General features: G+C 35.6%; 5 protein-coding genes and 4 long non-coding RNA genes across 12 annotated transcripts; 5 read left to right on the top strand and 4 right to left on the bottom strand.

Moving 5' to 3' along the window:
- Positions 1-10364: 10364 nt before the first annotated feature.
- LOC128199792 (uncharacterized) lies at positions 10365-11477 on the bottom strand. The gene has a single exon (XM_052890963.1). It carries the CDS (start codon positions 11475-11477, stop codon positions 10365-10367), a length of 1113 nt encoding a protein of 370 aa, XP_052746923.1.
- Positions 11478-21966: 10489 nt separating this feature from the next.
- Positions 21967-25133, top strand: LOC112051825 (uncharacterized). Of its 2 annotated transcripts, none has more exons than XM_052890972.1 (2): positions 21967-24210; positions 24877-25133. In XM_052890972.1, exon 1 carries the CDS (start codon positions 21967-21969, stop codon positions 23704-23706), a length of 1740 nt encoding a protein of 579 aa, XP_052746932.1. In that variant the 3' UTR covers positions 23707-24210; positions 24877-25133. The 2 variants fall into 2 exon arrangements, with proteins under 2 accessions (XP_052746932.1, XP_052746931.1); XM_052890971.1 differs by having other exon boundaries at positions 21967-24630.
- An 865-nt stretch (positions 25134-25998) lies between these two features.
- Positions 25999-27360, bottom strand: LOC128199803 (uncharacterized). Its single transcript, XR_008252345.1, has 2 exons — positions 27048-27360; positions 25999-26219 (listed from the first exon to the last, which is right to left on the bottom strand). It is a non-coding gene; the product is annotated as an uncharacterized LOC128199803 (long non-coding RNA).
- Positions 27361-30041: 2681 nt separating this feature from the next.
- Positions 30042-39870, top strand: LOC128199800 (uncharacterized). Of its 3 annotated transcripts, none has more exons than XM_052890967.1 (2): positions 30042-30182; positions 31608-39870. In XM_052890967.1, exon 2 carries the CDS (start codon positions 35538-35540, stop codon positions 39375-39377), a length of 3840 nt encoding a protein of 1279 aa, XP_052746927.1. In that variant the 5' UTR covers positions 30042-30182; positions 31608-35537; the 3' UTR covers positions 39378-39870. The 3 variants fall into 3 exon arrangements, with proteins under 3 accessions (XP_052746927.1, XP_052746929.1, XP_052746928.1); XM_052890969.1 differs by lacking the exon at positions 30042-30182 and adding an exon at positions 30189-30478; XM_052890968.1 differs by lacking the exon at positions 30042-30182 and adding an exon at positions 30485-30936.
- A 2753-nt stretch (positions 39871-42623) lies between these two features.
- Positions 42624-49751, bottom strand: LOC112049738 (uncharacterized). Its single transcript, XM_052890970.1, has 7 exons — positions 48880-49751; positions 48328-48417; positions 48132-48230; positions 47792-47887; positions 47007-47075; positions 44247-45047; positions 42624-43911 (listed from the first exon to the last, which is right to left on the bottom strand). The coding sequence occupies exons 1-7, from the start codon at positions 49169-49171 to the stop codon at positions 43562-43564; spliced, it is 1797 nt and encodes a 598-aa protein (XP_052746930.1). The 5' UTR covers positions 49172-49751; the 3' UTR covers positions 42624-43561.
- Positions 49752-52360: 2609 nt separating this feature from the next.
- LOC128199804 (uncharacterized) lies at positions 52361-58302 on the top strand. Its single transcript, XR_008252346.1, has 2 exons — positions 52361-53657; positions 54280-58302. It is a non-coding gene; the product is annotated as an uncharacterized LOC128199804 (long non-coding RNA).
- A 432-nt stretch (positions 58303-58734) lies between these two features.
- Positions 58735-63070, bottom strand: LOC128199802 (uncharacterized). The gene is made up of 2 exons (XR_008252344.1): positions 60217-63070; positions 58735-59388 (listed from the first exon to the last, which is right to left on the bottom strand). It is a non-coding gene; the product is annotated as an uncharacterized LOC128199802 (long non-coding RNA).
- Positions 63071-63210: 140 nt separating this feature from the next.
- Positions 63211-65068, top strand: LOC128199805 (uncharacterized). Its single transcript, XR_008252347.1, has 2 exons — positions 63211-63351; positions 64777-65068. It is a non-coding gene; the product is annotated as an uncharacterized LOC128199805 (long non-coding RNA).
- Positions 65069-66968: 1900 nt separating this feature from the next.
- On the top strand, positions 66969-69701 carry LOC128199799 (uncharacterized). The gene is made up of 3 exons (XM_052890966.1): positions 66969-67173; positions 68626-69285; positions 69634-69701. Exons 1-3 carry the CDS (start codon positions 66999-67001, stop codon positions 69699-69701), a joined length of 903 nt encoding a protein of 300 aa, XP_052746926.1. The 5' UTR covers positions 66969-66998.
- Positions 69702-72089: the final 2388 nt, after the last annotated feature.

Genomic DNA, 72089 nt, shown 5'->3' with positions numbered 1-72089 from the left:
CGAACCATATCTCCCTTCTATAGGATTCCATGGAACTCGAACGCTCAGGCAGAAAAGAAAACTCTTCCCGGACCCCTCGGCGGCGTCTTCAGGCCACTTTGGGTTACCCCGTCGAACGCTCGCTTTGAAACGAGGGAACGATTGTTGAAACGGTTCCGCTGCCGGGTTCCGGAATAGGAACCGGATTCCCTTTCGCTCAACGGGCGTTGTTTGTCACAAAAGAAAACACGCCGCATCGACATAAGATCTCTCCTTGAGCTTAGGATCGACTGACTCGCGAGCAACTACTGTTCACGCGAAACCCTTCTCCACGTCAGTCCTCCAGGGCCTCGCTGGAGTATTTGCTACTACCACCAAGATCTGCACCGACGGAGGCTCCAAGCGGGCTCACGCCCAGACCCTTCTGCGCTCTCCGCCGCGCACGTCCTACTCGTTACGGCATAATGACGCGCGTCCGAGGAGCGCGCGTCCCACTTGCCCGTAACGGTATTGTATAGGCAAAACGCTTCAGCGCCATCCATTTTCAGGGCTGGTTGCTTCGGCAGGTGAGTCGTTGCACACTCCTTAGCGGATTCCGACTTCCATGGCCACCGTCCTGCTGTCATGAGCGACCAACGCCTTTCATGGTGTCCCATGAGCGTTTTTTAGGCGCCTTAACACTACGTTTGGTTCATCCCACAGCGCCAGTTCTGCTTACCAAAATTGGCCCACTTGGCACCGTCATCAGATCTCCGGCTTCATCGTTCGAGTAAGCCGGAGCTCTCACCCATTTAAAGTTTGAGAATAGGTTGAGGTCGTTTCGGCCCCAATGCCTCTAATCATTCGCTTTACCGGATGGGACTGTCGCTGTCGACGCCAGCTATCCTGAGGGAAACTTCGGACGGAACCAGCTACTAGATGGTTCGATTAGTCGTTTTATATACTCCCGATTTATGTTGCTTTTCTAGTTTATCTTTACCATTGCAAATATTTTTAAGAGAGTTATTTGTTCTGAAAGCCACATTTATATCATGCTTTCTAAGTGTTTTTGCAATACGTTCCGACACTGGACCAAAGTATGTTAGACTAGCTTTAAATTTTTTTTTTATTTAGGTTTTTCTAATGGAATTCCATAAAGTTCTTTTCTAATCAACACCAATTGTTTCTTATTGATTATTCTATTCACAATATTCGGGTTGTATCCATTCGAAATGGCCATGCGATATATTATATTTAATTCCTTGTTATACTGATCCCTAGTTAGAGGAATGGACATCAGTCTATGAACATAACTATGGAAAGCTGCTAATTTATGTTGCCATGGATGACAAGATGAAGCTGGTATGGTTATATCTGTATAAGTTGGCTTACGATAAATCCCAAAGTGATGTCTATTATTAACTCTAGTGATTGTTACTGTATAATCGACCATTCGACGCGATGTGCCGATAGATGGCAGTGTATGTGAAGTCCGCAACTTTGTATCGCGATATCGAGTGGTTCGTACGAAAGGTATATATTGTGAAGTTTTTTACAATAAATGAGATTCGCAGTGGAGCGGCCGAGTGCCTTGGTTGTTTTATTCTCTCTCTGGTGCGGATCCCGAGATTTGTACATGGTCCAGCGAACCGAATAATTTGGAGGAGGAGCCAGTGTGCATCCTGATCGGCTGGTGGTTTGGAGCAGCCATCAGGCCCAGGCAGTTGTGACGTCAGCGGCAGCCAACTATGTCACGCGGATACGTCAGCGGCAGGAGTGAGCGAGAGGGAGAATAGCCGTCTGCGCAGCGCAGTGACGTCAGTGAGTGAGCGAGAGGGAGAGCAACCGACTACGTCAACTGTCAAGTAAGAAGTATTGTGTCAATTTGGACCTTCTGTCAAAGTCAGCTGTCAATGTCAAGATTTGGACCTTCTGTCAAAGTCAGCTGTCAATGTCAAGATTTGGACCTTCTGTCAACGTCAGCTGTCAGTGTCAAGATTGGACCTTCTGTCAACGTCAGCTGTCAAAGTCAAGAAGACATTTAACTTAGAAAATTAAAGTAGTGCATGGACATAGACTAATAAACGAAGAAAAGTGAAGTGACGGGGAATCCATGCCAAATTTCGTCTGTATGACAATTGTCAAACACTTAGAAAATATTCGTTGTTTACATTGACTTAGAATATTTCGCGTTAAAAAAGACTTGTAAAATTTTCGTGTGTTACCTCAGGACTTAGAAAATATTTTAGTATTTTTGCACTTGTAAAGTTTTGCGTTTTATATAGATTTCGATTATTTTGTGAACAGTAAATTGGATTGTTTGAATTTAACCTAGAAGTTTGTGACTTTGTTACAATTTCATGATTGCGGATAGTTTTTTTGGCTTGTTTGAATTGAATGTGATTGTTGCGTTTAATTTGTAGGTAGGTAGTTTACGAACTTTAATGTGAATATTTGGTTAAATTATATAGTTGTTTCTTCTATTTTTGTGATTTAGTTATTTGGTAAGTAGTTGTATTATTTTAATATAAAATGGAAGGACTAATTAGAGTACAAAATAATTCTAAGAATCTAATAGAAAAGCATTATGTTAATTTTAAAAAATCTCCTAAGGATCGTTTAACAGTAATTTACATTAAGGCTAGATTAGAGTCATTGGAACAGTTATGGAAAACATTTTTTGTCAATCATCAGAAAATAATACAACTAGCTTCAGATTCGGATCTAACAACTAATGAGTATATTTCAGATGATATGTTTTCGGTAGTTGAAGAAATTTGGATTAAGTATAAGTGTGATCTCAATGATGCATTATCTAAATTGAATGTTTCTGTATCAAGTCCAAAGGAATGTAATAGTAGTAGCAGTAATATTAAACTACCAAAAATAGAAATCCAAAATTTTAATGGAAACTATTTGGAGTGGACCACATTTAATGATTTATATACATCTTTAATTCATAATAACGCGTGTTTAGATAATGTTCAAAAAATGCAATATTTAAAGAGTTATCTGGACGGCGAGGCAGCCCAACTTCTCAGGCATGTTGCTGTGTCTGCCGACAACTATGAGTCTGCATGGGCCACCTTACAGTCTAGATACTCGAACAAGAAACATTTGGCTACTTGTTTATTAGATAAATTGTTAAGACAATCAAATGCTACCGAAACAGCTAGATCAATAAAAAATCTTTTAGATACTACTTCAGAATGTCTAAACGGTTTAAGAAATATGGGAATCGCAGTAGAGCACTGGGATATAATTATTATACATATTATAAGTTCTAAATTACCTAGTGATAGTAGACTTAAATGGGAGTCTTTAATTAGTACAGTGGATGAGTTACCTACTTTAGATCAATTTAGAGAATATTTACATAGTAGATTCAGGTCATTGGAGTTTTTAAACAATCAAACAAAATCTACTACGAATGTATCAAAAAGGTACGCAAATGTTAATTCTGTTAATACAACAAATCTAGTTTGTCAATTTTGTAAAGAAAATCACAAATTAATAAATTGCAAAGAGTTTGCGAGGTCGGATTATGATACAAAATTGAATTTTGTCCGAGCCAGTAGGTTATGTTTTAATTGCTTTGTAACGTCGTGGATTTTAATTTTGGGTGGTCAAATTTGGAATCTCTAGGTTTGTTTCGAAAGGCAGCGACATCGATGAATGTCGTAGAGATTACGAGGTTCGCTGCTAGATGGCGCTTATATTAAAGTGCTCAGACAAATAAATATGGACAAGTAGTTGGAGCTTTAAAATCTGTATATAGACTTAATATATGGTTAGAGGTATTCCACAAGTAACGAAAGGTATGGAATCCGAAACCGACTTTAAAAACAAATGTCACATATTATCTGTGCAATTTGTTGATTGTACTCTGTAAGAAAGATGAATCGGTAACTTTATAGCTTTGCTATTGGTGAGGTTTTTTATGAAGAAAGTCCCGTTATCTTCTCGTTATATACTCGGGCACGTTCGAGTTTTTTCTTTTGGCTGGCTGAAATTTGGAGACATGTAGTTGACTTTCCAAAACATTAAATTTACTTAGAGGCAGTGATGTAAGATACTTGGTAAGACTCGAATTTATATTTGGTTAGCATTCGTGATTATCGAATTTTGTTGTGCTAAAGAGACAAATTCTTGCAGTTCCGGTCAACCATAAAAATTTCCCGTGAGATGTTAAGATGGCTACCTACTGGGAACTAGGGCGGGATATCCTTTTAAGGTACTCGGTTGAAATTGTTTTTTTTCTTTGTCCGGCGTAGGTCAAACTTTAGTGACATGTGCTAACCTCCGTATTTTGTTACAGGATGGGAATGTAATATATTCTGAACTTAACCTAACCTATATACGTGACCTAATGTAATCACACTTCTTCTTAATACAACCACGTTATTATGTAGAAACGTAGATTGGTTGTAGACATTTGAAACGCCGGTTCTGAAACCTTTGGTCATTCTTGGAACATTTTTATGGAACCTGAGTTGACTATTACATTTAATCATTTGCACGCGTCGAGTAGCATGCTGTTAGCGGCGTAAATCTTGGAGGTTCGCTGGCCGCCAGACAAAATGACGGACGGATGAATGCAACAGCAAGGTCAGCGACCGCGTGGTGTCAGCTTCCATCATAAACGTCAGGTCGTACCTATTCTTTCTTTTGTTAAATGGAGTCATGCTAAAACTTCTATTTTTATATATTGTTTTTTTAAAAGGATGCGTTACATTAATTGTTGGTGGTGATTCGGATATACCGTTCAGATTACAATAAGATTTAGAGATAACTAGACCTCTTTCGTGAGTGTTTAAAATGCAACGTGTTTGTTGTCCCTTTAGTATAAACGTGTGTAATTGCTAAGCGAACTTAAATGGAATCATCCTTGTGGATTTGGCTGGTAGCGATGTGAATTCATAACTTCTAGTGCGTTGTTCGACGGACCCACTTTAAATACCTAGCCGTGGCAGTGGTTTGGTCAACAAAAATCCAAACGCTATATCGACACCATCTAATCCCCAAGGATTGGTATAATAAAACAAATATTTGAGATAACCACTGTTTATTTACAAAGTATGTACAAAGTAACTTAACATTTAGGAAACCTGGTTTTTTTTATGTAATTTAACCCATTAATATTTTGTCCTTTTAGGGTTTCTCAAGGGTTTAGCATTACTTTTATATTGTAAAAAAAAAGGTTCATCTAAAAATATAGAAGCCAAATACCGGTGATTACTGTAAAAGTGTTTTTTTTGTTTACTTAACCCCGCATCCTCCTACGGGTATAGATCCGAAAGCCAGAATCTCGGTGGTAACATTTGAGATTCTGGTCTACAAGCTGTATGTTTGGCTGGTGACGCACTAGAAATTTCATCCAAATCGTTTCACAAAAACCGGCACAAACTATAAGGCTTGCAGTGGCGCCTGGGGATTTTTTTATTAATCCTAAAGGATCTGTACAACGTGGGAGAGAAAAGGGAATAATAGAATCATCCGAACACCACTCTAACAATATTTTTTTTTGTTTTCTGTTCCAATTTCTATTACTATAAGATTTTGTTTCAGCATAAGCTTAATATAAAATAACCCATGATCATTTTTTTTGTGATGGTGTATTTGGCATAGTTAGTTATGTTTATAGAGAAATTTAATTACTGAATTTTTAGTTATTATTGTTATTTTAAGTAACTCAATATTAATTTAATGTTTTAAAAAATAGTTGTACCATCACCAATAAATAATGTCAGGTCATAAGGAAATACAGTTTCACTCTTTGAGGAAGGATGAGCTGGTATACGAGGTCTCGATCAGATCCGAGACTCCGGGTAGTACTGTAGATGAGCTTAGGAGGCAGATGCGAGGCCTCATGATTGAGTGCCCCTCGACTGCCATATTAGAAACAAATATAGACAGCAACACCGAATTAGTAATAATTAATGATAAGTTAAATGAACTAGCCACAATTATTGAAGGATGGGGAAAATCAGGTGATAGGGGATCTATAGCAAGGGCAGAGGCCCTAGCCTATCACCTGTTTCATAGAGTAAACAGATTGAAGGTCGACGAATCAGCTAAGGTTTCAGCCAAGGTCGGGGAGGCCAGACTGAGATTAGGAAAATTTATTGCAATCATTGAAGCGCCTGGAAAAAATGTTTCAGAACAATTGTCTACATCTTCTAAGCCGTCACCTTCAGCGGAGGCTTCGGAAATAGAGTGCTCCGGGGACAAAAACCTGGCGAAGTGGAACCTAAAATTTAATGGCTCCACCGATCCGCGCTCCTTCGTCGAACGAGTGGAGGAGCTTCAGCTTTGCTACGGTGTCTCTGAGGCTAAACTCTTCAGGTCGGCGGTTCAGCTGTTTGAAGATCAGGCACTACTCTGGTACAGAGGTATCAGAGATCAGGTACGCTCTTGGTCTGACCTTAAAAATCTTTTATTAGAGGAATTTGACCCCGTCGATTATGACTATAGGTTGCGAGGAGAGATAAGATCTAGGACGCAGGGGGCTGAAGAGCCCGTGCATATATATTTTTCTATAATGGCTTGCTTGTTTGCTCGGCTGAGGACTTCGATGTCCGAGGTCGAAAAATTAGAAATTCTATTACACAATGTACGCCCAAAGTTTTCGCAGCAGCTCGCGTTGACAACCATTTCATCCATATCGCAGCTGAAAGATGCATGCAGGAAACTCGAAGCGGCCAGTCAAAGGGCCACACAATTTGCTGAGCCCGGCCGTTCGAATTCTATTTTAACTCCTGAATTTACTTATAAAAATAAAAATAAAAATGTGGCATATTTGGACAACGAACAAAATTTTCATTCAAATCAGGTTCATAATGACCAGGGTCGTTATAAACAACATAGCAAGTTGCATCAAAATCGGTTTTATAACAGCCAGGGTAAATATGAACATGGTAACCCTCACAACAAAGGACGGGTTAATGATAATGACCAAACCAGGGCAGGGCCGTCACACACTGGTAACAAATATAGAAACCAGCGGTTAGTGAGGCATAACGTACACTGTTACGGTTGTAAAACCCCTGGGTACACGAAGTTTACGTGTCCAAAATGTAACAAAGCGGCTACTAGTCCAAAAAACTAGTCTGCTCGAACGATGCCAGCATAAATAAAAAATTTAAAAAATTAAAAAGTTTCGGCACGTTGGCATCTGTTCGATTTCAACCAAAAAAGAATGATATTAGGCCTTATCTTAAATTTAAAGTAGTCAACCTTGAAATTTGTGGTCTACTTGATTCAGGAGCATGCATCTCAATACTAGGTAACAACTCTCACGAAAACTTCATCAAAATGGGTTTCAAGCTAGAAAAATTTAGTAATATCTCCTGCACCGTGGCAAATGGTGTTAAGCTGGAAAGTATAGGTTACATGTACCTACCAATAACATGTCATGACACTACCTGTGCCATTAAATTTTTTGTTATACCTACAATAATATCGGATATAATATTAGGTATAGATTTTTGGAGGGCATTCAATATCGCCCCAGAGATACTAGACTGCATTGACTATAAGTATCAACCAGCGAGCTTCTGCGAGACTTTGAGTACGAATAGGGTAAACACTATTCAGTCTTTGGAAAATCTGTCAACCGAGCAGAAAGAACTAGCAAATGCCATTATAGGGAAATTCCATGACATCTCTTTTGAATTAAAAGGTCTTGGTAGGACGTCCTTAATAGAGCACGACATCGACACGGGTGATGCTCTACCCATTAGGGTAAAACAATATCCGCTATCGCCGGAAAAGAAGGTGGCGTTGCAGGAAGAGTTAAAAAAGATGTTGGCATTAGACGTCGTTACTCCCAGTGAAAGTCCGTGGAACAACCCAGTTATTTTAGTCAAAAAGGCAAATGGTGATTGGAGGTTCTGCTTGGACTGCAGGAAGCTAAACGCAGTGACAAAGAAGGACTCGTATGCTATACCATACATTCCTCAAATACTTGATAGTTTGAAGGAGGCCAAATTCCTGTCGACTATAGATCTGTCATCTTCATTTTGGCAGATACCTCTATCAGAACGTTCACAGGAAAAAGTGAGTTTCCAAATTGAAGGGGCAGGATTATTTAAATTCAAAGTTGTGGCCTTTGGACTTTGTAATGCTCCGGCGCGGCAACAAAGATTAATGGATAAATTAATAAATCAAAACTTTTGTAGTGACGTAGACAATGGTTATGTTTTTTGTTATATAGATGACATTGTGATATGTTCATCGGATTTCTCTACTCACTTGTTGTTGCTAAATAGAGTCCTGGATAAATTAAAGTCAGCTAACTTGACAGTGTCTTTTGACAAATGCAAATTCTTTAGGGAGTCAATCAAGTATTTAGGTTATGTAGTTGATGAGTTTGGGTTACATACGGATCCTGATAAGATCTCTTCAATTTTAAATTTTCCGACCCCAACCACAGCCCGGGAAGTAAAAGTATTTTTAGGAACTTGCTCTTGGTACAGGCGATTTATTCGTAACTTTTCAACAATTGCAGCACCGCTGAACAACAGTTGAACAAAAGAGTGAAACTGTAACTTTTGTAGCGGAGTTAACACATATATGTATGGAACAAAATTATTTTAGATTTAATAATGATTACTACCAGCAAAATGAAGGGCTAGCTATGGGATCACCTTTGAGTCCCTTAATGGCTGACATATTTATGGATGACTTTGAAAATAAAAATATTGTTAAAAATAATCACATTTTATATTACTATCGATATGTAGACGATATAATTATATGCTGGACTGGAACGGACAGACAATTGGATGTCTTTGTAGATAAATTAAACAATTTGCACCCAAAAATTAAATTTAAATTAGAAATAGAACAGAATAATTCTTTAAATTTCCTTGATGTAACTGTACAAAGTCGGGATCCGCACCGGAGAGAAAATAAAACAACCAAGGCACTCGGCCGCTCCAATGCGAATCTCATTTATTGTAAAAAACTTCACAATATATACCTTTCGTACGAACCACTCGATATCGCGATACAAAGTTGCGGACTTCACATACACTGCCATCTATCGGCACATCGCGTCGAATGGTCGATTATACATTCCGCCCACCATGAACCAACGGTTCATAATACACCATTAACTTTAAACACTTTAAAAAACTTTACACCTTTAAATAATTTGACAAAGGTTTGGTTCAATATGAGAAAATGTATAATGAACTCACAACATTTCAAACTACAAGTATAACAAATGTGAAATCTAAACTAACTAAATACTTAACACAATTAACAATTCTACAGAAACGCTCAATGCAAAACTAAACTCTAAAGAAAACTTCGAAGGAATAATAATGACTCTTGAAGACAAAATAACCGAAATCATTAACTGACAGATACAATATTTGGTAACGAGTCTTTAATCACAATGCCATCTTAAACTCACACCACGGGTGACATTGTCCGAACCAGTATGCTTTAAATAATTAAACCATCAACCTGGAGGAAGATTATCTTCCTTGAATAAGACTACGTCTCCAACTTTCAAAAAAATGACGATTCCAACGGCAATGGTGCAGAAACTAAATCATATCTTTTATTTGACCGCCGTCTCGAAAGTCTTGCGTCATTTTTTGAATGAGCTGCCATCTAAGGAGGATCCGCACCGAAGCGAAATAACACAACCAAGGCACGAAGCCGCTCCAATGCGAATCTCGTACACTAATGTTTGACGTTTGACGTATGGATCTTGAGCGTCATCTTTCAATCTTGCTTTGAGATGATGTTTGGTTGACTGGATCTCAGCTTCCTATAATCCATCGAAGTATAGAGTGTAGGGTGGGATTCGATACCGGATAATTCCATTTTATCTCAACCAAGCAGCGTCCTACACAGATACTTTGCGTTTCTTTAACGAGATGCAAGTAACTAACTCATAAGTTACTAAATTCATTGAAAAGAATGACGTAAACCTGTGAATCAAAATCCAACTAATCTACTTGTATCAAATCCAATACTTCGACCAAATGAATTTAACACTAGTTAAGGTCTTCCTTGTTTTCTTTCATGTGCTTCAGCGATGATAAGTTGTGCCATTTATAGCATGCAAACCTCCTCTAACTCGTAACAAACCATCGCTGTCTAAAAACGGATTGAGAAAACCACGACTATACTCTTCTTACCGAAGAGGATCCGATTTTAGTGATATATTCTACTTCACATGAAAGAACCCTTGCTAAACTCCTTACTACTCGTTCTTTCTATTAAGTTTTGCAATGAGAATCCTGAAAAATCCACTCTTCTTTCTACTTTTAACAATAGCTCAATTCTATCAAACTTTCTTTCTAAATTGGTATCTTGGCATTCTTGATGTGGACTGTAATTAATAACTTCTTCGCTCAGCCAAGATTCCATGTTCTACTTAAATCTTATCACCATCGGCAGATATCTTTTATCCTTGATCGTACGTAAGCAAACATTGCAGAAATGATAGTTGGGGCGATCCATCTTATAGGATCGAACCAACGCGAAATGTCCGGAGTAACCTTCTTCTTCGTTACTGGAAGTTGTATAGGAGGGAGACGAATACTATATTTAAACTTGTAGGTACTGCTATCCCAAGTAAGTCCTAATACTTTCTGTGTAACTTCAAGTTCTTTTTCAGTTCCTATTTCTAACTCTGCCTGCTTGTTTCCTCTTCCCTTTTCTAATTTCTCCATAGTTGCTTTACTACTGCTAGCTCCTTTCTGTACCACTATTCCTCCCTTTTCTAAGATATAACTTATTTCATTTTTTAATTGCATGCACTCTTCTACTGTTTGATAGCCCGTCATGAGGTCATTCGTGTAAATGTCTTGCAGGATTTTCTCTACAGCAGCAGCGTTGTATATATCTTCATTTGTGGCTAGTTGCTGCAGGACATTAGCAGCAGGGTAATATGCATACGCTTTCCCGAAAGTAACACGTGACATTCTGTCCTGTTGTGTTGTTCCAGATTCATCTCTCCACAAAATACGCTGTAACTGGTCTGCATCCTCTAGTGTAACTTTAACTTGTTGATATATCTTATCAATATCCGATACCAAACAAAGTGTATGGTTTTGCCATCGCAAAATGATATGCTTCAGAGTATGCTGAAATGATGGACCTACAGGATGATCATTGTTTGAGTTTACTTCGGTAATTCCAGAGCAAGACGCATCGATGACAACTCTTACTTTCGTCGTTGATTTATCTTTAAAAACTACGGCGTGATGCGGTAAATATACTACGCCAGGCTCATTGCATTGCTCATCAGGAACCAACTCCGGCAATTTCTTCATGGCAATTTCTCTTAACTTCCGATGTTTACCGATTGGATTGTCTTCACAAAAAGGACTCTTCACCATGTATCGACCACCATTATTTCTAGAAACTGTTCTCTCAAAAATCGTTTCACACATAACTTCATCATCAGTCAACATTTTCTTCTTGTTAGAAACCTCATCCGATTCTAACTCCCAGAATTTTCTTAATATATCGTCCTCTTTAGACTGGGCGTGCATGCTGACGATTACGTTCGTAACCTGGTGCGATTCAGACTTATCTGATTGAATTTTACCAGATAAGATCCAACCCAGTAGGGTTTTCTGCGCTATTGGACACCCAGGCGGACCTTTGATAAGACCTTCTACTAATATCTGGCTATATACTTCTGCACCAAGCAACAAATCTATTTTATTTGGTATGCCAAACCTCGTATCGGCTAACTTCAGACTAGAAAGTTCTGGCCAAAACGGAACGTCAACCCGTTTTGCAGGAATAAATGACGTTAATTTGGTAAGCACGTGGGCTTTGACAACCAAAGTAAACGTAGGGTCATAAAATGACTTTAGCTTTAATTCCACTACCCATAAAGAAGTTAAAGACTCATTTCGACCTCCGATTCCAGAAATATAGACCTTGTTGGGTATCTTCTTCAGTCCAAGAGCTTGAACAGCGGCCTCCGTGATAAGAGAAGCCGTTGAACCTTGATCCAATAAGCATCTATATGGAAGAAGCGCACCTGTTCTTGACTCAATCGGAACCTCTGCTGTAGCCAGGAGCACTTGGCTATGAAAATTAGAGAAACAGGTAACCACATTGGTCTCTGATTTGGTTGGCGGAGATACAACTACACCATCACCATTGGAATCACCATCACCTAACACCTTGTGGTGGTGGAGGATGGAATGGTGTTTTGCTCCACATATTTTACATCTCGAGGATTGACGGCACTTAAAAACATAATGATCCGACAAGCAATTAAAACATAACCTACTGGCTCGGACAAAATTCAATTTTGTATCATAATCCGACCTCGCAAACTCTTTGCAATTTATTAATTTGTGATTTTCTTTACAAAATTGACAAACTAGATTTGTTGTATTAACAGAATTAACATTTGCGTACCTTTTTGATACATTCGTAGTAGATTTTGTTTGATTGTTTAAAAACTCCAATGACCTGAATCTACTATGTAAATATTCTCTAAATTGATCTAAAGTAGGTAACTCATCCACTGTACTAATTAAAGACTCCCATTTAAGTCTACTATCACTAGGTAATTTAGAACTTATAATATGTATAATAATTATATCCCAGTGCTCTACTGCGATTCCCATATTTCTTAAACCGTTTAGACATTCTGAAGTAGTATCTAAAAGATTTTTTATTGATCTAGCTGTTTCGGTAGCATTTGATTGTCTTAACAATTTATCTAATAAACAAGTAGCCAAATGTTTCTTGTTCGAGTATCTAGACTGTAAGGTGGCCCATGCAGACTCATAGTTGTCGGCAGACACAGCAACATGCCTGAGAAGTTGGGCTGCCTCGCCGTCCAGATAACTCTTTAAATATTGCATTTTTTGAACATTATCTAAACACGCGTTATTATGAATTAAAGATGTATATAAATCATTAAATGTGGTCCACTCCAAATAGTTTCCATTAAAATTTTGGATTTCTATTTTTGGTAGTTTAATATTACTGCTACTACTATTACATTCCTTTGGACTTGATACAGAAACATTCAATTTAGATAATGCATCATTGAGATCACACTTATACTTAATCCAAATTTCTTCAACTACCGAAAACATATCATCTGAAATATACTCATTAGTTGTTAGATCCGAATCTGAAGCTAGTTGTATTATTTTCTGATGATTGACAAAAAATGTTTTCCATAACTGTTCCAATGACTCTAATCTAGCCTTAATGTAAATTACTGTTAAACGATCCTTAGGAGATTTTTTAAAATTAACATAATGCTTTTCTATTAGATTCTTAGAATTATTTTGTACTCTAATTAGTCCTTCCATTTTATATTAAAATAATACAACTACTTACCAAATAACTAAATCACAAAAATAGAAGAAACAACTATATAATTTAACCAAATATTCACATTAAAGTTCGTAAACTACCTACCTACAAATTAAACGCAACAATCACATTCAATTCAAACAAGCCAAAAAAACTATCCGCAATCATGAAATTGTAACAAAGTCACAAACTTCTAGGTTAAATTCAAACAATCCAATTTACTGTTCACAAAATAATCGAAATCTATATAAAACGCAAAACTTTACAAGTGCAAAAATACTAAAATATTTTCTAAGTCCTGAGGTAACACACGAAAATTTTACAAGTCTTTTTTAACGCGAAATATTCTAAGTCAATGTAAACAACGAATATTTTCTAAGTGTTTGACAATTGTCATACAGACGAAATTTGGCATGGATTCCCCGTCACTTCACTTTTCTTCGTTTATTAGTCTATGTCCATGCACTACTTTAATTTTCTAAGTTAAATGTCTTCTTGACTTTGACAGCTGACGTTGACAGAAGGTCCAATCTTGACACTGACAGCTGACGTTGACAGAAGGTCCAAATCTTGACATTGACAGCTGACTTTGACAGAAGGTCCAAATCTTGACATTGACAGCTGACTTTGACAGAAGGTCCAAATTGACACAATACTTCTTACTTGACAGTTGACGTAGTCGGTTGCTCTCCCTCTCGCTCACTCACTGACGTCACTGCGCTGCGCAGACGGCTATTCTCCCTCTCGCTCACTCCTGCCGCTGACGTATCCGCGTGACATAGTTGGCTGCCGCTGACGTCACAACTGCCTGGGCCTGATGGCTGCTCCAAACCACCAGCCGATCAGGATGCACACTGGCTCCTCCTCCAAATTATTCGGTTCGCTGGACCATGTACAAATCTCGGGATCCGCACCAGAGAGAGAATAAAACAACCAAGGCACTCGGCCGCTCCACTGCGAATCTCATTTATTGTAAAAAACTTCACAATATATACCTTTCGTACGAACCACTCGATATCGCGATACAAAGTTGCGGACTTCACATACACTGCCATCTATCGGCACATCGCGTCGAATGGTCGATTATACAGTAACAATCACTAGAGTTAATAATAGACATCACTTTGGGATTTATCGTAAGCCAACTTATACAGATATAACCATACCAGCTTCATCTTGTCATCCATGGCAACATAAATTAGCAGCTTTCCATAGTTATGTTCATAGACTGATGTCCATTCCTCTAACTAGGGATCAGTATAACAAGGAATTAAATATAATATATCGCATGGCCATTTCGAATGGATACAACCCGAATATTGTGAATAGAATAATCAATAAGAAACAATTGGTGTTGATTAGAAAAGAACTTTATGGAATTCCATTAGAAAAACCTAAATAAAAAAAAAATTTAAAGCTAGTCTAACATACTTTGGTCCAGTGTCGGAACGTATTGCAAAAACACTTAGAAAGCATGATATAAATGTGGCTTTCAGAACAAATAACTCTCTTAAAAATATTTGCAATGGTAAAGATAAACTAGAAAAGCAACATAAATCGGGAGTATATAAATTGCAATGTTCTGAATGTAATGCAACATATATTGGTCAAACCGGTCGGAATTTTGATACACGTTACAAGGAACACATATCCGCTGTTCGAAATGACCGTCCACAAAGGTCGCACTTTGCAAAGCATCTCCTAGATACTGGTCATAAGCTGGCAGATAATCATATGTATGACATTTTACACACTTGCAATAAAGGCCTACGACTATGCGTTTTGGAACAATTAGAAATAATAAAACATAATAAGTCAGGAATTACCTTATTAAATGAACAAATAGAGTTATCGAAGTCACCACTAATAAAAATGTTTGAATGCGATGCGAGATAAATCGCTTATATTATGAGTATCTTGGCAACGCCCACCTCTTGCCCCACCTACTTTTTGGTCTATAAAAGACGAAGCAGAGGTCGAAAACGACACTTTGCAATTGCACGTTGTAGAGTCAACATCTCCTGAGGATGCTCCGGTTTCGGGGTGAAACGTACGTAGAGAGTATTTTGTCGGACCTGGGTGACGTTGTCGCATGGGTTCGCCGAATTTTCGCGGATGATAGCAAAATAAATAAATCATTATATAATCATGATGAACTTCCGCAAAGTAACGCCTGCTTCTATCCAATAATAAAGACTTTGTTTTCAGCGCAAGTTGAAGAGATAAAAAAGATTGCACCGACTTTTAAGGACATACAAAAGTCCAACAATAATATCGAGAAAACTATATCCTTTCTTATAGCACAAAATGAGGACTATAAAAATAAAATTGAAAAATTGGAATCGCAGGCTAAAGAGGACAGAAAATATATACTTACACTAGAGGAGAAAATGGATGAATTGCTAAGAGTCGGCAGAAAAGCCAATTTTGAAATAAAAAATGCGCCTAAAAAGATAACAGAGTCGAAAGAAGATTTAATTGAAATGGTGACCTGTTTGTCAAAGTCTGTTGGTAGTAGTCTTACAAAATCTGACATAATAGATATTTATAGAGTTCGCGGGAAGAGAGAAGGAGTCACAAACACACCTATTGTTATTGAAACATCATCTACCATACTAAAAGCCGATATGCTAAAGATGTGTAAAAACTTTAATGTTAAATATAAATCAAAGTTGTGTGCCAAAAATTTGGGTTGCCGCACCTCAGAAGAGACCCCGATTTTTATATCGGACCAACTTACCCCTAAAGATGCTCGTCTTTATTTTCTTGCGCGTGAACTGGTGAAGACGAAAACATACAAATTTTGTTGGACATCATATGGAAAAGTGTATGTAAGGAAGAATGAGAACTCTGCTATAATTACTATAAAAAATGAAGCTCAAATCCCACACCTACTGCAAGAATCGTGACTAGATGTAGTTGTATTTATTTTATTTCAATTACGTATATAATGTTCTATTCTTGGATGTTTGTGAAGTTTTTAAATCAAATATGTTGCTCTGAAAGTTATCAAAGATTTTATTTATTTTTTTAAATAATGTCTACTGTACAAGTAATTGAAAGTTACATATCAAAACACATACCTGAAAGTTATCAAAGAAACGACATTTTATGTTATAATCCTTCACAAGCACAATCTTTAAATAAACAATAAAAAGCTATTTAAATTACAAAACGTTTCAAATTAGTTTTAACTTTTAACCTCTAAACAATTCAGTCGTCAACCACACTTTTTCAATTTGACAGCTGACATTTGACATTGACAGAATAAAACCGTGCATGACCACAGAACTCTTTAAAACATCAAATGGCCATGCGCGGCAAAATCTAAAAATTACAGGTACAGGTATGTATTTTTTTACATCTCCCCCCCTAAGGAGGAAAATTTACTGGGGTAAATTTTCTTTTATTACAGCTATAATTCTTTAACTTCTTTCTTTCCTCCTTCTTGAATGGTAGGAATTGGAATTAGTTTTGTGACATGAAAAAGATTTGACTCTGTTTTCTTGTGCCCTGTATCAACTCTATATATTGATTTTGAAACTTTTTCAACAATCCGTAATGGTCCAATTTTCAGTTCATCAAGTTTTTTCCTATTTAGCCTGTTCCCGTTTTCCACATAAACCATATCACCGACCTGAAATTCATGGAATTTTCTATTTTTGTCAAATAGTGTTTTATTGTAGTTATGTGATTTCATTGTATTCTGTAGTGCTTTAGTCCTGTCTCTGACCCAATCATACTGTGTTTTTTCTTGTTTCAACTCCTTGGGTAAAATTGAGACATCTGACCCATATAAAAGATAACTTGGTGAAAAGCCAGTAACTGAGTGAATAGTTTCATTATATTTCGTCACACATTCATGAGCTATTGTTGTCCATGCTCTCTTAGCTTTGTCTTCATTAATTTTGCATCTGATTTTGTTCACTAAAGTTTGATTAAGTCTCTCATTTAGACCATTTGAGAACGGTGCGTTCACTGCAGTAAATACCAAAGTTATCTCTTTCTCGTTCAAGAATTCCTTAAATTCTTTCGAATTGATACCTGGATATTGATCGGTAAGCAGCATACCAATGTCCTCTGTTTCTGAGATATTTTTCACTAGCTTGATAAAATCGTTTGCACTTTGAGTTTTTGAAGTTAAAATAAATGCGTATCTTGAGAAATGATCCACCAATAAGTGTAGATATTTTTTGGTAGATCTCGACCCTCCAAAACCACCTATTGTGTCTATAGAGACGATATCGAATGGCTTTCTGGCTGGACCTAAATGAGACATAAATCCAAATTTGTACTGACCTCTTGATTTATTTCTTATACAAACCTCACACTCTCTACATATTTTTCTAATATTTTTCGTGAGATTTCTTGCTATGTACACTGAACTGATTGTGTCCTGCATTTGCCTTATTCCAATGTGACACAAATTTGCATGTATATTTTTTAAAAATTTGATACTGAATTCTTCAGATAATATTATTTTTTCTCTGTTTCTGACTTTTTTATAGCATATGTTTTGTTTATGCAAAACTTTTTCTTTATTTTTTTGTATTTCTTCATTTTGTGTCTGATCTTTTAAAATATCCTCTAAGGTAACCAAATTGACAATCTTTAATTGTTCATCTGTGTTTTCATTTGATTCCAACACAGGGTTTCTACTAAGACAATCAGCTTCCAAATTTTCTTTTCCTGGAGCATATTTAATATTAAAATCATATTGGGATAGATAATACGTCAAGTCACCCAATTCTTCATCAGTTCTCGATTTCAAATTCATATTTTCTAGTGGTTTATGGTCAGAGTAAACTGTAAACGACTTTCCAATCAGCCAATATTGCCAATATCGTACCGCTTCTCTAATGGCCAAGCACTCCAGGTATATCGCCTTTTTTTTCTTTTGAGCTCCATTTAGTTTCTTAGAAAAGTAAGCTACTGGTTTCTCGTTTCCATCTGGCTGCACCTGTTTTAAAATTGCCCCAACACCCTCTATCGAAGCATCTGTGTAAATATTAATTGGTAAATCTTTATCAAAAATTTGTAGAACTAGTTGAGAGCATAGAAGATTTTTTATTTTTTCAAAGGATTCCTGACATAGGTCAGACCAAAAAAATGATTGATTTTTCCTAAGTAAATTATGAAGTGGATCTAATATTATCGCACTTCTGGTATGTATTCATTATAAAAATTAATTTTACCTAGAAACTGTCTTACATTCTTTTGTGATTTTGGAGTAGGAAAATTTCTTATTGATATGAGATTATCTTTTACTGGTTTAACAGAATTGTTTTGAATTATATGGCCCAGATATTTCACAGAGTCTGATGCAAATGTGCACTTTTTAAATTTTAGTCTGAATCCTTCTGTTTTTATGGCTTCCATCAGTTGTGTTAGGTGATGGATATGTTCATCAAAGGATTTTGAAAATACCAATATGTCGTCTATGTAATTCACAGCAAAATTTGTGAGTTTGTGTTTTCTTAGTATATTACTCAGAATCCTCTGGAAAATAGCTGGCGCAGTTTTCAGACCAAAAGGAAGACACGTCCATTGGAAGTGGCCCTCTTGTGTTACAAACCCTGTCTTTTTCCTGTCTTCTACCCGTAAAGGGATAGACCAAAAGGCAGAGTTTATATCAAGTGTTGAATAAAAATTGCAATTCCTGGTTTTAGTCATCAAGTCTTCTATTAAAGGAAATGGTTGAGCTTCTGGAACTACAATCTTGTTTAAATCTCTGAAGTCTATACATAATCTGGATTTTTTATTTTCCTCTTTTTTAAATGCTAATGTGACAGGTGCAGCAAATGGACTATAGGATTCTTCTATAAGTTTGCTGTCTAATAATTTCCCTATTTGTTCTTCTATTTCTTTTTTATCTTCCATTGTGCACCTGTAGGGCCTTTTGCTGCAGTATTTGTCTACTAATAAATCTATTCTGGCTTCATATTCATTAACTGTTCCAACATCAAATTTATTTTTTGCAAAAACACTGTTAAATTTGTTGATCAATTTATTTATTTCTGTTTTCTGATATTTATTTAAATGACTAACATTTATTTTGAATTCTTCTTCTTTTACATGTTCATTAAAATTAACTGTGTATTTGTTCAGCATATCTTTGTTGTCTGGTATTTCCTCTTGAGCAATAGTTTTTGGACTATCTTCTATTTTCTCTTTATTCAGATTTTTTATTTTTTGGGTAATGTTTAAGTCTTCATTTTGTATTAGCTTGAACTTCGTTATCATGTCCAATCCAATTAAAAAATCATATTTAAAATTTTGTTTATCTATAATGTATACTTCAACATTTTCTTCTATTTCAAATATTTTAATTTTCAAATTTGTCAAACCACTTGTCTTTTTAACACCATTAATTGTTACCAAACTTGCTTCATGTTCACAAATGTTTCCTTTGCCTTTTATTTTTAATAGCTTTGAATTAATTAGGGAGACATTTGACCCAGAATCATATACTCCATAAATTTCTAATTTATCATTTATTAGCAGTTTGACTTTTATTAATGGTGTCACTATTAGTTTTTTTGTTCGGTTTCATGTAACTCAGCTTCTATCACAGAGTTGTTCACATGTTTTATGTTTTTCTCTTTTGTTTTATCCTCTTCTCTTGTTTTAAACCAGCAAGAATACTCCGGGTGGTAACGAATCCCTTTATTTAACTTTTCACAAGTTTTACATGGGCTTTTATCTTCATTTTTGATATTGCCTCTTAAATTTCCATATTTTCTATAGTTTGAATAATTCTTTTTATTTACCAAATGTTCAAACTTTCCCAGTTCATTAAAGAGATCCACTGTATCTTTCAATATTTCTCTATCAATTTTGTTAAGTACATTTTCTGGCAAACCGGCTGCAATGAGGTCTATTAGGGTACCTGTATCAATTGATTTTCTCATATCCAATAGTACTTTTTCTTTCCTTATGGCGTAATCCACTAGTAATCCTTCTTTATATTTGAATGATAAAGCATAGGTAATTTGGCTCCACCCTTTGTTAGAGAATGATTCGCAGAATTTGGTTTTCCATATTTTCCATTCCGACTCCATGGTCAATTTTATAATCATAGAACTGTACCAATCTGTACAACTTTTATCCATAAATAGTCTAAGTATTTCAATTTTTTTACAGTCATCTATTACATCAAAACGTTGGCATTCTTTTTCGAAAGTTTCAATCCATTGGATTGCATTTGAATTTTTGCTGGTGAATTTTTCAATGATAAACCTCTCTGCAATGTGTTTTACGTTTTGCTGTTTAGATTCTTGTAGCATTAATTTTTCAAATATTTTTTCCAATACACTTGTCTCGCTACCTGGTGCAGTCGCAGTTTGTTCCTGGTTTATTTCCTCAAGATATTGGTCTTCAAAATGTAGATTATCATCCTCGTCTATGTAGATTTTCTTAAGTTCTTCTGTCATTGTTATCCAAATTCTTCGTGTCTGATATCTTTTCTTTATGCTGTTTTTTACCCTAGCAAAAGCAGCCGTTTTCATAATTTCTTTGTGATGTGAAATACCCTGACGATCTTGTGGTATAGCGTACACTTTGTCTTCACTTGTACATATAGATGTTATACCAAACATGTTTAATTTTCCATCATTGGCCGGGAGTATTGTAAACACGAAACAAAGTTTTTCCATTTTTTCTTATGATGCTCTTTATGAACAAAAATGTCGTTTTATAATGTTCTATTCTGGGATGTTTGTGAAGTTTTTAAATCAAATATGTTGCTCTGAAAGTTATCAAAGATTTTATTTATTTTTTTAAATAATGTCTACTGTACAAGTAATTGAAAGTTACATATCAAAACACATACCTGAAAGTTATCAAAGAAACGACATTTTATGTTATAATCCTTCACAAGCACAATCTTTAAATAAACAATATAAAGCTATTTAAATTACAAAACGTTTCAAATTAGTTTTAACTTTTAACCTCTAAACAATTCAGTCGTCAACCACACTTTTTCAATTTGACAGCTGACATTTGACATTGACATTTGACAGAATAAAACCGTGCATGACCACAGAACTCTTTAAAACATCAAATGGCCATGCGCGGCAAAATCTAAAAATTACAGGTATGTATTTTTTTACACGTATAATATTTTTTTTTGTAAATAAGATTATTCCACTAATTTCTACTACTATCACTCATCTTATGTTTTTGTGTATTAAAGCACACACGTATGTTCTAAACACACTTAACATAAAAATCAATGTACACGTTATCATACTATTACACACCCACTTAGAACCCACTTACACTACTTCACAACGTAGAGGTAAACTAATTTCGTATTACTACATTCAAATGTATCTTTTCATGCAATTCTTTGTAATGGTAACTAAATTCAGTTCTCTTAAACTACATTATGGATAATACGTCACGAACACAAGCAGATATAGACAATGCAGAAATATCTAAAGCAGTGCAATCTGACATTTGTGACCTTCCTAATCACACTAGTATTAAAATAAGGACATTACTATCATAACGAAAAATATCAGAAGCGTTTACTCTAACTTTGATGATCTTCAAGTGGTCTTATCACAATTAAATAGTGAGCCTAACGTCTGAATGCTGGCTCAATAAGGATAAAACTTTACCACAACTTACAAATTATTCATCTTTCGTATCAACCTCATTTAAAATTAATGTGATGGTGTAGTTATGTATATAAAAAATTCGCTTTACTTTAATGTAACAGAAATCCAGCTTACTCATGCATCCTGCTTACAGTTAACTATAAATAACAATATTCTCATTTTAGGTATTTATCGCTCACCGTCAAATAACAATGCAGACTGCTTCATTCAGTCATTAAACTTACATCTAGAAAAAATTAAATCTTACAAAAATATTACCGTAACGGGTGACATAAATATAAACACTATACCAAAATCCTTAGAAAATACTAACGAACGCAATAATAGAATAAGTTATCTGAATATGATTACTCATCATGGTCTGCTTCCTGGTCATTCGTTTCCAACCCGACAAGACAATTGTCTAGATCATATTCTCCTAAAATTGGAAAAATCTAAACATTCTGCGTTTATAGCCGTATTGAATACTACTATCACCGATCACCTCATGGTACTTTTATGCTTATCAAACGATGACAGACGATGCCCAAAAATGAAAACTATTACAGACTATAATGAAGCACTACAAAATTTTGCTAATAAAAATTTATATACTCTACTTAGTAACAATAAACCAGAACTATTAATTGAAAAGTTAACAAATGAAATTAAGGATTCATTAGATAAAAACACTAGAACTATACTACTACCTAAAAATAAACGCGTTATTAAACCATGGATAGCTCCAGGAATTCTGCGCTGCATTCGACATAGAAATAAATTACAAAAAAGAGTGCGTCACAACCCATCCGACGAAAATTTAAAAAATGTATATAAAAGGTATCGAAATTTTTGTTATAACTTAATAATTCTTTTCTTGTCAGTATTGGGGAATCCTTGGCCAAAGATATTCTTCAAAATAAAAATGCAGCAACTATCATCTACGCAAGTTACCACATCCTACACACACTATTCTTCTTTTGGCTTGCTCGACACAGATGTCAAAGAAGTTAGTGCAATACTTATGAGCCTGAAGACCAGTAGTGCGTCGGGATGGGATAACATTCCTACGGAATTCCTCAAACTTGCTAATAACTTAATAACTCCTATTATTGTGCACCTTGCAAATCTATGTTTTAGTACAGGTATTTTCCCCTCACTCTTAAAAAAATCAGTCATAACACCTGTGCATAAATGTGGTAACAGAGATGATGTCAGCAACTACAGACCGATTTCAGTACTCCCTGCTATCTCAAAAATAATAGAAAAAATAATTAATAACCGACTACTAAGCTACCTAGAACAACGCACTATACTATCAAAATCTCAGTTTGGTTTTAGGCGAGGAAAATCCACTGAAGATGCTGTCACAAATCTTACTACACTAATAATAGAAAAACTGGATACTAACAAGAAATGTCTTACTGTCTTCCTTGATCTAAAAAAGGCATTTGACACTGTTTCTGTTCCCATACTCTTACATAAACTAGAATCTATCGGAATGAGAGATACAACATTATCTTTGTTCCAGAGCTACTTAAGTGGTCGTACTCAAATGGTTAAGATTGATAAATACATCAGTAATGAATTAAATATCAATTACGGTGTCCCCCAGGGAAGCGTTCTTGGCCCTACTTTATTTTTGGTGTACATTAATGAACTTTGCAATCTCAAGATAAGAAATGGACATATTTTCTCGTACGCAGATGATACTGCAATTGTATTTACTGATAACTCTTGGGAAGATGTCCGTTACCACGCTGAGAAAGGGCTCAGAAATATTGCTAGGTGGCTAAATTCAAACCTTCTAACGCTTAATACGTAGCTATTTCGGATTGTGTAAGCCAATGGAAAGCCATCGGTTGGGCATAGTTAGTTCATTACGATTAGATCGTTATTTTTATACGAAGAGTGAATGATTTGATATGATTTGACAGTTATTTGCGATTGTCTTCGAATTGTGTAAAGTTTTATGTTCATGGCTTATGTCAAAAACTTACGATGGGTCTTGAGTCACCTTTGATCGTAAAACGGACAAATTGTGGATGTCCAAAATTCCAAAATAATTATTTATATTTTATTAAATATCTAAAATTAATGTTTTTTTCCATTCTAAATCTCTCAATTCAGTCTCCCCGACCACAGTTAGCATTTTTAGGACGAAACTTGGCGAAGTGTTTAGTGCTTTGTTTGTAAACAATGAACTCTCTTAGAAAGAGTAATAAATAATATATTCTTTGCAGTGAACCTATAAAGTCAAAACAATGAAGTTAATTCAGTGCTATTAATCGATTTATATAGGATGCTGAGACTTGGACTCTGAGAGAAAGTGAGAAAAAGAAGATACACACTCTAGAAATGTGTTGTAGAAGAACGCTTGCATATCCTGGACACAGTTTCGAAACAACATCTCACTCCTCCAAGAACTGGGGATCAAACAGCATCTTTCTTCCAGCATCTAATGTCTTACACACACTTCTTTGGACGTACTAGACAAAGAGACGATAAGTCCATATCCTTAGAGAGACATAAACTCACTACCTACGATATTTAATACCTTATCATGTTGTAGATTTCTGCGACATCTTGCATGTTGTTGTATCCAATGTGTTTGGATTTGTGTTCCTGGGCTTATGTGTGTGGTTTAGTTAAGTTTACTTAAGTTTGCTGGCTATTAAGCAAAAAGGAATCGAATTTCATTTTTAAAAGTATGATTATGCCAAACGAACTCTTTCGTCATCGCTCATAGGTACATTTACATTTTCCATTGGTGCATGCCCACCCTAGGAGTCCTAGGATTCTGAGCTACTGAATAGGAAATTATACTAGATAAGCCAATGGGTGGGAGTAGAATAGGATAGGAATAGGGAATGAGTCAAAGCGAAGCTTGTCTGTCCGCTATATTATCTTAGTACACAAACTACACTTACTTTGAGACTAAATAGTGATGTGTGTATTTTATAATATGCTCAATATTAACAATTTTGCTTTACAGGAGATTTGGAATATGCCCTATAACTGCAGACTCCAATATTGCAAATAGCACCTGCAATACAGTGGAATAACATATTGGTGTGCTGAAGAAAAGATGGCAAAGGCTTTTAGCTGATAGGATATTGTAATGATGACCCTGTTCTGTTCAAATCATAAATGTGTGTGTATTATCAAAATATTTGCATAGATTGTGAAATGCTGATGATATTTAATTTGGTTGGATTTTGATATTTGAAAATAAAAGAATACTTACTTTGCTGAGTTTGTTTTGTTGTAGTCTTTTCCAAAACTAAAGCTTTCAGTTTAACATTTTACTATTAATATTTTTTTTTACCATTACAATAATTAAATAAATTATTCAAAAAAGTGTAGTTGTAGAAAATACATTTTTGAATTCAATATATTATTTTGAATATCGCTGTTTAATACATGTGTACGTTCGCCCCCCTGCAGTTTCACCCACAGAATTCCTGTTCCTGTGGGAAGGAGTACATGGCCTATAATACTCAAATGTGGATTTTTATTAGTAAAATAATCTTCAAAATTGGTTCAGTAGGTTCAGTGCTTACCCCTACAATCTCACAAACTGTATCTTTTTATCACAGTATCTAGACTACTAGTATTCTAAGAATTGTGAAAATGACACCTCTGAGGGTGAAATAGGGGTTGGAAGTTTATAAAAAAAAAAAATTCAAGTTTATTTATTATAATAATAATAAATACAGTAGACATAGACTTTCAGATAGACATTTTTTAAACCCTGAAACCACAAAGCTGAAAAAATAATCAAATATATACTTCTCATCCAAACAGTCGGCCTGTACAGTACTTGCAGACACTGTTTTGATGAATAGTATATTTCCTTAAATCAGAAAAAAAGAGTATTACCAAATTAGAATATAAATCTGCTGAAGCCTAACTAGCTACACCAAAAAGGGGTCGACTCGACACTGAGGGATCATAAGTTCAGCCCTGCCCACTGTACTTTACAACATATTGGCCATACTTAAATGTTAAATCATATTTATTTTTTAAATATGTTTTACCGTAAATAAATTATTACAGATGCAACCTTTCTAACAGCTTCAGTCAATCACAGGATAGGTACAATGAAGTTACATACTATAAATAATCAAATTTATTTTATAATTAACAAAAATGAGTAAGAATATAGATGGATGGCTGACATAGAGAGCTCCTGGGATTACACACACACACCACACACCACATAATTCTTAAAGCTGGCTCAGCTAGTCAGTCTTGTTGTCAAAGCACTCATCTTCATGTCTCTGTGTCAATATCAGTGGTTCATCGTAATGGTCTGTTCATAGTAATCAATTTAGTCTGAAATTAAATAAAAAATTAATATTTTATACTAAAACTTAGATAGAATCTTTGAGAGAAAAACATTAACAGTGGTGACCTGGGTTCGATCCCCGGCTGGGCCGATTGAGGTTTTCTCAATTGGTTTAGGTCTGGCTGGTGGAAGGCTTCGGCCAGTTTCCACCCTACCAGCAAAGACGTACTGCCAAGAGATTTAGCATTCCGGTACAATGCCATGTAGAAACCAAAAGGGGTGTGGATTGCCTTCCTACTCCTAACAAGGTAGCCTGTTACCATCTTAGATTACATCATCACTTACCATCAGGTGACATTGTGGTCAAGGGCTAACTTGTAAAGAATAAAACAAAAACCTGCTCCAATGTGGATTGGTAATATTATGGTGATAATGTATAATATACCACTATCAGATGTTAATGATAATTAATGTTCCGGAGGTCCTGTGTTTGATCCCCGGCTGGACCAATTGAGACCAAGCGATTTAGCATTCCGGTGCGATGACATGTAGCAACTGAAAGGGTTGTGGATTTTCAGCCTAACTTGTAAAGAATAAAAAAATAAGAGTAACATTTTGCTCTCAGTAGAGGATTTTGAATGGTTTGAATTTGCGGACCCATTGTTATTATGACACTGTTGTTGGCTGGTGAAGCAATCCAGGAATAAAACACCCTAAAGAACTGTTCAAATCCTTTAATAATAAGTCTGCTTGTGAAGTCACTCATCACACACTTAGGTAAACCTATATTAGTGCTGACTCATAAGAGACTTAGAGATTAACACTGGGATAAAAATAACATGCGGACTTTTTTAAGAGACAGAGGTAATGCCCACCCTCCCCTTTTGCGCAGCCAGGATGTGCTAAATACTTCCCAACAAAGAAATTATTGCTATAACTGGCAGCAGGGACATGTAGTAGATAAGTAGCGCGACCACTAATTAATCGGCCATTGTTCTTCAGTTGGCTAACTGTAGTTAACCACTTGTAGTTACGCTAACCACCCTAGCTCTGCCATGGGCGTGGACGTGGAGTTATGGGTTGTTTTAATGAGAAACTTCTTAAGAAATGGACATCGACAAAAGTAGATAAAGGTAGTTTTCTTTTTTGTTTACTTTTATAGTTTTGAGTAACAATAACACAAACGAAGTAAACTTTGCTCATAAGACCACTAAAAATTAGTAAAACTTTGCTCAATTTTTAAATATACTCTTTAACCTGAAAAATAAAATTATTGTTTTGTTTTGATAAATTAAAATTTCTAATCCACAGGTTATTAATATGCTATGTTTCACCACAGACTAATAGGATATCACGTTAATTTGACACTAGCCAACACAGACAACAGGGAGATAACCAAATAGTCCAAATAGCCCTTGGTTAAATTCGTTAATTGCGTTTTGTTACTTGAGTTGCATGTACCATTTTCTCACGCTATTTTCTTCAATAGTAGATATTTTTCGTAAAAATTAATGCTTCTTTAATGTTTTAAGTAAAAGAATTAAAACGTTGTTAAAATATATGCATTATTTTCAAGTTTGACGTAAATTTGATAATATTATAAATATAGTTTTACTGTCGTTTTGCATAAACAATACGCAATCTTCATGAATTATTTCAATTCATCGTTCACCATCCGGTCTTCATACAATGAACTTATTTATGGTCGAAATTTTCTTAGATGACTTTTTTACACAACAATAATGGCCGACTATGAATCAAAGACAATCAGTAGGGTTGAGAAGTTAACGGCGGGCATCGGAACGATATCAAGTAGGTATCGTTATAACTGAAATACCTAAACTAAAATATCCGTTACTATAGTACGTTATCTTAAAAGGGAACGTATAGTAACGTTTTTCGGTTGTGTGCATTTTAAGAAATTAAATATCACGTGTCACAAACGGTGAACGGTGCACGGTTTATGCCTATGGGTACGCGTGGTTAAGAAATGGGGTAATCTTTTTTTTATTATTATTATAAATATACTTAAACAATACACATCACTATCTAGCCTCAAAGTAAGCATACAGAGTAGCTTGTGTTATGGGTGCTAAGATAGTTGATATTATAATATTAATATACAATTATATACTACATATAAATGTATAATGTATAAATACGCTACATATACACTTATATAATGTATAAATACACACAGACACTTAAAAACACTCAATCTCATCACACAAATATTTTCCAGTTGTGGGAATCGAACCCACAGCCGTGAATGCAGAAAGCAGGGTCACTACCCACTGCGCCACGCGGCCGTCTCTTTCTTTAATCTTTTGGGGACGTACTAACGTCCAAGATTTGCTTATACTTCAAAAAAGTGTGCACGTATCCACGTACATACTGGGTGTAAGGGACATGATACCGAAAACTGCATGAAGAGGTTAAATTTAGTTTCCACAACGATATTTTAAATACCAATTACGTCGGAAATAAGAAAATTCAGATTTTGAAAATTTTGAGCACGCAATGTACAGCGAATAATGCGATAACAACGCTCCGCAATCTACTGCGTACGTACATGTAGGTAGTACGCATCGACAGCAAATCGGCTGGCTACACTTACCTATCTAATACCTATTTTTTATACTTTACAAGTTTTTAACTAGGTACAGGTAGTTAACTTACTTCAGGTTGTTTCTCGTTTACGAGACGTTATGTCGTCGTAGTAGGTACGATATTCATGAGTACTGAATTGATTTGATCTAAGCATTTCAAGACTTCTCAGTCAACACACACAAACACACACAATACAAACGACACAATTGTATGAGTATTCGTTACAGAAAATCACTACTAACAGAACATAAAACATACACAAAAGTTTTTGAATTTTGGTTTGTTTGTCAACAGACCGCCGAACACGAACTAAAGAAAAAATAGCGTAGCGTCTAGCGAAAGGACCTAAAGTTTCAATATTTTGAAAATACCTATTAACCGCGCCGCGTGGCTTAGCTTAGAGAGAGATAGCAATTATTTTCCTCGGCACCGGCGGCGGTCGGCAATACAACGTCGCGCATTTTGTTTGTGACTTTGTATATATACCTATTAGTCGTGACCTGCCTATTTGACCTCTTGGAAAACAGCTGATCGCGCGCATTTTGCAAATTAAATTTACATTGCTAGTTTTTGTTAAAAATCTTGATTTGACGATTTTTATTAAAAATCGTATTGAGATAGATGAAATAAGTACTTCTAAGCTGTAATTAGTTAAAAAAAACTGTAAAAAAAATTTCAATATCGTGAAAAGACCGACAAAAAATTTCAACGCTGAGAGACTCAGAATCATGTACTGAACCACTGGATTAAGTTTTCGTTAGCATGCCCCTTACACCCAGTATAGGTAACCGTATTTGAATAAACTAAAACTGTAGACTCTGCCCTGCATGTATATTTTTGAAATATGTAAAATAGTCAGAAAAAAAGTTAATTATTACGAAAATACTTATAGAGCACGGCGTTTCCATGAAAAAAAAACTCATTTACCCTTCTTCATAATTATTACTCTACAGCTACAACTTAATGTTATCCATACCAGTGTTTGAATAATGCTACTATTCGTAAGATATCTTTTACGCTATAGAATAACGTGAGCATATTTATTGTATAACATTTTCATTAAAAAACTATTTTTTAAAATAAAATGATTATAAAATATCAATTTTCCATCTTTAAACTAACAACATATCAATTATTAAAGAATCATTCATTATCATTTATCGATAAGTTAACGCTCGATGTTATTTACCCATCCTTGCTTTTCATAGACAATCTAGCGTTACGAAATGCCAAATTGCCGTAATCGTAGTTAAGCTGTGCAAATTAATCTCGTTGTGATTTTGTTTTTCAGAAAATAAATGTGAATAGATCGTAAATTCGGTGTAGTTTTTGGTGTAATTCGTACTGTACGCGTATAATAAAGGATTTAGACACTTTGTTCTTTAGAAATTACGTATAACGTAAGTGAAATATGTGATTTTAGTGACAAGACGGGTTTGTTTTGTTCATAAGACTTCTAAGAAAATTTCGACCATAGACAATACCAATGTAAAGTTACGATTGATCGTTGATCGTAGCCGATCGTATAAACTTTACGATCAATGAACTCCGTTAGACAATTAGGCCCCAGGCCTGAGACAGGGGCCTAATTGTCTAACGCAAACGATTGATTTTGACAGTTGAAATCGTACGTTTTTACTTGTCAAACGGCTACTTCGGATTGTGTAAGCCAATGGAAAGCCATCGGTTGGGCATAGTTAGTTCATTACGATTAGATCGTTATTTTTATACGAAGAGTGAATGATTTGATATGATTTGACAGTTATTTGCGATTGTCTTCGAATTGTGTAAAGTTATATGTTCATGGCTTATGTCAAAAACTTACGATGGGTCTTGAGTCACCTTTGATCGTAAAACGGACAAATTGTGGATGTCCAAAATTCCAAATTAATAATTTATATTTTATTAAATATCTAAAATTAATATTTTTTTCCATTCTAAATCTCTCAATTCAGTCTCCCCGTCCACAGTTAGCATTTTTAGGGCGAAACTTGGCGAAGTGTTTAGTGCTTTGTTTGTAAACAATGAACTCTCTTAGAAAGAGTAGTAAATAATATATTCTTTGCAATGAACCTATAAAGTCAAAACAATGAAGTTAATTGAGTGCTATTAATCGATTTATATAGGATGCTGAGACTTGGACTCTGAGAGAAAGTGAGAAAAAGAAGATACACGCTCTAGAAATGTGGTGTTGGAAAACAATGCTTGCATATCCTGGACACAGTTTCGAAACAACATCTCACTCCTCCATGAACTGGGGATCAAACAGCATCTTTCTTCCAGCATCCAATGTCTTACACACACTTCCTTTGGACGTACCAGACAAAGAGACGATAAGTCTATACAGCGACTTATACTCACTACCTACGATATTTAATACCCTTATCATGTTGTAGATTTCTGCGACATCTTGCATGTTGTTGTATCCAATGTGTTTCGATCTGTGTTCCAGGGCTTAAGTGTGTGGTTTAGTTAAGTTTACTTAAGTTTGCTGGCTATTAAGCAAAATGGAATCGAATTTCATTTTTAAAAGTATGATTATGGTGAACGAACTCTTTCGTTATCGCTCATAGGTACATTTACATTTTCCATTGGTGCATGCCCACCCTAGGAATCCTAGGATTCTGAGCTACCAAATAGGAATAGGAAATAATACTAGATAAGCCAATGGGTGGGAGTAGAATAGGATAGGAATAGGGAATGAGTCAAAGCGAAGCTTGTCTGTCCGCTATATTATCTTAGTACACAAACTAAACTTACATTGAGACTAAATAGTGATATGTGTATTTTATAATATGCTCAATATTAACAATTGTGCTTTACAGGAGATTTGGAATATGCCCTATAACTGCAGACTCCAATATTGCAAATAGCACCTGCAATACAGTGGAATAACATATTGGTGTGCTGAAGAAAAGATGGCAAAGGCTTTGCTGAAGAAAAGCTGATAGGACATTGTACTGATGACCCTGTTATCTGGTCAAATCATACATGTGTGTATTATCAAAATATTTGCATAGATTGTGAAATGCAAATATTTTGATAATACACACATTAATGATTTGAAAATATTTGATTTGGTCTTTGATATTTGAAAATAAAAGAATACTTACTTTGCGTAGTTTGTTTTGTTGTAGTATTTTTCTAAACTAAAGCTTTCAGTTTAACATTTTACTATTAATAAATTATTCAAGAAAGTGTAGTTGTAAAAAATACATTTTTGAATTCAATATATTTTGAATAACTCTGTATAATACCTGTGTATGTTTGCCCCCCTGCAGTTTCACCCACATAATTCCTGTTCCCGTGGAATGGAATACATGGCGTATAATACTCAAATGTGGATTTTTATTGGTAAAATAATCTTCATAATAAAAATTTTAATAAAAAAAATACAACCGACTTCAAAACCTAAAAACGAAGCCACTAAACTAAAAAGTGAAAAATAACATCATAATATGTTCTACCCGCTGATCAGTATAAAGGCGGTGCTAAGCCGGTGATGTATTAATTCAAGCCATGTGAGAATATCTTGTAGATGTAGATTTTGCAGACAGTGTTGTTTCATGTGGTCCTGTCAGAAATGGCTTAAATTAAGACAACACCGGCTAAGCACTATTATAAAGCGGAAGAGTTTGTTTGTTTGTTTGTTTGTTTGATTGAACGCGCTAATCTCAGGAACTACTGATCCGATTTGAAAAATACTTTCAGTGATAGATAGCCCATTTATCGAGGAAGGCTATAGGCTATATTTTATTTTCAAAAAAATTAGGGATCCTTCCTGAAACTCCAATAATGTAACCCAAGGTGTACATGGCGTGTGTTCGCGCCTTCCCAAAAGTCTGCTAAGTCCCTCAAGCATTGTCATTGCTATTCAAAAGGCCAAGGGGTTGCAAATACAGCAGCGTCATTCACTCGACCGTGAAATGACCTCACTCTCAACCAACACGCGCACGAGACGGTTGTAGCTTGCCAATTTGTCATCGGACCTAACCTTACTTACAATAAACCTTTTCAACCTTCTCCAAGTTTTTCTTTACCAGCGTGCGCTGCAAAAACTATTGATGTTAGAATAAAATAATGTACAACAACTTTGTAGAACACATTATTTTCTACACAAAATGTCGCGACAGCATACATCTATCTATCTATCTATACTATAATATAAAAATTTTAATAAAAAAAATTCAACCGACTTCCAAGTCAAAAAATAACTAACTAAAAAGCAAAAAATAACATCTTACCTATGTGCTACCTTCTGATCAGTTTGAAGGCGGTGCCATAAATTTAGTAAAACTTTGCTCAATTTCTAAATTCTCTTTAAAACCTGAAAAATAAAAATATTGTTTTGTTTTGTTAAATTAAAATTTCTAATACACAGGTTATTAATATGCTATGTTTCACCACAGACTAATAGGATACCCCGTTATTTTGACACTAGCCTACACAGACAACAGGGAGATTACCAAATAGTCCAAATAGCCCTTGGTTAAATTCGTTAATTGCGTTTTGTTACTCGAGTTGCATGTACCATTTTCTCACGCTATTTTCTTCAATAGTAGATATTTTTCGTGAAATTTAATGCTTCTTTAATGTTTTAAATAAAAGACATAAAACTTTGTTAAAATATATGCATTATTATGGAGTTTGACTTAAATTTGATAATATTATTAACGATAGTTTCACTATCGTTTTGCATAAACAATACGCAATCTTCATGAATGATTTCAGTTCATCGTTCACCATCCGGTCTTCATATAATGAACTAAATTAGACAATACCAATGTAAAGTTACGATTGATCGTTGATCGTAGCCGATCGTATGAACTTTACGATCAATAAACTCCGTTAGACAATTAGGCCCCAGGGGGTATGACACTTTAGTTCTTGCATGTGCCGTTTTGTCGCTGCAATCGATCCCTGTTACCAAAGAGTATGTACACGTTATGGTTTTATTTTGTAAGTGGGCGGCTAGTCTGTGATAAACACTTAACAAAATGTCGATGTGTTTTTTGTTTGTGTCAATATCGAGTAACGAGTTCATCTATGCCACAGATCACTATAGACTAGAAACAGATAGGAAAGTGCCTAAAGTGACGGCTAGTTCTACTGTTGCCGCACAGCGCTAGTGTCGCAAGCAGTGATGGGAATACCTCACCATATCGATATCGATTGCGTTAGTGATGTCCCATGAAAACGTTGAAATGGGGTTAGGTACGATACCGCTCCAATTTAATTTAATTTTAGATACACAAGGGGTTTAAAATAAAACTTCTTGATTTTATATTTTTAATTTTTATATTTATTTTTCCTTAACCTAAAACTTTTATATTTACTGTAAGCTATTTTTTGTGGTAAACTCATTTGAGTTATTAGTTTTTCCTGTACTCCTCCTTTTAAAATTTTATTAATGATGTTACACCAGTTGTGTATATGGAGGCGTAAAATATAAGCATTGAAGCATTCTATAACTTCTCTTGTGTTAGGATCATAAGCAAACTAGCTTCATAATTTCATTACGTTGTTATTTTTTACGCTGGCAACTTTGTTTTAAATGGTCCCTCAGTTGTCATTCTGTGATTAGCGAACGCCGTTGACGCAAAACAGTGTGAACCAATCAGATTTATTTTATTCAAGCTTGAAGGCTACAACTTGACCGGAGTTTTTATTTTCATGTTGGCAGCCTTATTTTTTAAATAATCTCGTAATTGTCATTCTGTGATTGGTTGACGCCGGTTGGCGCAAAAAGGCGGGGACCAATTATATTTATTTTCTCTATGCTTGGCGGCTACAACTTGACAGGATTGTTTTAATTTTTATGTTGGTAGCCTAATTTTTAAAATGGTGTCTCAGTTGCCATTCTGTGATTGGTTAACGCCGGTTGACGTAAGTTGGCGATAACCAATCAGACTTGTTTTCTCCCACCTTGTCAAAAACCTTGGCGGGAAGTGTGGTTGGTTTTGGCCATTGTCTTTAACAAGCGAGAGACGAGAAAAGTAATGTTGTAAAAGGAGTGTTGTGAACGATTATTTGTAGAATAGAATAGAAGTTATTCAAATAAAAAGTGTTATCTTATGTGATTACATATTATCTTTTAAATGAACCTTTCTCCGCTACCATTCTATAAGAAACAGCCATATTTCAGAAGTGACACGACAGCGTTAACTAATAACGCGTAAGTACACGCCCAATTATACAAAGTTTTAAGATATTAGTAACCGCTTTACTTAAAGTTTCACTAATATTCAGCTGCGTTAATTGAGTGGACAAAATATGTTAGTATGACTACAAACTCAAGTGATCATTTTCTCAACGTGGTAATATTGTTGTAACTGTGTAACGAAGTACGTAAAGATGGGTGCCTATACGGATTACTTTATTTTATTATTAATATTAAGTATATCAATTATTTAATATTTAATATTAATATTAAATTATTTATTATTAATACTGAATGAACTTTAATATCGTTTATAAAAGTACTTTGTAGAAGTTCTAAGCATCTACCCACATTTTTTTTTTTTTTATTCTATTTTTTTTTTGTGTTGTGAAAAGAACACTGGATTTTATTTTAAGCATACGAATTTGTGATAGGTTATAAATCATGAACAACTGGAGTTTTTTTCTTATTATTTGTACAACATTTATATAAATCAATCGTTGTTCTGCTAAGCAATCCAGATCACTACACTCTAAATGCAGCGTGCTCCTTTATTAAACTTTATTTGTTTTCATTTATTTTGAGTTGACGGAACATGGATCGACAACTCGAGACGCCTGATCCCGGGGAACACAGAAGCCGGAGCCGAATGAGGGAACGCAGCCGTAGCCGGCTACGTACCCGCAGTCCTTCCCGGATCCTGGGACGGGAACTGGAGCCAAGCCGTAAGCGGGTGAAAATTCTGGAGAGACAGTTACTGCTGGAGCGGGAGCGACTTCTGCACGCCGGGAGCAACAATCGGAGTTGTAGTCGCTACAACACGCAACACAGGACTTCGCATCGGGTTACTCCGCAGCGACGTTCGAGTCGCAGACATCGCAGTGGCAACGCGTCACCCGATCACCGGCGGGCAGAGACTGGGGCCAGCGATGTGCATCCTGCTGAGCGTCGTGGCGCCGCGGGATATGATAAAAGGTCACGTAGTCCTTCTATTTCTAAGAACTGTATTGCTGATATTTTGAAAAGTTTTAAGGATAGTCTGACGTCTCAACCGCCTACACATGACACAAGATCCAATTTTCAAAAGGTTGATCATATGAATATTCTTCCTAATTTCGACCCCTCTGCAAAAAACCAAAGGGTTGATGTTTGGCTCAACAAGGTCAATGAATGTGCTGGTGTATACGGTTGGGACGATAAAACTATCACTCACTTCGCCATGCAGAAACTACAAGGCCTCGCCAAAACATGGTACGAAGGACTAAATTCAATTTTGTTTACCTGGCCGCAATGGCAAGAGAAACTTGTTAATGCTTTTCCATGCGAGCAAAATTACGGCCAAGCCTTGGAGGAGATGCTCAAAAGGAAGAGCAAGTATCATGAACCTATAGAAGTTTATTTCTATGAAAAATTAGCGTTACTTAATCAATGTGACATAGTTGGTAAGCGTGCAGTAGATTGTATCATTCACGGGATCAGTGATAGGACATTAAAATCCGGTGCTCTGGCATTACGTTCTTCGAATCCTGATCACTTATTGCAATTCTTGATAAGCAGTAAGGACTCTTACCAATCTTACGATCGAAACCACGTTAGAAATAAAACCGATAACTCTAGTACTCGTAACCAGTCCAATCAAAAGTCGACTACCAGGACCGGATCTTTTCAAGGCTGTTACAACTGTAAAGAGAAGGGACATAGTTTCTTGTTTTGTCCTAAGCCGCTAGTTAAATGCATACAATGCCACAAAGTAGGTCATAGTGCAGATATGTGTTTATCCAAAAAGGATAATAGGGTTATGAATAATGACAGTATACCAAAAACTATGTGCGTTAGCACAAATAGCAACGAAAATAATTCTCGCTCTCTTCCAAATTCCAAATTTAATAAGGACGTGCAAATAAACGGTGCGATACGACAAGCGTTTGTAGATTTTGGGAGTGAGGTTACGTTAGTTAAAGAATCCTTTATTAAAGAGTTAGGCGTAGCACATGATAATATACCATCGTTATTAAAGGGATTCGGGAATGGTTTAGTTAAGTCACTAGGAGGATTGTTGCTTAGTATTAGTATTGATGGAGTGAGCGCTCATGTGCTATGTAGAGTTGTATGTGATAATTTGCTAGAAAAGGCTATCCTCATAGGTCAGTCATATACCGAACAGCCTCATATCATAGTTTATAAAGATGCCACTAAACTCCAGTTCATGGATATCGGCAAAGAAATGCCACTTTCTGATCCGGGTATTCAAGAGTCTTTGATTGGTGTTAGAATGGTAGGATCAGTGGAGCTCCATGGTGCAGCATCGGTAAGGGCCCGAGTTGAACCTTCCTCTGAGGGCCACATCCTCGTAAGAAATAGAGTTGCGGGCAAGCCAACCAAACAGTATTTTATTTGTGGAGGTCTCTACCGCTCCCAAAGTGGTTATGTCGGAATAACGGTATTCCCTTGTTCGAGTTCTTGTTGGATTGCAAATTGTTCACTTTTGTGTAGGGCAAAACGGGTAGATGTTGTAAGTAGAGTAATTATCGAACCGCCTGAGATACCTGTGACAATTGAGGGTAACTTCGACGAAAAACAGATTCGTGTCAGTGATAAAGTACCAGAAGATGCAAAGCAGAGGTTGTTAGATTTGCTCAAGCGTTATAAACATTGTTTTGCATCTTCACTAAAAGATCTAGGTTGTACGAACAAGGCCACGATGAATATAGAGTTGACCAGCCAACGCCCTGTCGTGTATCGTCCTTACAGGCTGTCACATCTTGAGCGCGAAAAGGTTCGTGCGATGGTAAAGGAGATGCTAGATGCAGGGATAGTTAGGGAGTCTTCTTCTGAGTACGCTAGTCCGATTATACTAGTGCGTAAAAAGGATGGCTCACTAAGAATGTGCGTCGATTATCGGATGCTAAATTCAATCACAGTTAAGGAGCGCTATCCCATGCCCATTATGGAGGATGAGATAGCTCGGCTCACAGGCCAAGCTTGTTTCATTTCACTCGACTTGACATCCGGTTACTATCAAGTCCCTATTTCGGAGCATAGCAAACACCTCACGTCGTTTGTTACGCCGGACGGTCAATACGAGTTTAATCGTATGCCCTTTGGCCTGGCAAACGCCCCGGCTGTTTTTCAGCGTATGATGAACTCAATCTTAGGTTCTGCTCGGTTCGGTAAGGCAACCGCGTATCTTGATGATGTTCTAATATATGGGCGGGACCCCATTGAATGCTTAGATCGTCTCGAAGAAGTGTTACAGTTAATAGAGAGCGCCAACCTTACTTTAAATATCGATAAGTGCGACTTCCTACGGGATACAATTGATTATCTTGGTTATGAGATCAGTGCAGCTGGAGTCAGGCCGGGTGAGAAAAAGATCCTCAGCGTCAAAAACTTCCCAAGACCAAAAAATGTGCATAATGTACGTCAATTCCTTGGCTTGGCAAGTTACTTTCGCAAATTCGTCAAAGACTTTGCCTGTATTGCATTTCCACTCAGCAAATTACTTAAAAAAGACGCCGTGTGGACATGGAATAACGATCAGGAGGAAGCGTTTGAAAACCTCAAGGTTAGATTAGTTAATAGGCCCATTCTTGCAATATATGATCCGGCGGCAGAAACAGAGCTACATACCGACGCCAGCAGATTGGGTATTGGAGGAATATTGTTGCAGCGCCACAGCGGAAATGACACTTTTTGCCCAGTGGCATATTACAGCAGGCAAACGTCCCCGGAAGAAAAGAATTTCCACTCTTATGAACTAGAAACATTAGCGGTCGTTTGTTCTCTGCGGAAGTTTAGGGTCTATTTGTTAGGGAATTCATTTAAAATTGTCACAGATTGCAGTGCTCTCCGCTCCACATTTTCAAAACGAGACTTGATCCCGAGAATAGCACGGTGGTGGCTCTTGTTGCAGGAATTTCAATGTTTAGTTGAATACAGACCTGGTGTGAAAATGGGTCACGTAGACGCCCTGTCCCGTAATCCTGTTGTAAGCTCAGATGAATATCTCACCGAAAACGCTTCCGCCGTTAGGGTTATAATTGATAATGATGACTGGTTGCATACACTTCAGCTGGGTGACACAGAGCTTTGTAGGATAAAACAAATTTTAAATAGTAACCTTGATGAAAAGGGACTTCAATACATAAAAGATAACTATTTAATAAAAGACAATAAACTGTTTCGTTACTTAGAGTCGGATAAAGATAATCTCCGTTGGGTAGTGCCGAAGGGTGCGAGGTGGCAAATATGTCGCATGAACCATGACGATATTGGTCACTTTGGGGTGGAAAAGACACTTGAAAGGATAAAGAAAAATTATTGGTTTGGGAAAATGACAAAATTCGTTAAAAAAATATGTAAATTCGTGCATCGAATGTGCATATGCCAAAACTCGTTCAAACTCGAGAGAAAGTCTGCTCCATCCTATCGCTAAGGTAGAAGTGCCGTTTCATACCATACATGTTGACCACCTTGGACCTTTTGTCAAATCAAAACGAGGCTATACACATTTGCTAGTGATTGTAGATGGATTCACCAAATTTTGTTTTATTAAGCCTGTTAGGAATACCAGTAGTTTAAACGCGATAAGAGTTCTACATGATATATTTTTTATGTTTAGAGTTCCTGACCGTATAATAACTGATCGCGGTAGCTGTTTTACTTCTCACACCTTTACTCGATTCTGCTTGGATAAAGGCACTAAGCATATTCTTAACGCAGTATCAAGTCCTAGGTCAAACGGCCAAGTAGAAAGGTACAACCGTACCATTCTTGACTCCTTAAAAGCAATGACGGTAAAATACGGTGAGAAAGATTGGGATAGTCATTTAGGGAAAATTCAGTGGGGACTGAATAACACTATTCAGAAAACAATCGGTAGGACGCCGTCAGAGGTACTGTTTGGAACAGCCATAAACAGCGAATTGAATCCCACTATTAATGCTGCTTCCAAAAATTCTCATGGAAATTGTGACGTCAGTGTATTGCGTCAAGGGGTTAAAGATAGAATCGACAGCGAGCAAGTGAAGCAAAAAAACACCTTCGACAAGGGCAGAAAACCAGCCCGAGTTTACACTGAAGGTGAACTTGTTAAGATAACCAAAACGTCTTTTAATAATGATGGACAGAGTAAAAAGCTCATGCCCTCGTACATAGGACCCTATCGTATCTCTAAAGTCTTAGGTAGGGATAGGTATCAAGTAGCGCCGGTGCCAGGCTTAATTGGCATGCAAAATAAGCGTCCCACAACAGTTGCCGCCGACCGCATGTTGCCATGGATACATATTACTGCTTTAGAGGTGAACGGTTCGGATACCAGCAGTAGCACTGATAATGAGAATTAGTTGATACTTGACTAAAAATAGTTGTTTTTTTTGAGTTCATATGATTTTAGTTGATTATATATTTAGGTCTCTTTGTTTTTTTTTTTTTTATATATTTATCGATGCATTAAACTATAGGTTGATTTTTCGTTGTTACAGATGAGACACGAGAATCCATCGAATCGTGTCTCGTCACTCTTGATGCAGCTGGAATCAGGCACGAGAATCGATCGGATCGTGGCCTGATACAGCAGACACATTAGAACTAGGCACGAGAATCGATCGGATCGTGTCCTGGTATGTAAATATTAGAAAATATTGACCCACTGGCTGTCACAAGTAAATCGATCGTCTTGTAGGCATGTCTGTGAGGATAGCTGATATTAATAGGTTATTCGATTAATCGATCGTTCGAATACCAGCTAAATAGTTAAATCATAAGTAAAAGAAAGCATTAATCGATGATTGTTTTTCTTATTAAGTAGATCTATATAATTATTAACGAAGTAATATAATGAATAAAAGGTTATATAAATATTTAGTCTTAAAAGATAATCAGTTTGCAAATGTAACCGTTTATATTGTTGTGTTGTGTGTAAAATGTTTGTGATTGTCGCATTAATTATATTGATTGCAATGTATAAAATCAATTAAGAATGTATATCTACATTTTGATATCATTTAAAATTAATCTATTATCATATAATTATTAATATTAAAATATGTATATCATTTGTTTTATAAGAATGAAGGTTAGTAATAAGTAGTAGAGTAATAAAAGTAGTAATAAAGAGTGACAACTGGCTAATATTGATTGTTAGGATGCCTCCTGGCGACATGTGCGGGGCGCACACGTTGTCAGGACGGTCGATTGTTAGGATCATAAGCAAACTAGCTTCATAATTTCATTACGTTGTTATTTTTTACGCTGGCAACTTTGTTTTAAATGGTCCCTCAGTTGTCATTCTGTGATTAGCGAACGCCGTTGACGCAAAACAGTGTGAACCAATCAGATTTATTTTATTCAAGCTTGAAGGCTACAACTTGACCGGAGTTTTTATTTTCATGTTGGCAGCCTTATTTTTTAAATAATCTCGTAATTGTCATTCTGTGATTGGTTGACGCCGGTTGGCGCAAAAAGGCGGGGACCAATTATATTTATTTTCTCTATGCTTGGCGGCTACAACTTGACAGGATTGTTTTAATTTTTATGTTGGTAGCCTAATTTTTAAAATGGTGTCTCAGTTGCCATTCTGTGATTGGTTAACGCCGGTTGACGTAAGTTGGCGATAACCAATCAGACTTGTTTTCTCCCACCTTGTCAAAAACCTTGGCGGGAAGTGTGGTTGGTTTTGGCCATTGTCTTTAACAAGCGAGAGACGAGAAAAGTAATGTTGTAAAAGGAGTGTTGTGAACGATTATTTGTAGAATAGAATAGAAGTTATTCAAATAAAAAGTGTTATCTTATGTGATTACATATTATCTTTTAAATGAACCTTTCTCCGCTACCATTCTATAAGAAACAGCCATACTTGTATCTATGTAGAGAACACCCCAACCAATTTAAATCATGGTTTTTAAGAATTTCGGCTTTTATTAATTTTTTTATACATTTTTTATATGCAAATTTATTTAAGTAACAATGTACAAGGCCAGAGACATCTCTATACAACATTAAAAAATTTTTTGATGGATATGTCAATTTACTGGTTTTCATTAATTTGTATTCGCGCACTTCAATCCAAGTATGAATTATATCCCTTTATTTTTCAACAAATGTATCAGAGCAACGTGTACATTTAATTGTTTTTGTAATTCTCCTGCAAATGTACCCTGCAGTATATGCAGATGAGTGCACCCGGAGCCTTTCATTTCGTGCATTTATTGCTTGATTGATGTTGCTATTGTTTTGTTCCAATGTTATGGGTGCAACATTTTCTTTGTCTTCATAGGTAAACTTGTGACATCTATTTTTATTAAATTTAAAAAAGTCCACTATTGTGTCTCCTTCGTCATCTTCACAATTTGAATACATTGAGTGTGGACCCATAACATTGGACATCAATAACGATTTAAAAGCATTAATAAATGTATTTGCATCCGGGTGAACATTTCTATAATTTATTGCTCTGATCCTGCCAAAAAAGTTTTCTAAGGGATCTTGATTTATGTGCCTTGGATAAAAATATTCTATGTTATATTTTAAAAATAACAATTGCGATATTCTTTGAAAACTTTCAATTGTTGTTATCCATCCATCAAGAGAAGGAACTCTGACTTTATAGGTCTTCTTATTCTTTTGTGCCCTGCGACTATTTTTGTCGATAAATTGAATGTTTTTTAATATAGCCTTTAGCTTCATTCCAGAAATCAAATTGGTTGGAGTTCGGTTTTACTGGTCCTCTTAATTTTCCTTTGACAGAGTCCTTTTGTGATCCGTCGACACTACCAAATAGTTGGTCTATTAACAATACTGCTTCGCTTGTAGTTTTCATGGTTGCACTGACAGTTTCGCCATCCACATATGTTTCTGAAATATTACCAAAATATGTTAAGAGATATGTGCATACAGAAAAGTCTTATTCACATACTGGATATTATTAAAACATCAATAGGTGAGCTACTAAGCAGCTGCCCTGCTTTTTCACCCGTATAGTTCCCATCCTTGTGGGAATATGGGGATATAATATAGCCCACGACACTCACAAATAACGTGTTTTCTATTGGTAACAAACAGACTAACTCACTAATTACCTCTTTATAATAATATTATTAGGATATGTATAACATTCTATATACAATATACATATATAAAATGTGAAATAAAAAGTGTTGCTTGTTGTTACTCCTCTGAAATGGCTTGACCAATTTTGATGAAGTTTTATATGTATATTCGGTATGTTTGAGAATCAGCGGACCACCCAAAAACTCTCTTTTAAATTTTTCATTAGAAATCCTACTTATATTATAAACGCGAAAGTTTGTATGGATGTTTGTTACTCTTAGTTACAAGAAGGTTAAGCAATCAACATGTATATATTTTTTTATGTATCAACATGTAACTTTTTACTGAGTAGTCCGATTTTGATAATTTTTTCAATTAGAAGGGTTGGATTTTCTTTTCCAAATTTACGTAGCACCTCATATACGCTATGTTTCGAATAAGGTCCCATATAAATTTGGAGAAGAAAATCCAACCATAAGGGTAGGAAAACAGGGGATGATTGATTGTATACATATTAATTGTAAAGTAAAACCGAACATAACTTCTCATAATGTTATCCAATTTTAATAATTATTTTCTTATTAGATAGGACTTCAAAATTAGTTCCAATTTGAACTCTAAGGTTGGGAAAATAGGGGTGATGTATTCATCACTAGCGGACGCCACACAGTGGGCAGCCACAGACACTTTCATTTTTTTCATTTTCTCAGTGTAAACATGGTGATCTGTTAACTTTTTATTCATTCTTGTGTGACCTAATTGGCAATCTGCATTGTAAACTGAGAGTATGTCACTCCAAGTGGCAATCCTCCCTTTAAAGATCATATCCTTGTTTAAAAAATTATTTCTTAGTCCTTTTAGTAAATGTGGTGGATCATACACCACATTTAATTCATGATTGAATATCTCAACAGTTCCATCTGAAAATTAAATATATTTAGTTAAACAATGAATATCAAGTTGTTTATATCTATCTATGTACATTTATAGATATACTAGTTGAGACCTGCATTTTAATCTGCAACAAAATTAGTTTAAGTTTTCACCCTGTTTATAACACTCATCGTCATCATCATCATATCAGCCGATGGACGTCCACTGCAGGTTTTATTTTGCAAATTTCTATTCCTTAGGTTACAATCACATTGCCAAATTTTCCAATACATATGCCAGTTGAGTGTTCATTGTCTTATGAGATTTATGAAAACTGATCAACAGACCAGAACCAGTTAGCAACAAATTAGGAAAAGCATACCATAATGTTGTTCATTCAAATTCTTTTTGCGTTCTGTTTCTCTCTTTAATATATTTATAGCTGTTCGAAATGTAGAACCTTGGTCACACACAACAGCCACGGGTATCAAGCTTGACTCACATACTCTTGTGACCACTTCTTTCAAAATCTGTACAACTGTAACAGCTGCAGTAGTACCCTCACAAAAATAAAATGAAATAGGTTGTCTCCACTTTGAGCAGACTCCTCTTAACATGAATACCAGAGCATGATCACAAAATTTAAATTCTCTGTTATTCCCAAAGTCCTTAAAGCCCCTTATTTCATCTTGTGACTCAACATATGTGAGATGAGGCGTGAGAGCTACTTCATCAAACAGGATTGAACACAATTTTTTCTTTGTGGTCCATTTTTGAGCTTTGGTTTTTAATATTTTAAAAATATTATCATTTATGCCCACATCAAATGTTATGTTTTCAGCAAGGCGGTTTAGAGTTCTTTTAGTAGGCAAGTTAAATATCTTTTGTAATAGCCTATATCCTTTAGGGCTTTCCTTCATTAGTGATAATGATAAAAGCTTTTCATTTGTGGTGTATCGCATTGCTTTCTTCTTTTTACCTGCCAGTTTCAACTGCATAAGAATAAAATATTGTGCTTGATGAGTAATGTTGCAAAAATTTTTAACAAACAATTGGCTATTACTTAGTGATGTAGCAGTATCTAATCTTTCGGAAAATGGCTTTTGCTTCTTGTTTTCTTTGATAGACATTTCTTTCATTCTTTTTATAAAACACCTACACTTTGTTGTTGTTGTCAGGTTCACTGTAAAAGAATAATAATATTATTTAGTTAATACAAAGTGGTGAAACGATTACGACCTTAATTTCAACCACATATGGGGTATCGTGTAAGTAGTCTGCACGCCAATTTTTATTAACTTCTATGCAGTGGTTTAGCCACAGGATAATTTTTTCACTTAAACAATTTTTGAACACGCTGTAAATGTATTACAAATACCTCACGAAAATTCACTAGGTCATTCACCTTGATAAACCAAAATAACAATTTAAAATGTGCGTTTTAAAAAATATTGGTAACTTACAAAAAACAAAAATCCTATTGAAATTTAGACCTAATGTACATAAGAATAAAAATTCTTATTATCTTTACCATACTTACCTACAATAATTATTCGGCACCACAAATTTTGTACCTATTTTTAATGTAAACAAACGAAAATTGCGACGTTGTCAATTGGACACTAATAGTCCAGGATCCGGGGAACATTTTTACAGTTGATCACTACCAAGTTAATTTTATGTGAGTAGCTTAGAGTCTTGATGAGGCATAAATAACATTGAATTTGTAGGACAATATGGCTGAAAAGTTGTATAAATTAATAGTTATACAACTTATCAGCCATATTGTCTTACAAATAGCGTGGTCAGTTATTTCGTTCCTATGCTCAGACATTTATGTTATCTAGTAACACTGTTAGCTACCAAAATAAATAATTTTCGAAAATTTACAAGTTGGGCGCCTCATCAAGACGAAGCTACTCACGGAAAATTAACTTGACAGTCATCAACTGTTAAAATATTCACCGGATCCTGGCCTATAAGGGCTTTCATTCAATATCATTTGTTTTTAGCTAACTGTAGGTGTTTGGAAGATTTACTAAGTGGGAATAGGATAGAAATACATTTAGTGTTTTTGCTAGATTTGGTTCCCGGCGCGGGCGGCGTCTTTTGAATAGTGACTCAGTGTGTGATAGCCAGTTGCTACCCTTGCGCATTGTTTTATACAAATCAAACATTTCTTGTGATTTGTGTAGTTTTTTTTATTGTGAAGTGTGTTTTGGTATTGAAACATAATGCCACGTTTCGGTGATACTGCTACTGAGTATACCGATATCTCGCGACGTTGTAACATGTGTATTTTAATCAATGGTGGACATTTCCAGCATTTAAAAATTTAAGCTAAGTACTGTAAATACGTACGAGTACCTACCTATACCTATCATGTTTAAAATGTGTGAGTTTTGATTAGTAACATTTAACAACAATATCTACTCGTCTCGTGCGGCGTACAAAATACATTTTGGCGCTCCCCCCCGCCGGCGCGACGCGATTATTCTTATGTAGATAAGTACCTACGAGTGCATGAAAGAACTTTACGCACTACAAACGGACCGCCAAATAACCAAAAACTAGGAGACGCGATGTTGCCGCTTTTACCTATAGGTCACTTGAGGTTAGTTTTATATTATTATAAAGGATGTTGTGAATTTTTTAGATTATTTCCGAATTTATTTTGTTTGAAAATTTAGTTTTTTTATTTATTATATAATAATTAATTTAATCACCTAATCGTATTTTGATTGACTGTTAGCGATTGTGTATTAATTTAAGGTCGTATTCCTGGCACCACTTTGTATATGCAATAGAAACAAGCAGACGCCCATGACTACACCTACGTGAGGAACCTCTGACCCTTCTAACTTTAAAAAACACTTTCTATGAAGTGCTTCTGTCTCCTGTTTCCCCTGGTATATTGTTGTTAGAGATCACTAGCTTTATCTGTTTCTATGGGTTTGTTTTATTTATTTATAATGCTTTATTGCACACAAAAACATATAAAAAATAAACTACAATGCAAATTCCATTATTATTAGTGGGTCTTCAAGAGGTTCTTTCCTTACACCTACTCCTGTGTCAATAGTTTTATCTCTGTGTTTAAAATAATACAGTAAAAATGTGTGCTATATAAATAATACTGTACCTCTTCCTTTAACAAGATATTTCCTTGGTGTTCCTTTACTTTTAATTTGCTGCCCACTGTGTTTCAAATCTGAAAATAGCAAAATGGTAAAAGTACATAACACACAAGAAATAATTTATTTATTGAGTTGGAGTACCATTGTGAGTGAAAGCTCTAAATCACCAAAGGTAGGATGATAAAACTACTTGTTTGAATAAGGGTCTATGATAAAAATGTTACTATCTTTTGTTTTAAACAGCTATATAATAAAATTTTGAAAACACTAAAGCTGTCTCCTCTAAGAATGAGAGGGGTTTGTATGCCCACCACGCTGGCCCAATGTGGATTGGCAGACTTCACACACTGGTCTGATTTGAAAAATAGTTTCAGTGATAGATAGCCCATTTATCGAGGAAGGCTATAGGCTATATTTTCAAAAAAATTAGGGATTGGCGCGTTTACATGGCGTGCGCTGAAAAAACTATTGATGTACAAAAACAAAAACATAAACACAGCTCTATCTAGCCCCAAAGTAAGCATATACTATATAACCTGCATTATGGGTACTAAAATAGCTGATTTTATCTTAAAGTTATAATATACTAAGTACATAAATTCACCCAGACACTAAATATACCTATGCTCATCACAAAAATATTTCTCAGTTATGGAAATTAAACCTTGGACGCAGGAAGCAGGGTCACTACCCACTGTGCTGTGTGACCTTCTATCATGATATTTCCTGATAATGTAACTATCTATTTTTGAAACAAATATAATATTATATCCAGTAAAATATATATTACCTGTTGATACAGTTCCTAATATTGATACAGGCTGGTTGTCAAGAATTTCCAATGTTTCATGTGTTTGCATTTCTGATACAGTAGGATTACATTTACCTAAAACAAAGTTGAGAATGTAAAGAAGACAAAACCTATTTTAAAACATTCAGTATATAATGATAAATTAGTAGCCTTATGAAGATCATCACATTGAAATGAAATCTACACACTTCAGTGCTAATAAAAAGTTCAAATAAATCCAAAATCCATATTAACAACATCTATTCACTTGGTATTATCAAGCACCATTTATAATATTTTGTTAAGCATCATGCACATTCATAGATATTTTTTACTATACCGTCAGTTTTCACATTAGTTGATGTCCCTTCTGCAAGGTCGACAGACCCTTCGATTTGATAACTCAAAGCATAGTCATGATCTTTCATGGAGTCTTTAGCTGAAAGTAAGATAATATAAATCTCATTAATACACATAATTATAAGTGTTAGCAAAGAAATGGTTTTCGAGTCCAGCACAAATAATTTAGTACTTACCAATAACAATGGTACTTTCAGTGAAAACGGTTGTATCTTCCAAGTTGGTTGGTTGTAAAGCATAATTATGATCCCTCAAGTCATGTTCAGCTAGAAAAAAATACATGCTATTAATATGTGTCATAACACTGTTTTTCAAGGGATTTGGCATCAAATGGCTGGCAACAAGGGACAACAATTCTTGAAAGCGACATAGGCCTCTTGCATGGACTTCCAAACAAAACGGTCTCGAGCAGCCACCATCCAGCGGCTCCCTGCAACCCGCTTGATGTCTTCGGTCCACCTAGTGGGGGGTCGACCAACACTGCGCTTTCCGGATAATTAATTTTACATTAACTGTACGCGTGTTTATACCATCATAGCAATTTAAGAAGTTATCTCCATATAACCATATCGATCGGAAAAATCGAGAATAATGTCAGTCATTCTGAGTTAGTAGGGACTTTCAAACGATAGAAAACTGTGTAACATATGTCTTCCAACTGTGTAACATATAACCTCTACACCACAGGTTACTCAGTTTTTAACACTTATGACATGAAATTAACTTACCTAATGTGCTCAAAGGAACTCCGTGAAGTATTTCATCTTCAGTAAACAAGCATGGATAACCATGCGCAAGCCGGTTGCCCTGATTGTCAAACTGATGTCTGTCGAAGTGCTTTTGGCATACTTGTTTAGTCACTAATTGTGCCTTCGACAAACCACTGAGCTTTACATTCACAGGAATCAAGAAAGTCAACCACAATTCTCGTAATTTATCGTTCTTTGGCAAGTAAAAAAGACGATGAGTCTCGCTGGTAGCATTGCAAGCAACAACACAACACTTTCTCACTTGAGACATGATAATACGTTGAGTTTCTCACAGAAACAGTCACTGGTAGCAAGGAGGCCAGTAGATTATTCAGGATCTCGACTCAAAGCAAAAACCAGTGTTACCAACTCTCCAAAATATTTATCCCTAAAGTTTGTGTCAAAAACCACTAAAATCGCCTTAATTATTGAGTTGTCCCCCTAAAAATATAAATTCATAATAATTTAGAAATAATATGTTTCAAAAGTCTATATTTAATACAGACAAAATATTACGTCTTTATCTGAAGATTCAGATTTTTTGAAATCATACAATAGATATGTTGACAATGAATAAATGTAACAATTTTTTTTATTCGATGAAGATTGCCGCCAGTTGCCTCAGAGTGGTTGTAGAGTAACGTATTATACGTCGTTATAAGTCGCTAGGTCAAGAAAGAAATATTAAAATTATCATCAATTTAAAAATATTAAAGAGTCAAAAAATCCCTGAAAATACCCCTAAAAATTTCAGACCCCTAAAAAAATCCCATTTCACTTATTTGCCCCCTAAATCTGGGGGGAAAACCCCTAAGTTGGGAACCCTGCATCTTATCTTTGTTTTTGAAATTTTGACAGCTTTACTTCAGTGTTACCAACTCTCCAAAATATTTATCCCTAAAGTTGGTGTCAAAAACCCCTAAAATCGCCTTAATTATTGAGTTGTCCCCCTAAAAAATATAAATTCATAATAATTTAGAAATAATATGCTGTCATAGGTTTCAAAAGTCTATATTTAATACAGACAAAATACTACGTCTTTATCTGAAGATTCAGATTTTTTGAAATCATACATGTTGACAATGTATCCATAAAAATTGCCTCCAATTGCCTCAGAGTGGTTGTAGAATAACGTGTTATATATTAAGTAAGTTAACGTATTAAGTCGCTAGGTCAAGAAAGAAATATTAAAATTATCATCAATTTAAAAATATTAAAGAGTCAAAAAATCCCTGAAAATACCCCTAAAAAATTCAGACCCCTAAAAAAATCCCATTTCACTTATTTGCCCCCTAAATCTGGGGGGAAAACCCCTAAGTTGGGAACCCTGCTTTACTTAACAAACAAAATATGGCTCACTGATTGGCTGTTCATTTCGACCAATGACAGAAGAGTTGCGACACTAGCGTTCAGAGCCAAAGTGGAAGCGGGTGGAACTAAAATCTGTCTCAGGCCTGCCTGCACCTGTGAACTCGTTACTCGATATTGACACAAACAAAAAACACATCGACATTTTGTTAAGTGTTTATCACAGACTAGCCGCCCACTTACAAAATAAAACCATAACGTGTACATACTCTTTGGTAACAGGGATCGATTGCAGCGACAAAACGGCACATGCAAGAACTAAAGTGTCATACCCCCTGGGGCCTAATTGTCTAACGGAGTTCATTGATCGTAAAGTTCATACGATCGGCTACGATCAACGATCAATCGTAACTTTACATTGGTATTGTCTAATTTAGTTCATTATATGAAGACCGGATGGTGAACGATGAACTGAAATCATTCATGAAGATTGCGTATTGTTTATGCAAAACGATAGTGAAACTATCGTTAATAATATTATCAAATTTAAGTCAAACTCCATAATAATGCATATATTTTAACAAAGTTTTATGTCTTTTATTTAAAACATTAAAGAAGCATTAAATTTCACGAAAAATATCTACTATTGAAGAAAATAGCGTGAGAAAATGGTACATGCAACTCGAGTAACAAAACGCAATTAACGAATTTAACCAAGGGCTATTTGGACTATTTGGTTATCTCCCTGTTGTCTGTGTAGGCTAGTGTCAAAATAACGTAGTATCCTATTAGTCTGTGGTGAAACATAGCATATTATTAACCTGTGGATTAGAAACAGGGTTCCCAACTTAGGGGTTTTCCCCCCAGATTTAGGGGGAAAATAAGTGAAATGGGATTTTTTTAGGGGTCTGAAATTTTTAGGGGTATTTTCAGGGATTTTTTGTTTCTTTAATATTTTTAAATTGATGATAATTTTAATATTTTTTTCTTGACCTAGTGACTTATAACGATATATAATACGTTATTCTACAACCACTCTGAGGCAACTGGCGTCAATTTTCATCGACTAATAAATATTGTTAAATTTATTCACTGTCAACATGTATGTTATAAAAAATCTGAATCTCAAGATAAAGACATAATATTTTGTCTGTTAAATATAGACTTTTGAAACATATTACAGTATATTATATTTTTAGGGGGACAACTCAATAATTAAGGCGATTTTAGGGGTTTTTTTACAAAGTTTAGGGATAAATATTTTGGAGAGTTGGTAACACTGATTAGAAATTTTAATGTATCAAAACAAAACAATATTTTTATTTTTCAGGTTAGAGAATTTTAAAATTGAGCAAAGTTTTACTAATTTATAGAGTATAGTGGTCTTAGGAGCAAAGTTTACTTCGTTTGTGTTATTGTTACTCAAAAATATAAAAGTAAACAAAAAAGAAAACTACCTCTATCTACTTTTGTCGATGTCAATTTCTTAAGAAGTTTCTCATTAAAACAACCCTTAACTCAGTGTCCACGCCCAGGGCAGGGCTAGGGCGGTTAGCGTAACTACAAGTGGTTACAGGTTAACTTACAGTTAGCCAACTGAAGAACAATGCCCGATTAATAAGTGGTCGCGCTACTTGTCTACTACATGTCCCTGCTGCAGTAATTTCTTTGTTGGGAAGTATTTAGCACATCCGGGCTGCGCAAAAGGAGAGGGTGGGCATTTCCTCTGTCTCTAAAGAAAGTCCGCATGTTATTTTTATCCCAGTGTATGAGTCAGCACTAATATACATAGGTTTACCTAAGTGTGTGATGAGTGACTTCACAAGCAGACTTATTATTAAAGGATTTGAACAGTTCTTTAGGGTGTTTTATTCCTGGATTGCTTCACCAGCCAACAACAGTGTCATAATAACAATGGGTTTGCAGAGTTAGTTTATCTAGGCATTTAGATATACAATCCTCTACTGAGAGCAAAATGTTACTCTTTTATTTTATATTTTTTATTCTTTACAAGTTGTCGTGAATGATGTCACGAAAATTAATAGTAATATCGAGGAAGCCCAGAGGAGCTCAGAGGATAGCACTCAGAGTGACCGACAAAGTCAACAGGGTTGCCAAGTCTGAAGTCTGAGATTCGAAGGTAAGTTTCCGAACGTATTCTAGATTAGTAACTTGTCAAAGGTACTTGATTAAAGGTAAGTTTCTAAACGCATCGTCGGAAGTGTACGACAGTTTGAACTATAACATTAACTGTTGCGGTGGGATTCCTCACTTTGTCGGTGACGCTGGGTGCAGCAGGTAGCAGCTTGAACTCCAATCATAACGTGAGTCCCTAGTTTATAGATTGATTCTCATAATTTTTCACAAGTGATATTTCCTATAACTATTCCCTTAATATTCTTTAAATATATGAAAGGTTTAAATGTGTATCAAGTTAATCATAATACTTCCAGAGATTTATGTGATTTTAAGGGATTGAATTTATCTAATTATAATACACGCGTTGGGGGGGTAACCAAGGGTCCCTTAAACATATACAATCAGTTCAGAGGGACCCACAATAGAGAAATGGGCCTAGCCAGGTTGGCCGTGCACACTAAGAAAAGATACCGATGAGTGAAATTGTCCCGCCCCCAAGTCTTTATATTAGGGTAGAATAGAATGTAGTATGCCATGTTGGGCTTCTTTGTTGGTTCTTCTACCGAGATTGGCGGCCGTTGTCTCCGGTAGAAGTGGACCCACGAACGCCGTCGCGGACGGCTGGGATCCATGCAGATCCCTACTTACGACGTTCTCTCATTGAGCAGAAACGCTGAATGGGAGAACGGGCCCCGCATCCGCTGCATAAACAGCAAATGGGTCGGTAAGTTAGAAAGGTTGTATCGCAGGCCACATTATCTCTTCTAGATATAAAGGGATTAAGAACCACGGCAACCTAGTCCCCCAAATAAGTCCACACAGTTACTCTCCACCAAGGAAGAGAGTCGTGGCAGTTCCGTGAGACCACAGTTCTTTCCGTACAGAGGAAAGCAAAGGCAGAACTCATAAGTCCACAGTCGTTCTTAATCCCACTGCCTTAAAGGCCACAGACGTTGACAGACAAGGAAGTAGGAGCGCTCCGTTCAACGATTTCCCAAATTGGTCATGTAGGAAACTATAGGATCTAACCCCTGTAACAAAGTATAAATTCATGAATCATATGTAGATAACACGTTACGGTCAGGACAACCTATATCTAGGGCTTCAACACTACCTTAGTTGCCTAGAGTAACTCGAAGGTCAGTGTTACAGCCGGCAGACACAGTACCGAGTTGCTGTGTTTGCCCGGATTTATTTCACTTTCCAGAAACCAGCTGCGGTGATAGAACCTCAGATTAGGAGAGCAGTTTCATGCGGAGCAGATCATAGTTCCTCGACACACCTACATGCTGGGCAATCTACTATAATATGTGAGTTCTCAAACTTGTATATCTATCAATTCTTTTTATTTAATTGACGCTGGCCCTATAGCTCTCAGGCTTATACTATATGGGGTTAAACAATCAGGGCAAAGCGCCACACAAGTTAGGCTGAAAATCCACAACCCTTTCAGTTGCTACACGTCATCACACCAGAATGCTAAATCTCTTCACCGTATGTCTCAATCGGTCCAGCCGGGGATCAAACACAGGACCTCCGGCACATTAATTATCATTAACATCAGTGATATACCTATTATACATTATCACCATAATATTACCAATCCACATTGGAGCAGGTTTTTTTTTTATTCTTTACAAGTTAGCCCTTGACCACAATCTCACCTGATGGTAAGTGATGATGTAATCTAAGATGGTAACAGGCTAACTTCTTAGGAGTAGGAAGACAATCCACACCCCTTTCGATTTCTACATGGCATCATACCGGAATGCTAAATCTCTTGGAGGTACGTCTTTGCCCGTAGGGTGGTAACTAGCCGAAGCCTCCATCGGCCCAGCCGGGGATTCAACCCAGGACACCACTGCTAATGTTTTCCTCTCAAAGATTCTATCTAACTCTTAGTATGAAATATAATTTTTTTTTTAATTTCAGACTAAATTGATTACTATGAACAGACCATTATGATGATGAACCACTGATATTGACACAGAGACGTGAAGATGAGTGCTTTGACAACAAGACTGACTAGCTGAGCCAGCTTAAGAATTATGTGGTGTGTGGTGTGTGTGTGTGTAATCCCAGGAGCTCTCTATGTCTGCCAACCATCTATATTCTTACTCATATTTGTCATTTATAAAATAAATTTGATTATTTAGTATGTAACTTCATTGTACCTATCCTGTGATTAACTGAAGCTGTTAGAAAGGTAGCATTTGTAATAATTATTTACGGTAAATAATATTTAAAAAATAAATATGATTTAACATTTAAGTATGGACAATATGTTGTAAAGTACAGTGGGCAGGGCTGAACCCATGATCCCTCAGTGTCGAGTCTGGCCCCTTTATGGTGTAGCTAGTTAGGCTTCAGCAGATTTATATTCTAATTTGGTAATACTCTTTTTTCTGATTTAAGAAAATTATACTAATCATCAAAACTGTCTGTACAGGCCAACTGTTTGGATGAGAAGTATATATTTGATTATTTTTAAGCTTTGTGGTTTCAGGCTTTAAAAAATGTCTAACTGAAAGTCTATGTCTACTGTATTTATTATTATTATTTTAATAAATAAACTTAAAAAAATATTTTTTTTATAAACTTCCAACCCCTATCTCAGAGGTGTCATTTTCATAATTCTTAGATTACTAGTAGTCTAGATAATGTAATAAAAATACAGTTTGTGAAATTGTAGGGGTAAGCACTGGACCTACTGAACCAATTTTAAAGATTATTTTCCAATAAAAATCCACATTTGAGTATTATAGGCCATGTATTCCTTCCCACGGGAACAGGAATTATGTGGGTGAAACTGCAGGGGGGCGAACATACACAGGTATTATATAGAGTTATTCAAAATTTATCGAATTCAAAAATGTATTTTTTACAACTACACTTTTTTGAATAATATATTTAATTATTGTAATGGTAAAAAAAAATAATAGTAAAATGTTAAACTGAAAGCTTTAGTTTTGGAAAAGACTACAACAAAACAAACTCAGCAAAGTTAGTATTCTTTTATTTTCAAATATCAAAGACCAAATCAAATATCATCAGCATTTCACAATCTATGCAAATATTTTGATAATACACACACATTTATGATATGACCAGATAACAGGGTCATCAGTACAATGTCCTATCAGCTAAAAGCCTTTGCCATCTTTTCTTCAGCACACCAATATGTTATTCCACTGTATTGCAGGTGCTATTTGCAATATTGGAGTCTGCAGTTATAGGGCATATTCCAAATCTGTAAAAATGGTTAATATTGAGCATATTATAAAATACAAACATCACTATTTATGTGTAGTTTGTGTACTAAGATAATATAGTGGACAGACAAGCTTCGCTTTGACTCAGTCCCTATTCCTTTCCTATTCTACACCCACCCATTGGCTTGTCTAGTATTATTTCCTATTCCTATTCTGTAGCTCAGAATCCTAGGATTCCTAGGGTGGGCATGCACCAATGGAATATGTAAATGTACCTAAGAGCGATGACGATAGAGTTCGTTCGCTTAATCATACTTTTAAAAATGAAATTCGATTCCTTTTTGCTTAATAGCCAGCAAACTTAACTAAACCACACACATAGGCCCTGGAACACAAACATATTGGATACGACAACATGCAAGATGTTGCAGAAATCTACAACATGTTAAGGTATTAAATATCGTAGGTAGTGAGTTTATGTCGCTGGACTCTTTGTCTGGTACGTCCAATGATAGTGTGTGTTAGACATTGGATGCTGGAAGAAAGATGCTGTTTGATTCCCAGTTCTTGGAGGAGTGAGATGTTGTTTCGAAACCAGTGTTGCCAGTTGGATCTTATGAGAAGTTACCCGAAATATTAAAAAAGTAACCTTTTTGTGTAAAAAGTAACCTTTTGACTAACTACTCTTGCTTTTTGCGTTCAACAGCATGGCTAAACCACCATTTCAGCCTCTGGGGGCTAAAGTAATTTTGTTTTTTTTTTTAATATCCGTCTTTTACGAATACTAGCCAAGTACTAAATTACTACAAACCGAAGGAGATTTTACTAGTAAATAGAATCATCTTAAGTAAGGCCCTGATTGTTTGCCTTTTACTTATGGGATAAGAAAAATACAATTAAAGAGCAAGGATCTAAAAAACAATAGACGTTAATTTCTTAAATTCATACTTGATTTTTTTAAGAAATTCAATGTGGCTGCAACTTGCTTATTTCGCAACGTCAATTGTAACGTCTTCATTTAAAGTGAGATTGACACAGAAACATCGATGAGTTCTTGAGCATTTGTTGATTTAACGACCGTTCTGTTTTAGATATACGAAATTGTAAGTTAATTCTAAAAATTCCGAAATATCACGTAAAAGTAACCTTTTTATTAATGTAACCTAAAAGTTACCAATACAGTCAAAAAATCACCTAAAAGGTTACAAAAGTAACCTTCTGGCAACACTGTTCGAAACTGTGTCCAGGGGCCTAATTGTCTAACGCAAACGATTGAATTTGACAGTTGAAATCGTACGTTTTTACTTGTCAAACGGCTATTTCGGATTGTGTAAGCCAATGGAAAGCCATCGGTTGGGCATAGTTAGTTCATTACGATTAGATCGTTATTTTTATACGAAGAGTGAATGATTTGATATGATTTGACAGTTATTTGCGATTGTCTTCGAATTGTGTAAAGTTTTATGTTCATGGCTTATGTCAAAAACTTACGATGGGTCTTGAGTCACCTTTGATCGTAAAACGGACAAATTGTGGATGTCCAAAATTCCAAAATAATTATTTATATTTTATTAAATATCTAAAATTAATATTTTTTTCCATTCTAAATCTCTCAATTCAGTCTCCCCGACCACAGTTAGCATTTTTAGGACGAAACTTGGCGAAGTGTTTAGTGCTTTGTTTGTAAACAATGAACTCTCTTAGAAAGAGTAATAAATAATATATTCTTTGCAGTGAACCTATAAAGTCAAAACAATGAAGTTAATTCAGTGCTATTAATCGATTTATATAGGATGCTGAGACTTGGACTCTGAGAGAAAGTGAGAAAAAGAAGATACACACTCTAGAAATGTGTTGTAGAAGAACGCTTGCATATCCTGGACACAGTTTCGAAACAACATCTCACTCCTCCAAGAACTGGGGATCAAACAGCATCTTTCTTCCAGCATCTAATGTCTTACACACACTTCTTTGGACGTACTAGACAAAGAGACGATAAGTCCATATCCTTAGAGAGACATAAACTCACTACCTACGATATTTAATACCTTATCATGTTGTAGATTTCTGCGACATCTTGCATGTTGTTGTATCCAATGTGTTTGGATTTGTGTTCCTGGGCTTATGTGTGTGGTTTAGTTAAGTTTACTTAAGTTTGCTGGCTATTAAGCAAAAAGGAATCGAATTTCATTTTTAAAAGTATGATTATGCCAAACGAACTCTTTTGTCATCGCTCATAGGTACATTTACATTTTCCATTGGTGCATGCCCACCCTAGGAGTCCTAGGATTCTGAGCTACTGAATAGGAAATTATACTAGATAAGCCAATGGGTGGGAGTAGAATAGGATAGGAATAGGGAATGAGTCAAAGCGAAGCTTGTCTGTCCGCTATATTATCTTAGTACACAAACTACACTTACTTTGAGACTAAATAGTGATGTGTGTATTTTATAATATGCTCAATATTAACAATTTTGCTTTACAGGAGATTTGGAATATGCCCTATAACTGCAGACTCCAATATTGCAAATAACACCTGCAATACAGTGGAATAACATATTGGTGTGCTGAAGAAAAGATGGCAAAGGCTTTTAGCTGATAGGATATTGTAATGATGACCCTGTTCTGTTCAAATCATAAATGTGTGTGTATTATCAAAATATTTGCATAGATTGTGAAATGCTGATGATATTTAATTTGGTTGGATTTTGATATTTGAAAATAAAAGAATACTTACTTTGCTGAGTTTGTTTTGTTGTAGTCTTTTCCAAAACTAAAGCTTTCAGTTTAACATTTTACTATTAATATTTTTTTTTACCATTACAATAATTAAATAAATTATTCAAAAAAGTGTAGTTGTAGAAAATACATTTTTGAATTCAATATATTATTTTGAATATCGCTGTTTAATACATGTGTACGTTCGCCCCCCTGCAGTTTCACCCACAGAATTCCTGTTCCTGTGGGAAGGAGTACATGGCCTATAATACTCAAATGTGGATTTTTATTAGTAAAATAATCTTCAAAATTGGTTCAGTAGGTTCAGTGCTTACCCCTACAATCTCACAAACTGTATCTTTTTATCACAGTATCTAGACTACTAGTATTCTAAGAATTGTGAAAATGACACCTCTGAGGGTGAAATAGGGGTTGGAAGTTTATAAAAAAAAAAAATTCAAGTTTATTTATTATAATAATAATAAATACAGTAGACATAGACTTTCAGATAGACATTTTTTAAACCCTGAAACCACAAAGCTGAAAAAATAATCAAATATATACTTCTCATCCAAACAGTCGGCCTGTACAGTACTTGCAGACACTGTTTTGATGAATAGTATATTTCCTTAAATCAGAAAAAAAGAGTATTACCAAATTAGAATATAAATCTGCTGAAGCCTAACTAGCTACACCAAAAAGGGGTCGACTCGACACTGAGGGATCATAAGTTCAGCCCTGCCCACTGTACTTTACAACATATTGGCCATACTTAAATGTTAAATCATATTTATTTTTTAAATATGTTTTACCGTAAATAAATTATTACAGATGCAACCTTTCTAACAGCTTCAGTCAATCACAGGATAGGTACAATGAAGTTACATACTATAAATAATCAAATTTATTTTATAATTAACAAAAATGAGTAAGAATATAGATGGATGGCTGACATAGAGAGCTCCTGGGATTACACACACACACCACACACCACATAATTCTTAAAGCTGGCTCAGCTAGTCAGTCTTGTTGTCAAAGCACTCATCTTCATGTCTCTGTGTCAATATCAGTGGTTCATCGTAATGGTCTGTTCATAGTAATCAATTTAGTCTGAAATTAAATAAAAAATTAATATTTTATACTAAAACTTAGATAGAATCTTTGAGAGAAAAACATTAACAGTGGTGACCTGGGTTCGATCCCCGGCTGGGCCGATTGAGGTTTTCTCAATTGGTTTAGGTCTGGCTGGTGGGAGGCTTCGGCCAGTTTCCACCCTACCAGCAAAGACGTACTGCCAAGAGATTTAGCATTCCGGTACAATGCCATGTAGAAACCAAAAGGGGTGTGGATTGCCTTCCTACTCCTAACAAGGTAGCCTGTTACCATCTTAGATTACATCATCACTTACCATCAGGTGACATTGTGGTCAAGGGCTAACTTGTAAAGAATAAAACAAAAACCTGCTCCAATGTGGATTGGTAATATTATGGTGATAATGTATAATATACCACTATCAGATGTTAATGATAATTAATGTTCCGGAGGTCCTGTGTTTGATCCCCGGCTGGACCAATTGAGACCAAGCGATTTAGCATTCCGGTGCGATGACATGTAGCAACTGAAAGGGTTGTGGATTTTCAGCCTAACTTGTAAAGAATAAAAAAATAAGAGTAACATTTTGCTCTCAGTAGAGGATTTTGAATGGTTTGAATTTGCGGACCCATTGTTATTATGACACTGTTGTTGGCTGGTGAAGCAATCCAGGAATAAAACACCCTAAAGAACTGTTCAAATCCTTTAATAATAAGTCTGCTTGTGAAGTCACTCATCACACACTTAGGTAAACCTATATTAGTGCTGACTCATAAGAGACTTAGAGATTAACACTGGGATAAAAATAACATGCGGACTTTTTTAAGAGACAGAGGTAATGCCCACCCTCCCCTTTTGCGCAGCCAGGATGTGCTAAATACTTCCCAACAAAGAAATTATTGCTATAACTGGCAGCAGGGACATGTAGTAGATAAGTAGCGCGACCACTAATTAATCGGCCATTGTTCTTCAGTTGGCTAACTGTAGTTAACCACTTGTAGTTACGCTAACCACCCTAGCTCTGCCATGGGCGTGGACGTGGAGTTATGGGTTGTTTTAATGAGAAACTTCTTAAGAAATGGACATCGACAAAAGTAGATAAAGGTAGTTTTCTTTTTTGTTTACTTTTATAGTTTTGAGTAACAATAACACAAACGAAGTAAACTTTGCTCATAAGACCACTAAAAATTAGTAAAACTTTGCTCAATTTTTAAATATACTCTTTAACCTGAAAAATAAAATTATTGTTTTGTTTTGATAAATTAAAATTTCTAATCCACAGGTTATTAATATGCTATGTTTCACCACAGACTAATAGGATATCACGTTAATTTGACACTAGCCAACACAGACAACAGGGAGATAACCAAATAGTCCAAATAGCCCTTGGTTAAATTCGTTAATTGCGTTTTGTTACTTGAGTTGCATGTACCATTTTCTCACGCTATTTTCTTCAATAGTAGATATTTTTCGTAAAAATTAATGCTTCTTTAATGTTTTAAGTAAAAGAATTAAAACGTTGTTAAAATATATGCATTATTTTCAAGTTTGACGTAAATTTGATAATATTATAAATATAGTTTTACTGTCGTTTTGCATAAACAATACGCAATCTTCATGAATTATTTCAATTCATCGTTCACCATCCGGTCTTCATACAATGAACTTATTTATGGTCGAAATTTTCTTAGATGACTTTTTTACACAACAATAATGGCCGACTATGAATCAAAGACAATCAGTAGGGTTGAGAAGTTAACGGCGGGCATCGGAACGATATCAAGTAGGTATCGTTATAACTGAAATACCTAAACTAAAATATCCGTTACTATAGTACGTTATCTTAAAAGGGAACGTATAGTAACGTTTTTCGGTTGTGTGCATTTTAAGAAATTAAATATCACGTGTCACAAACGGTGAACGGTGCACGGTTTATGCCTATGGGTACGCGTGGTTAAGAAATGGGGTAATCTTTTTTTTATTATTATTATAAATATACTTAAACAATACACATCACTATCTAGCCTCAAAGTAAGCATACAGAGTAGCTTGTGTTATGGGTGCTAAGATAGTTGATATTATAATATTAATATACAATTATATACTACATATAAATGTATAATGTATAAATACGCTACATATACACTTATATAATGTATAAATACACACAGACACTTAAAAACACTCAATCTCATCACACAAATATTTTCCAGTTGTGGGAATCGAACCCACAGCCGTGAATGCAGAAAGCAGGGTCACTACCCACTGCGCCACGCGGCCGTCTCTTTCTTTAATCTTTTGGGGACGTACTAACGTCCAAGATTTGCTTATACTTCAAAAAAGTGTGCACGTATCCACGTACATACTGGGTGTAAGGGACATGATACCGAAAACTGCATGAAGAGGTTAAATTTAGTTTCCACAACGATATTTTAAATACCAATTACGTCGGAAATAAGAAAATTCAGATTTTGAAAATTTTGAGCACGCAATGTACAGCGAATAATGCGATAACAACGCTCCGCAATCTACTGCGTACGTACATGTAGGTAGTACGCATCGACAGCAAATCGGCTGGCTACACTTACCTATCTAATACCTATTTTTTATACTTTACAAGTTTTTAACTAGGTACAGGTAGTTAACTTACTTCAGGTTGTTTCTCGTTTACGAGACGTTATGTCGTCGTAGTAGGTACGATATTCATGAGTACTGAATTGATTTGATCTAAGCATTTCAAGACTTCTCAGTCAACACACACAAACACACACAATACAAACGACACAATTGTATGAGTATTCGTTACAGAAAATCACTACTAACAGAACATAAAACATACACAAAAGTTTTTGAATTTTGGTTTGTTTGTCAACAGACCGCCGAACACGAACTAAAGAAAAAATAGCGTAGCGTCTAGCGAAAGGACCTAAAGTTTCAATATTTTGAAAATACCTATTAACCGCGCCGCGTGGCTTAGCTTAGAGAGAGATAGCAATTATTTTCCTCGGCACCGGCGGCGGTCGGCAATACAACGTCGCGCAGTTTGTTTGTGACTTTGTATATATACCTATTAGTCGTGACCTGCCTATTTGACCTCTTGGAAAACAGCTGATCGCGCGCATTTTGCAAATTAAATTTACATTGCTAGTTTTTGTTAAAAATCTTGATTTGACGATTTTTATTAAAAATCGTATTGAGATAGATGAAATAAGTACTTCTAAGCTGTAATTAGTTAAAAAAAACTGTAAAAAAAATTTCAATATCGTGAAAAGACCGACAAAAAATTTCAACGCTGAGAGACTCAGAATCATGTACTGAACCACTGGATTAAGTTTTCGTTAGCATGCCCCTTACACCCAGTATAGGTAACCGTATTTGAATAAACTAAAACTGTAGACTCTGCCCTGCATGTATATTTTTGAAATATGTAAAATAGTCAGAAAAAAAGTTAATTATTACGAAAATACTTATAGAGCACGGCGTTTCCATGAAAAAAAAACTCATTTACCCTTCTTCATAATTATTACTCTACAGCTACAACTTAATGTTATCCATACCAGTGTTTGAATAATGCTACTATTCGTAAGATATCTTTTACGCTATAGAATAACGTGAGCATATTTATTGTATAACATTTTCATTAAAAAACTATTTTTTAAAATAAAATGATTATAAAATATCAATTTTCCATCTTTAAACTAACAACATATCAATTATTAAAGAATCATTCATTATCATTTATCGATAAGTTAACGCTCGATGTTATTTACCCATCCTTGCTTTTCATAGACAATCTAGCGTTACGAAATGTCAAATTGCCGTAATCGTAGTTAAGCTGTGCAAATTAATCTCGTTGTGATTTTGTTTTTCAGAAAATAAATGTGAATAGATCGTAAATTCGGTGTAGTTTTTGGTGTAATTCGTACTGTACGCGTATAATAAAGGATTTAGACACTTTGTTCTTTAGAAATTACGTATAACGTAAGTGAAATATGTGATTTTAGTGACAAGACGGGTTTGTTTTGTTCATAAGACTTCTAAGAAAATTTCGACCATAGACAATACCAATGTAAAGTTACGATTGATCGTTGATCGTAGCCGATCGTATAAACTTTACGATCAATGAACTCCGTTAGACAATTAGGCCCCAGGCCTGAGACAGGGGCCTAATTGTCTAACGCAAACGATTGATTTTGACAGTTGAAATCGTACGTTTTTACTTGTCAAACGGCTACTTCGGATTGTGTAAGCCAATGGAAAGCCATCGGTTGGGCATAGTTAGTTCATTACGATTAGATCGTTATTTTTATACGAAGAGTGAATGATTTGATATGATTTGACAGTTATTTGCGATTGTCTTCGAATTGTGTAAAGTTATATGTTCATGGCTTATGTCAAAAACTTACGATGGGTCTTGAGTCACCTTTGATCGTAAAACGGACAAATTGTGGATGTCCAAAATTCCAAATTAATAATTTATATTTTATTAAATATCTAAAATTAATATTTTTTTCCATTCTAAATCTCTCAATTCAGTCTCCCCGTCCACAGTTAGCATTTTTAGGGCGAAACTTGGCGAAGTGTTTAGTGCTTTGTTTGTAAACAATGAACTCTCTTAGAAAGAGTAGTAAATAATATATTCTTTGCAATGAACCTATAAAGTCAAAACAATGAAGTTAATTGAGTGCTATTAATCGATTTATATAGGATGCTGAGACTTGGACTCTGAGAGAAAGTGAGAAAAAGAAGATACACGCTCTAGAAATGTGGTGTTGGAAAACAATGCTTGCATATCCTGGACACAGTTTCGAAACAACATCTCACTCCTCCATGAACTGGGGATCAAACAGCATCTTTCTTCCAGCATCCAATGTCTTACACACACTTCCTTTGGACGTACCAGACAAAGAGACGATAAGTCTATACAGCGACTTATACTCACTACCTACGATATTTAATACCCTTATCATGTTGTAGATTTCTGCGACATCTTGCATGTTGTTGTATCCAATGTGTTTCGATCTGTGTTCCAGGGCTTAAGTGTGTGGTTTAGTTAAGTTTACTTAAGTTTGCTGGCTATTAAGCAAAATGGAATCGAATTTCATTTTTAAAAGTATGATTATGGTGAACGAACTCTTTCGTTATCGCTCATAGGTACATTTACATTTTCCATTGGTGCATGCCCACCCTAGGAATCCTAGGATTCTGAGCTACCAAATAGGAATAGGAAATAATACTAGATAAGCCAATGGGTGGGAGTAGAATAGGATAGGAATAGGGAATGAGTCAAAGCGAAGCTTGTCTGTCCGCTATATTATCTTAGTACACAAACTAAACTTACATTGAGACTAAATAGTGATATGTGTATTTTATAATATGCTCAATATTAACAATTGTGCTTTACAGGAGATTTGGAATATGCCCTATAACTGCAGACTCCAATATTGCAAATAGCACCTGCAATACAGTGGAATAACATATTGGTGTGCTGAAGAAAAGATGGCAAAGGCTTTGCTGAAGAAAAGCTGATAGGACATTGTACTGATGACCCTGTTATCTGGTCAAATCATACATGTGTGTATTATCAAAATATTTGCATAGATTGTGAAATGCAAATATTTTGATAATACACACATTAATGATTTGAAAATATTTGATTTGGTCTTTGATATTTGAAAATAAAAGAATACTTACTTTGCGTAGTTTGTTTTGTTGTAGTATTTTTCTAAACTAAAGCTTTCAGTTTAACATTTTACTATTAATAAATTATTCAAGAAAGTGTAGTTGTAAAAAATACATTTTTGAATTCAATATATTTTGAATAACTCTGTATAATACCTGTGTATGTTTGCCCCCCTGCAGTTTCACCCACATAATTCCTGTTCCCGTGGAATGGAATACATGGCGTATAATACTCAAATGTGGATTTTTATTGGTAAAATAATCTTCATAATAAAAATTTTAATAAAAAAAATACAACCGACTTCAAAACCTAAAAACGAAGCCACTAAACTAAAAAGTGAAAAATAACATCATAATATGTTCTACCCGCTGATCAGTATAAAGGCGGTGCTAAGCCGGTGATGTATTAATTCAAGCCATGTGAGAATATCTTGTAGATGTAGATTTTGCAGACAGTGTTGTTTCATGTGGTCCTGTCAGAAATGGCTTAAATTAAGACAACACCGGCTAAGCACCGCCTTCATACTGATCAGCAGGTAGAACATATTATGATGTTATTTTTCACTTTTTAGTTTAGTGGGTTCGTTTTTAGGTTTTGAAGTCGGTTGTATTTTTTTTATTAAAATTTTTATTATTTTTCCATTTTTAGTGTAAAATTTCATCTCAAATGAATATATCAGACCCCTAATGACAGTCACAACCCATTTTGGTACAAAATTCTCAGCAATACAAATTAATCAAGCCCAAGCACAAGGTAGCTACCGTAAACCGTTAAGGAGTTCCCTTAATTGACCTTGGTTTATGGTTCCATCATCAGATCGACTTTAAACCTTCATGAAATTGTAGTGCTTAAAAGTACTAAATGGAAAAGTTTATGAACACACTAGACACCCATATAATTTTCGAAAGTTCCCCTCAATTTCTCCAGGATTCCATCATCAGATCTTGACATGATGGCAATGGGACCAAATGGGGACTATACCGTTTCAAACAAAAAAAGAATTTTTGGAATCGGTCCAGGCGTCTTTGAGTAATCGTTGTACATACATAAGAAAAAAAAAATACCGACCGAATTGAGAACCTCCTCCTTTTTGAAGTCGGTTAAAAATTGGTTCAGTAGGTGCTTACCCCTACAATGTCACAAACTGTATCTTTTTTTATTACAGTATCTAGACTACTAATCGTGTCATTTTCATAATTCTAAGAATTATGAAAATGACTCCTCTGAGGGTGAAATAGGGGTTGGAAGTTTATAAAAAAAAGTTTTTTTTTAAGTTTATTTATTATAACAATAATAATAAATACAGTAGACATAGACTTTCAGTTAGACATTTTTTAAACCCTGAAACCACAAAGCTTAAAAACAATCAAATATATACTTCTCATCCAAACAGTCGGCCTGTACAGTACTTGCAGACACTGTTTTGATGATTAGTATATTTTCTTAAATCAGAAAAAAGTATTACCAAATTAGAATATAAATCTGCTGAAGCCTAACTAGCTACACCATAAAGGGGTCAGACTCGACACTGAGGGATCATGGGTTCAGCCCTGCCCACTGTACTTTACAACATATTGGCCATACTTAAATGTTAAAACATATTTATTTTTTAAATATGTTTTACTTTAAATAAATTATTACAGATGCTACCTTTCTAACAGCTTCAGTCAATCACAGGATAGGTACAATGAAGTTACATACTAAGGGCGCTTTTAGTGTCACGCGGATTTGCTCACGCACGCGGGATTGGCCCGCATGCGTAGCATCCGCAAAGAACAATTTCATATAGGTATCTATTGTAAAGCGTGATAAACGCACGCGGGACGCGGGGCGCTGTGCGGGGCGTCACCCCGGTGCGGGGTATCCGCATGCGTAAGCGCTGCCTACAACTTCAGTGCCCATTTTAGAGTCGAGCGGGGCGCACGCGCCGTATTGTACTACCGAAATGAAAATTGATACAGAACGAGTAATCATTGAAGTTCATCTGCGGCCCGTTTTGTGGGATAAACGCAATGAATTATACAAAAACAGGGACGCGAGGGAGGCTGCATGGAGAGATATTTTGAAGGAATTGGCACCTAACTACGAAAATTTGAGCGAAGAGGAAAGAAAAGTGGCGGGTATGTGTTTGGTTCATTATTTTATTTATACAAGCATCATTACTTTATTAATATAAGCATAATTATTTAATTCACAAATAACATCAAAAACCTTCTAAAACCTTTTGAGTTTAGTTAATTAATTATATATCGGTGTTGCCAGGAGACTTTTCCTTCATTGATAAAGTAATCTGCAAATATATCTCTGATATTACTTGCCGACGTATTACTACTTTCAGTCTGCTGCCTGGGTAGTGGTCCCGTAAAACCATTTGTGACAATGACCATGTAGCCATCCCGTTTCCTTATGAAATTGTGAAGTAGACATGCCGTCTTGACTATTGATTGTGCTAGATCTAACTTGACAGTCATGGATCTGTGAAATATTCTAAATTTATTTGACATAATTCCAAAAGTGCATTCTATGTACCTTCTAGCTCTGGACAGACGGTAATTAAATATTTTCTTTTTGTAAGGTAAATTATCACGAGCATAAGGCCGCATCATATGTGATGATAAACCAAATGCCTCATCTCCCACTATCACGAACGGCAACTTTGCTCTTACACTAGATGGATAAGCTACTTCGGGGCAAATAATAGGCAACTCTTGCGGGTCAGGGATACCCAACGTGTTACTTTCCAGTTTCGTATACAATTGACTCCTTCTAAAGATGGTTGAATCGGCGTTGCTTCCACTGGTACCGACATTAATATATGTAAAATTATAATCAGCATCACACATTGCGAGGAGCACTACAGAATAATATTTCTTATAATTAAAATATAGTGATCCACTGTGCGGCGGCCGAATCACTCTTATATGTTTTCCATCAATAGCACCCAAGCAATTAGGAAAATTTGTATATGTGAGAAATCCCTCTGCGATTTCTTTCCATTTGATCCCATTAAGCTGTGGAATACATTCAGACTTTAGTTCAATCCATATTATGTAACAAACTTGTCTTACTATTTCGCTAATTGTTGCAATTCCAATCATATAGGAATAGTGTAGATCAGTGAATGTATTACCAGTTGCCAAATATCTGAAAACAAAAACAATATATTAATAATATGATAACATAATATATTAATAATGCTGACATCAGACATAAGACAGCATGCACCGCTCGAATTTTACTTCAGAAGAAAAATAAATACCCGTGAAAGGGCACGGAAGTAGCTAGCGCTAGAAGTTTTTAATTCGTTTTAACTACAGTACTATAGCTACGTTAGATTTCTATGATTTGCCGAAAATGTTATCATATCCAACTAATATCAGATTTGTACACACGGCCACAGATCAAGCTTCCCAAAACCAGTATAAACAGGACTCATGCGTTGTTTATTATCGTAGACGACTCGCCGCCCGGCGAGGCCCTAGCAAGTTCCGTTTATTGGTACTGGTTTTGGGTAACTTGATCTGAAACTGTGTGTACTTTTGCCACTTACTTATTATATTTTGTCATTTCAGACAAGAAAATACAACAACGCTGGCGAACAGCAAGGGACACTTACCATAAAGACAAGATATCTGAAAAAAATCAGCCATCCGGCTCTGGGAGTAAGAAGAAGAAGAAATATTCTTACTATGACATTTTGACTTTCTTAGACAGTACAACGGAAACTGCTGGAGAAGAGTCACTCTGTGAAGAAATGTCTGAACAAAGTAATTTAGAAACACCTAATGAGTCCACGCAACCAGGTACTTCACGTCAAGAAAGTTCTCAACTAACATCACAACGTAATTTAGAAACACGTAATGAGTCCACGCAACCAGATACTTCACGTCAAGAAAGTTCTCAACTAACATCACAACGTAATTTAGAAACACGTAATGAGTCCACGCAACCAGATACTTCACGTCAAGAAAGTTCTCAACTAACATCACAACGTAATTTAGAAACACGTAATGAGTCCACGCAACCAGATACTTCACGTCAAGAAAGTTCTCAACTAACATCACAACGTAATTTAGAAACACGTAATGAGTCCACGCAACCAGATACTTCACGTCAAGAAAGTTCTCACCCAACATCAAAACAAAAACAAGTAAAATCTAAAAAGCAAGCACCATCTGAATTTGAGGCACAGTTATTAGAATGCTTAAAGTCTAATCAACTGGAGCTAGAAAGTGAGGATTTGGCTTTCTTTCAGTCTCTGCAGCCTTCATTAAAAAGATTCACTAGATATCAAAAACTAATGTTCAGAACAAAAGTGTTAAATATAGTTATGGAAATGGAAAGTCAAACACAACCTGCATACTACAGTCCCATACCTACAACAAGTTCTAGTGCTTTTACTGAGCTTGACAGTTTGTCACCGATAAATCAAGATTACCAAACCAATAGTATAATCCAGGATACTTCGAGTCTTAACGACAATGCTATTAGTTCTGCTGCAGTGAATGACAATGAAACTCTTATTTCGACTGAAAGCGGCTTGTTTAATATCACGTCTTATGACGTAATTTATACCCCAGCAACAACATCGTCTACAGGCGAAAGAAATGTCAACGCTCAGGATACAAATTTACAAAGAAATGAATGATGTAAAATTTGATTTTTTAATTTATGAATAAAACTCTTTTTATTAAAATGAGTACGATTAACTTTTTTTCTCCAGTTTCTCATTAATTGTATGTTTAGTCATATGAGTGCGGTTGTACACACGGCACAGATCAAGTTACTCAAATCCAGTATAAGCGGGACTCCGACGGGTTACCTAAGTATGATAATACGCAAGGCGCGAGTTCCATTTATGCTGGTTTTGGGTAACTTGATCTGTGGCCATGTGTACTTTATCAGATAAAAAAAAGGATTGTGTATCCACCTACGTTGAACGTACCAATCCCAAACCAATTAAGGACTTTTTTTGACTTTAAATTACTGTCATGTGCAAACCTATAACTTTTATCTATATTATAATAAGTAGCGTGTGATGAAAGGTAGGAATGATTCCACGTTAATGGTGACATTTTATGAGTAAAATAATCTTATTTTATGAAATTTCAACAATTAATAACCAATGACGCGTTACTTTACGATATTTCAAACAAAAAATCATTATTATACCGTTTATTTAGACTGGATAATTACTAGAACATGTGTTGTATGATGTCTCAATAGTTGACCACGATGGTCAACTACCGAAAAAATCATTGATTTGATTTTTGTTTAACATTTTTGCAGTTGACCAGAGTACATGACAAAATTTTTTTTTGCACATGTAAATTTACACATGACAGTAATTTGAAGTCAAAAAAGTCCTTTACTGGTTTGGGATTGGTACGTTTATCCTACCTGTTCAAATCCCTTTCCACTAAATCATAGCAGGAAATTAAATATTTAAAATTTAAAACTTACCTTAATGTAATAGCGAGCCTCTCAATCGGTTGTATTGTAATCCTTCGTAAACTGCGTTTTTGTAGCTTATTCTCAATTTTACACAACAGTTCATCAAAAGAACGAATGGACATTCGAAAGTAATTTTTAAATTTACGTTCATTATTTTGTAGTTTTCCAAAGTGTGTAACAAACGCCCCAGCAAGAAGCCTATTTTCAAGAAAGGGATCAACATGTACTCTTGTCTTCTTGTTTCGTCGTTTGTAAAGTATGTAAGCGATAGATATTCTTCTGACATTGATCATTTTTGAACACGTCTATACCGTTACGCAGCCCGTAGCAAACTGAAACTCATGCTGCGTATGATCCGCAGCGTGAAATTTTACGCATGCGGTCCAATCCCGCGTGCGTGAGCAAATCCGCGTGACACTAAAAGCGCCCTAAATAATCAAATTTATTTTATAATTAACCAAAATGAGTAAGAATATAGATGGATGGCTGACATAGAGAGCTCCTGGGATTACACACACACACACCACATAATTCTTAAGCTGGCTCAGTTAGTCGGTCTTGTTGTCAAAGCACTCATCTTCATGTCTCTGTGTCAATATCAGTGGTTCATCGTAATGGTCTGTTCATAGTAATCAATTTAGTCTGAAATTAAAAAAAAAATTTAGTATTTCATACTAAAAGTTAGATAGAATCTTTGAGAGGAAAACATTAGCAGTGGTGTCCTGGGTTCGATCCCCAGCTGGGCCGATTGAGGTTTTCTCAATTGGTTTAGGTCTGGCTGGTGAGAGGCTTCGGCCAATTACCACCCTACCGGCAAAGACGTACCGCCAAGTGATTTAGCATTCTGGTACGATGTAGAAACCGAAAGGGGTGTGGATTGTCTTCCTACTCCTAACAAGTTAGCCTGTTACCATCTTAGATTACATCATCACTTACCATCAGGTGAGATTGTGGTCAAGGGCTAACTTGTAAAGAATAAAAAAAAAACCTGCTCCAATGTGGATTGGTAATATTATGGTGATAATGTATAATAGGTATATCACTGATGTTAATGATAATTAATGTGCCGGAGGTCCTGTGTTTGATCCCCGGCTGGACCGATTGAGACATACGGCCAAGAGATTTAGCATTCTGGTGTGATGACGTGTAGCAACTGAAAGGGTTGTGGATTGTCAGCCTAACTTGTAAAAAATAAAAAAATAAAATAAAAGGGTAACATTTTGCTCTCAGTAGAGAATTTTGAATGGTATATCTAAATGCCTAGATAAACTAACTCTGCGAACCCATTGTTATTATGACACTGTTGTTGGCTGGTGAAGCAATCCAGGAATAAAACACCCTAAAGAACTGTTCAAATCCTTTAATAATAAGTCTGCTTTTGAAGTCACTCATCACACACTTAGGTAAACCTATGTATATTAGTGCTGACTCTTAAGAGACTTGGATATTAACACTGGGATAAAAATAACATGCAGGCTTTTTTATAAGACAGAGGAAATGCCCAACCTCTCCTTTTGCGCAGCCAGGATATGCTAAATACTTAACAACAAAGAAATTACTGCTATAACTAGCAGCAGGGACA

The sequence above is a fragment of the Bicyclus anynana genome, unplaced genomic scaffold, assembly GCF_947172395.1.
Source record: "Bicyclus anynana unplaced genomic scaffold, ilBicAnyn1.1 scaffold_38, whole genome shotgun sequence".
Classification (NCBI taxonomy): Eukaryota; Metazoa; Arthropoda; class Insecta; order Lepidoptera; family Nymphalidae; genus Bicyclus; species Bicyclus anynana.
The sequence above is the reverse complement of the archived record's forward strand: the minus strand, read 5'-3'. Positions and strand labels throughout refer to the sequence as shown.

What these genes read in the sequence shown, in the direction of transcription:
- LOC128199800 (XM_052890967.1), top strand. Translation starts at nt 35,538, where the DNA reads ATGGATCGACAACTCGAGACGCCTGATCCCGGGGAACACAGAAGCCGG.
- LOC128199792 (XM_052890963.1), bottom strand. Translation starts at nt 11,477, where the DNA reads ATGCACGCCCAGTCTAAAGAGGACGATATATTAAGAAAATTCTGGGAG.
- LOC112051825 (XM_052890972.1), top strand. Translation starts at nt 21,967, where the DNA reads ATGTATATAAAAAATTCGCTTTACTTTAATGTAACAGAAATCCAGCTT.
- LOC128199799 (XM_052890966.1), top strand. Translation starts at nt 66,999, where the DNA reads ATGAAAATTGATACAGAACGAGTAATCATTGAAGTTCATCTGCGGCCC. An exon ending in AGAGGAAAGAAAAGTGGCGG is followed by an intron (nt 67,174 to 68,625) that starts GTATGTGTTTGG and finishes TTGTCATTTCAG; the next exon opens with ACAAGAAAATACAACAACGC. An exon ending in TAATCAACTGGAGCTAGAAA is followed by an intron (nt 69,286 to 69,633) that starts GTGAGGATTTGG and finishes TTTATACCCCAG; the next exon opens with CAACAACATCGTCTACAGGC.
- LOC112049738 (XM_052890970.1), bottom strand. Translation starts at nt 49,171, where the DNA reads ATGTCTCAAGTGAGAAAGTGTTGTGTTGTTGCTTGCAATGCTACCAGC. An exon ending in TGAAAGTACCATTGTTATTG is followed by an intron (nt 48,231 to 48,327) that starts GTAAGTACTAAA and finishes TCTTACTTTCAG; the next exon opens with CTAAAGACTCCATGAAAGAT. An exon ending in ATATCTTGTTAAAGGAAGAG is followed by an intron (nt 45,048 to 47,006) that starts GTACAGTATTAT and finishes ATTCTTTTACAG; the next exon opens with TGAACCTGACAACAACAACA.